Genomic DNA, 60,948 nt, shown 5'->3' with positions numbered 1-60,948 from the left:
GATTGAGACCATAAACTGAACCTTACAATGTCTTACTGGGGTAATAAATCCCCCTTTTTCTCATAAAGTGAAAGACTTCTATCAGCAGGAGTCACACCTGATGCCCCCTCTGCAGCTCTCAGGCCTTTTGATATCGCCTTCTTCCATGAGTGGCATCACAAAATGTTTCCCCTTTTCATACAAACTCACGGCCAAAGCATCGGTGTCACATCAGCAAAACACAAGGCGTGCCCCCCCCCCCCCCTCTAATGCTTATAAATCCCCTCAAGGGCCCCTGTGCAAAAACAAGCAAATCATTAGTTTAGGCTCGTTCGATGGAGCAGATCTCATGATCTCATTCAGAAAGCCAGACATCCCCAGACAGTTTAATCATATCTTTATTTCTATGTGCTCCCCATTTACAACAAACAGCATCAGTAGTGTACACTTGGATCTGCACGAATGGGAGGAGGAGCAAAAGGAGCAGAGAGTGACAGACCATCGTAGGAGGCAGAAATGCACAGGGGGGGGGGGGGGGACACACAGAACACGGAGAATGCATCGCAGTAATATCTGTCTGAGGCTCAGGGATTGTCAACGTAACGTCTACAACTATCTATATTCATCATTACAAGCTCTGTTTAACATTAGCAGCAATGTCGTAAAGGCAGCACGTTAAGGATGTGAAAATAACAAAGGAGGAAAATGTAAAATGGTTAAAAATCTACTAACAGCATTTACTTGTGCTAAACTATTCATGTTTAAAATAAAGCATTTGTCTGGTCAGCACATGTCACTGCGATGTAACGCCTTTGTTAACAACTTCTACAAAACAGCTGTGAAAAGACAGCTTTCTGATAACAAGTACAATGTCTCAAAATTGAGCATTTATATTTACAACTAATTGTTTGCAAAAAAACAATGTCATTTCTAACCTATCGTGTTTTTTTGGTATTTTTTCAAAAAAAGTAAAAATGCATTTTAAAAAGTGAAAATGTGAATGAAAGATGTCCATAAATGAGATTCTATGGTTTCTCTGCTGCTTTGAATACAATGTAAAAACGTCTCAATAAATACCCATGTACTCAGTGCTATATACATGTACACAGTGAGTGTGAATAGTTATTTATTTACTGAAAACACAAAACTGTGTCTTTGCTATTGCAGTCAGATGCATGGTGGTTGTGAGGATGTGTGTTTTTTTTTTTTTCTTCTTCAATAAACAGCCTTCTCTCCACTGAACCCTCCTCCTATATGAAAGAAAAGCCATTATTTCACAGAAAAGAAAAACCTTTTAGCGTCTTGTGTTTACGATGACACTTTGATCCTGCAAACAAAAGGACGCACAAACACACCTGGTTAATGGTGCTATGAGTCTCCTGTCTCGTATGAGGATATTATTCAATTTGTGCGGGCAGAGGGCACCTGAGGAGGAACACCTGCAGCCCCCGCGCTGCTTTTAGCACATACGCTCCCCCCCCCGGCTGACAGTCGCCCCCCCCCTCTCCCCCCCAAAATCAGAGATCTAATCAGCGAGCTGGTTCAAAAAGTGGAATAATGAGAAGCTAACGGATCATCAAATGTTTCACCGAGCAGTTGGAGGAGACCCAAACGGAGCTAAAAGGAGGCTTTTGATTTACAAATAAAGGTAGAGCTCAGTCGCTCATGTGATCCAGCCTCGTGTTGCAGGAGATGTTTATCATAGCAAAGCTCAACACAAAGAACCATTGACTTAACCATTTATGCTACGTATTAGTTGGTGGGCTTGGTGGTCGTCCTCGGCACAGCTCAACCCGCCTGCTTCCAGTATTTATGCTAAGCTAAGCTAACAGCCTGCATGCACATGTGGAAGTGGTGTTGATCTTATATCTAACAAACAAGTGAAAGTGTTGAATCTATTGACGTCCATTTAACACTGAAACTGTAAACATTTAGAACAACAGGGTTTTGTTTTGCTTGAGGGCAATGTTTTTTGGAAGTATCCTCAGCTTCTTCAAATAATACTGATATTTTAATGTGCAGTATTTACAGAAACCTTTATAAATACCTATTTCCATAGAAACTGTAGAGCGCCATTTGACAGACATTGCTGGTTATTTAAAGAAATCTATACAACGAAAACCACTTTCCTAACGGTCCTCTGGTTGATGTTGATGTTTTTGACTCTTCGAGTGCTGGGACAAATGAATGGTCTCACTGGGACAGGTGAATGGTCTCACTGGGACAGGTGGATTATCTCTCTGGGACAGGTGAATGGTCTCACTGGGACAGGTGGATTATCTCTCTGGGACAGGTGAATGGTCTCACTGGGACAGGTGAATGGTCTCACTGGGACAGGTGGATTATCTCTCTGGGACAGGTGAATGGTCTCACTGGGACAGGTGAATGGTCTCACTGGGACAGGTGAATGGTCTCACTGGGACAGGTGGATGGTCTCACTGGGACAGGTGGATTATCTCTCTGGGACAGGTGGGTTGTCCTGTGGGTGACATCACAGAAAGCTTCCACATTCGTTGGGTTAAAAAGGTCTTGTTGGAATGAAGCGTTGTTTTTTGACACTTAGCAACCCGTTGGCTGTTACTGACCATCGATGCCGTCGGTACTTTGGGAGTCACTACGAGGGGCGGAGGGGAGATTCTAAGAAGCTAAACAAAGTGAACCAGCACTTTTCTTTGCTGCTGTACATCACGAGTCCTGAGGGGGAGGAGCCTCGCTCTCATCTCTCCACTTCGGAGTCCGCAGAAGGCCGCCGTCCTTGTGTCGCGCCTCTTGACCTTTGACCCTCCTCGGAATGCCCCGGGGGAGACGGCGCCACGGCGGGCCGCTTCCTGCCGCCGAGGCCCGCCTTCCGCTTGACCCGCCGGGGCGCCGGCGTCGCCTTCGGCGGCGGCGTCTTCTTCAGCGGGGCGGGGCCGGGGGCGGGCCCTTTGCCGGGGCCTTGTTTAGCGCCGCGCGTGGCGTTGGCCGCCGCGTAGGCCGTCAGCGTCTCCAGCAGCTGGGAGGCCGAGCCGAAGCGGGCGTGCTCCTCGGCCGCCTCGGGGAACAGGGACAGAGCGGCGCCGCGCCTGCTGCAGGAGTCGCAGCACAGCTTGTTGTAGCCCGGGATGGAGCAGTACCGCGCCAGCACCTCCATCTGGCAGAAGATGGACTTGTCTCCGCTGCACGCCTCGTCTGGACGGAGAGAAGAAGTGAAATTCAGACATCCGCCTTGTAGAATTTAAAAGAATGATTGAGTTCATTCTAGTGAACTGAAGAATGTAGCAGCTGAGCCTCGTGCTAGCTACCATGCTGTCGCTAGCTACCATGCTGTCGCTAGCTACCATGCTGTCGCTAGCTACCATGCTGTCGCTAGCTACCATGCTATCGCTAGCTACCATGCTGTCGCTAGCTACCATGCTGTCGCTAGCTACATGCTAATCTGTGCAGCATCACATTTTGTTTTTAAGCAAAAGCTGGTTTAAGGTTGATCAACTGCACTTGAATCAAAAGGAAGCAAAGCAGCGTTTTTCTGAAGAAGTTCTACTGTCTGGGAAAAGTTAGTTCTGAATTGATTGTAAACATTTCATTTGTTATTTAGAGGGGAACCCATCTGCAAAAATGAAAACACACAAACACATTTGATTTGATAAGTTCAATGTCAGGGGATCTTAAATCGCTTCCCTTTTGGCACAAAACTGTGAAATGCAATAACAAAAACAGTTTACTGTGCTAATCGGCTTGTTTTGATTTGTGGACCAATTACTTCAAATCCTTTTTCTTCATTAGGAAACATTTGGTCAACGTGCTGAGCTTCGATCGGGATTTCAGCTGCAAATCTGAAAATCCTGCCTCCTGTAAATGTGCTTCAGGATGTGAACGAGCGCTTAATGCAAAAAGCCAATAGACACGAGGGGTGGGAATCCATTGATGTGCTTTGATGGCCCCACGCCACTAATTAGGAGGGACATAGGAGGTGGATCAGTGTGAGATCTTTTTTTTAACCTTTATTCAAATCGATCTCTGCTGCAGATCCGCCTGGCATTCATGTTTTATGGGACGACTTCAATGAGTAATTGGAAGACATTTGAGGATGACACATTTTAACCAACTGTTGAAGTAAGACTGTGATGCCTTGTTGCTGAAAGAGAGCACTCACAGCATGATGCCACCTCAGTGACTCCAGTAAGCTGCTTTCAAGAAGGAAAATGTAAATTTACATGGACTGTACTGATGAGTATTCTGAAAACCATGTTGTGGGGTTTTAATTTCATATTTATTTGTTCTTTTCCTTCCAGGCAGCAGTTGCTTTTCATTTATTTCTCTTAGTCATGAAGCTAATTTGAAAATTCATAAAACCCTGCATCCATGAGTCATTTATCACAGCAGCATTTTATTGTTGTTGTGTTAAGAAACCATGAACTTTAAAGCGTCTTAATGCAGACATTCACTGTGATGAATTGTGCGTTCGCTGCTGTCCCGCTGACATGCTCGCTCACCGTGGCAGGCAGCCGGTCTGCAGGACCTCACGGCTTCCGGCTTGTCTCCGTTACACTGGTCTCCGATGCGGCAGGTGACCAGCCGGCGCTCCACGCCCTCGCCGCAGGAGACGGAGCACTGTGGGGCAGCGACGCAGGGACTCACTCACATGCAAACGATTCACTCGGGGTCACATGGGCATTCTGCTGCTGCACACTGCACAATGCTTTGGCTGCACCTCTGCCCGCTCCTCACTTACTCCACTGTTTACTCTGCACATCACTCCGCGTGATGGTTTTCTGTATTGAATCGCAACCTGGCAGCCTCGACATGCACATTATTGGTATTTGAAGGGCGCCCAAATCCTGTTTGGGGGAATTAAGCGCCGCCAAGTAAAGCCGCTGGACCGACCACGGAGCACTCACCGCTAAAATGAGCTCAAATTTATGGAAAAAAAACAAAAACAAAACTCATTCATCAATTTCGTTCAGATTTTCTCCCCAAAGATTGTTCTTTTTGGAAGGACGAGGCAGATGTTTGGATTTTGGATCATATAAACTGAGTTATACATAATGGATAAAATGCGATGGACTGGGATGATTTAAGGTTTATTATTATTAAAGGGGACTAGCTATTAGATGATGATGATATTATGCATGCTATGTTTACATGAAGAAGCTTAAGACCAAAGGTGTGATCATTGAATGTATTAAATTGTTGGAATGTTGAGGTCACAGAGGACAACGGGGGGGAGGAGCTTCGTTTGAATGTGCAGCCAATCACATTCGATCGCACACAACAAAGCTTTTAAAGAACAGAGACGTGAAAAGATCCATCAGAGTTCTCCTGGAGCTTTGTAGGTCACATTGGACTTGGACCGAGAGTTCTCTATTATGCAGAAAACGATTCTATTCACGTTGCATTTCACTTTGTGACTCTATTAGTTGTTACATTTTGCCAGTGACTCTTTGTCAAAAGGCGAGCATCCTCTTCCACGAGTGGAGAACCCCGCGACGCTTCATTCTGAGGTCGAGGCAGAAGAAAAGCGAGCAGAGGCCCCACACTGCTCCTGTGAAGCCGCGTCGCTCTTTACTCACTGCTGCAGTCATCAAGCAGCGTGTGTTCACAGGACGCTAAGTAGCTGGTGGCATTGGAAGCGGGTTCATGATGTGCAGCTAGTTAATAGCAGAAAAACACTCGTGCTTAAGTATTATGTGCAGGAATATGCATGAATATTTTTATATAAAGAGCTATATTCCAACAGGAGATCTGGAAGCAACTCACACACTGGGGGCTGCTGGCAGGAGGAGCTGCTTCTTATTAGCTCACCGCTCAGCAGGACGTCGCATTTATTGCATTTTTACAGTGGCTTCAAAAGTCTCATTTGGTGAAACGGGAGAACTGAAACTGCCTGGTTTTCCAATCAGACGCGACGCGGCTCCGAATGAATCATCAGATGCCTCGTCTGTCACGTTACACGCGATTACACTACGGACCACATCGAGGGTGTCGAGACACTGCAAAACGAGTGCTCATTAGCGCCATGTGACGGGTTAGCTGCCAGTTAATGGGATCGCCAAAAATCAATCGCATCGACCCAACGATCCCTTCAAAATAAGAGTCATCCCCTCTCTCTCTCTCTCTCTCTCTCGTGTGAACAACAAGGACACCGCACCTCTGACCAGGCGCCGGTCCTCCACTGGGCCGGACAGGGCGCCCGGCCGCACGGCCTGCGGCTCTCGGGCTTCTCCCCGCTGCAGTACTTGCTGTGGACGGAGCGGTCGGCGCCGTCGCCGAGCCGCTGCACGCAGCGGACCGACCGGATCTGGAAGCCCAGGCTGCCGCAGGTTTTGGTGCAGTGCTCCCAGTCCTCGGAGCTCCACCTGGGAGGAAACAAAACAGGGTTCAAACCCATCGGAAAACAAACATCTTCATTCCAAAAGAACGAGCAAAGCCTCTGCTCGAACAAATACAAAATCAATAAAAAAAATGCCAAACCGAGGACTGCATGAACCAGAGGGATGCGGCTGGTGGGATTTCACCAGGTTGCTCTCAGATGAGTCATCGCATCCTTCATTCTCTTGATATCATTGCATCGTGTCAGTAAAAGGCGGGAAAACAAAGCCGCACACATTAATGGCTGCCGACGGATGACTCCTCTTGACCCTGTGACCCCGAGCTGCACCTTTTGTGCTATTAAGGAAATGCCAGTATGATAAGTCAGGTGGTAACCATGGTAACCCAGCTAAACATTTCCCCGTGACCCAGTGAGACGAAACTGGGATCCAGTTCCAGTGGGTTCATCCTGTTTTTCTTTTGCTAAGACACGTTTAAAAACATCTGCATTTGCGTCTTCTGTTTTCCGCATCAAACCGGTGTCTTTTTCTTCTCGACCGACGCGTTTGACCGTTTATGGAACGTAGCTATCAGTCCCAGCGACGTGAAGAGACGTGTGCTGGAGAAACAGCTTCCACAACAAAGAGGCTGCAGCCTGGTTCCTTCGAGGGAAAACTACCAAACGGAAGAATCTGTTTGCTATTTTCGTGATTGATGATGATAGAAAACAGAAGAGCGGCGTGTTGCCAACGTGTAAAACATGTAAATGGATCAACGAATCGATGCGGCTCTCACACACAAACAAACTAATCTTATTTGATTGGCATCGTCTTTTCCAGTTTAAAGCCAGTGAATCTTCGGGATACAACCAATTATTCTCTCATTAACCCCGTGACCTCGAGTGGCGATTCACGGCCGTCACACTGCAAGAGGGAATAGGACAGACTGCTTTCCTTCCCTCCACTTTCTCACATCTCACATGAGTGTGTAACAGAGCATTAACATGCATCACAGTACATGATGAGGAATTCTCTGAATAAAGCGTGCGATTGGAAGCAGTGAATATTACAGCAGCTATTATCTGCAAAGGTGCTAAACTATAAGACGCACAAACACAACTTCCTGTTTCGTTGGAATAGTTTTGATGTTTTTAATGATGTGCCGACTGAACCTTGATGGTGCTGCTTTTGTAATATTTGATTACAACCGCCCGCCCCCTCATCTGGGTAACCGCCGCATAAGGCGTGTTCATCCCTGGCACGGCTCACACTGCGGCGCTCTTGTTGTGATCTGTCCAGATGTTTGCACCAGCTGTGCCGCACTTATTCAAGTTGTGTTTCTCCCACAAACAGCATTCCTCGCAGCAGCTGGGCGAGCGTTAGCTGAGAGCGGTTAGCACAACGCGCCGAGCCCGAAAGCAAGCAGCCCGTCAACCCACACACACACGCACACACACACACACACACACACACACGCTGCACGCCAGCTGTTTGATTCATCTGAATCACGGCGCTTTTCGGTGATCAACCCTTTTCACAGGTGTTTGTCGCTGTAGACTCGTAACCCGGACTCTGATCAGAAGGTCACCAGGGGTTGACTTCTCTTTTCGGGGGGGCACCTGAGTTCTCCTCTTCCAGGGCGTGAACCCCCCCAGGAAAGACCTGCGGCCCCCTTCATCTTTTATTTGAGGGGCTAAAAGGAGTTCATGCTATTACATAAGAAGTGCTCTATCTCTTGATGTTGAAAACTCTGGGATCTGCATCAAAACATCAGCTTTTACTCGTCCACGTTTCCAGAAAACTCATTTTCACTCCTGTCAGCGAAATGTTTCAAACTTGGCGAAGAACCCAAGCCTCAAGATTTCATCTCTCACTTTCTGATCCCTGATCCCTCTCTGTGACGCGTGCCACATTCCCCCCCCCACGCTGTCAGACCGGGCCTATCTAACTACTGCCACGCAGCGAAAGGGGACGAGCAGACCCTGCCAACGTGGACCCGTCCTCGTTTCTGTCCCCCGTGCGGTCGGCTCAGTGGTGACGTCCTGTGACCGGTGTCCCAGCTCATCTCCTCTGATTGAGTCCCGTGGCGACATCCTTCTACCGAACGAGGTGGCAGGTGTCAACGTGCCACATTTTGGTGCCGGGGCATCGCTGGGAGTCTGTGTGATTCGGCCCCCCCCCCCCGGGGACCCCTCCAGTGTCACTGAGATCCCACTTAATGGATCCGGGGAGGCTCCGGCGAGGTCGCCACGACACCCCTGAAGCACCCCGTCCACCAGGACCAGGCAGGGATTTCTTTTAATACCAAACTTTCTTTTTGCAGAGACAGATCGCTGCCGCCGGGTCATCTGCATGTTTTGTCTAAATAGAGAAAGCATCCCAAGGAGACTTAAGAGGGAACTACAACCAACAGGGAATGTTGCGTGCTGGGGGGGACGACGTTTGGCTGCAGTTCTCCATCGATAATGCGCTTAAGCATCTGTCTCTTTCACCTGCAGGCCTCGATCGGTCACGGCCCCGGATTTAGACCCCCATCCCCTCAGCCCACACATGCGTTTCCTCACGCTTCTCTCTTCTCCACCGGGTCTCCACACACCCCACAATGTGGCTTCTAAATGATTTCAAACCGCTTCACGATCCCCACAGCTCATGCCTCTCCTGACCGGTGAAGGGCTCCAGGTGATCATCACCAGTTATCGGTGTGGGTAAGATACCAGCCCAATATTCATGTTCACGTGTTGAGTGTGAGTGTGAACGTGCTTCTGACCCCCGAGAAGCTCCCTCTTCAATGATCAAGCGACTGTCTCGTGGAATTAAAAAATTAAAACCATTAAATATAAAAACAAAAACATCATTCTCCCCAATTATTGTCGGGGAGGAAACTTCTCAGCAATTTTTAATTTGTCACGAGACACCAGAAGCTCACATTAAAATCCAAACAAACTAATTAAATGCTCTGAGAGTTCGAGGCTCTTCGGGGCAACACTTTGCACGTTGAATATTCAGTGAGAAACGGAATCTGCTCTTTGCATAGGTTTGTTGTTTTAGTAATGAATAAATAAGGTTTGGACATTATGTCCACGTACTCGTCCCTCGGCCTGCTGCCCAAAAGGAACTTTTAGAAACACTTCTACCAACTGGATGGGACTTCGACGATGAGGGCATCTTGCAGACAAGTGTTGATGGAAATGCATTATGGGAATTAGCCAAAGCTTCATTATCGCTGTTAGCGGCCTCCCTAAGAAGTGTGATTTAATCTTCGACACGTGACTTCCAAATGAAGAAGGGGAGAAACAGCTTTTGGGAAATCAACTGAAATCAGCGCTGAATGATGGACCTGCAGCTACGTGGGGGCCCGTGTGGACGCTTTAATCCTCTCAATCAAATCAGTCATTTCAAGCCCGCCGGGGGGGACTGTGTCAAAGTTCTCTTTGTTATCTTTCACTTTGTCGCTAATGTCTTAAGATCGCGTTGGGGGGGGCGGCTTCTCAAGGCTTTCCCCTGTGGAAAAGACGTTCTCGCTCTTCCCTTCGCTCGCCGATGGAGTTTGATTGACAGGTGGTTAATCCAATCGCCTGCAGCTCTGTGCGGCCTCACACCTCTTCCGGATTGTTTGAGTTCACCCGGAAACGTCTGTCTGGGTTTTGTTGCGCTGTGTTTTCATGAGGATTTTAGGGCTTACGTGAGGAGGGCAGATGGTGAGGTGACCCAGTATTTCTGTGTCCGTACTGCTTGACTCTTTCTAGGTGTCCTCTGCACTCTCCGCTCTGCAGAGGAATCGCTTCTCCACCTCCAACCCATCATTACTGAGAGGTTATTTTCTCCCACTGTGCCACTCCGCTGCTCGTTTGGTAACAGAGTCCCGGTGAGAATCGATCCCCCCCCCCCCCCCCCCCCCCTGTGACTCACTGGGGCTGCGTGCAGTCCTGCAGGTTGCACATCCTGCGGATGGGTTTGGGCTTCTTGCCGGCGTCGCAGTATCCCCGGTGGACCATCTTCGTGTCTCCTTTCTTCCTGCAGCCGTACTTTGTGTACTGGAACCCTGCGAAGGAAAGAAGGACTTCAGCACCAAAGAAAACCGAGAAAAACTGGATCAATCCAGTTTTAGTGGAACCTGACTGGTTTTCAGACACAGCATTATTACATTTCAAAGTATTGAAACAAACTGAAGAACAAACAATAGAAGCCCTACTTTCCACTTTGTAATTATCTCCTGAAAATAGTTTTCACAGACAAATTAAACTCCACACAAGGTTATTATGTACTTTTGAATGACATCTCACTACAAACCAGCAAAGAAGTCACTGCAAAGCATCGATTGACTCTGATCGTTGCGTTTCATTCTTTAAACTCTCATCTGAATATCCGTGGAAAAGACGTTATGTTTGCTTGGTTACTATGGTTACTTTACACTGCAGGTGATCAGATGATCTTAATAATAATTGTCACTGTGATAGTGCTAACTCTAACACAGATAAACTGGGTGAACTGGATAATATGTGAATAAAAGGAGGCATGTGTAAAGTACCAGGCTGGCTGAGCGCCCCCCACCCCCCCATTGGAAGAGTTACCTGCGGCGCAGGGCTTGGAGCAGGGCGACCAGCTCTTCAGAGCCCACTCGTACGTGTCCTCCTGGATGACGTTGTTGTTGTTGACGGGCACCGAGTCCTCGTGGATGATGTATTTGTACATTAAGGTGGACCGCGTCTCATTGTCTTTGGGAATGATCTGCGAGGGACGGGGGGACAAAACAAAAACTGGCATTGAAGCATGTGCAAATTTATGCAAATTGCTGAGTTGAGTTTTAAGTGGGTTGCATTTGTAGTGCTGCAGTGTGTTTGAGGGAGAGATGTTGGGTGATTTGTGTGTTTGATCTGCTGTGTGATGTTGACATCATTGACTACGCTGTATTCCCAAAACAAAAGACATCATGACATTTAATGATTTCTATATATGACATAATTTGATCCATAATCAGCAAAACAAAAGTTGTAATTAAATGGTTGTAATTAAAGGAGCGTTTGGGGAAATGCTGAGTAACTTCATTCATGAGTGAAGAAATTCACGCCCCGGGAATAAATCGTTTGATTTAATTTTAGCGGCTCCGCTTTAGGTTGTAAAGATTTATTCAAATCCTTCACTTGTTAACAAAATTAATTTGTGTAATTATCTCAACGAAGCAACAAAGAAGCTCAAGCAAAATGTAACGTTCATGGAGGGAGAAAATTAACTTTAGTCAAAATAAATGTTTATAATCACGATACAGAGTTTGTAGAAAAATAAATTAGAGCCGCTGTCCCTGAAGGGAAAGGTGTGTGTGTGTGTGTGTGTGTGTGTGAGACCTAAAGCACGTCAGCTCAAAGAAACCCTCAATCAAAATGAAAAAGCATTGATGGCATTAATCAATGGTGAATGGTTTCACTAAACAGACATAGGAGGAAGACACATTAAAAACCACAAAAGGATTTAATGATGGAAGAAAAAACAGTTAGTTGTTATTCTAAAGGATTTGGGCTGATTATGAGTAATAACTTATACTAAAGCTCTGATTGAATTGTTGTTTATTAAATCTGTCTCTTGTAGGTTTACGTTTCATCTCATTTCCATGAAGGAGACAGAAAAACAGAGGTCCATTTATTGGACATTTGATTCTAAGCTCCAGATGTGATCTACTCTTTGTGTGAATTAGAGCGTGAGCTGAGACAGAGAAGGGGAGGGGGGGCGGGGGGGGGGGGGGGGGGCTCTTACCAGGACCAGGACGGGGTCGTGCAGAGGTCCGTCCGTGTGCAGCATCTCCACCTGGTCCTCGATGATGTAGTTCCACTCCACGCCCAGGTCGATGAAGCTCCTGGACGCCGCCTCCTCGCCCCTCCCGTTGAGGATGTAGTGGCCCGTCGCCTGGTTCTTGATGGCTGAAATCAGCCATCGGGGGGGGGGGGTGAGCCACTGACAAAGAGACGCCTTTCACTCCAGAAGTTTATCATCGAGTGCCCACGCAGAGATAAAAATAAGAAGCTGGTGTGAAATCACATTTCATTTGTCTTTTATTTGACGCCCGGCCAACTTACTACTTACTACTTTTTCGTTCCTGCACGAGAGAAAGTCGTCTCGTGCAGGAACGTCCTCTAAAAGCTTAAGCTTCTGAGAAATAAATAAGATGATTTAGATTTGGCAGAAATGCAGAATTAACAGCAGGAAACCAGAAGAATAGCCGCGAGTCTTTGAAGTGAGAAACATCTTCAAAGTGATCCATCGGCACGCCATGTCATTCCAGAGATGATGACAGTAACGGAGGGGGGTGGGGGGGTGGGGGGGGGTTGTTTAGTAAACTAGCGCAGAGGAAAGATACCACCTTCTGCAAGTCTTCTCATTCATTGAATTGAATGAGAAAATGTGTCGACTGATGTGTACAGTGTGTATGTATACACATGTATATACATACACACACACACACATACATATAAATATATATATGTACAAAAACAATTCATTAGCAGAGTTTTGGAGGAATTTAAACGCCTTTATTGCAGTAAATTTAAGGGCGATGCAGGAAACAAATGACCTGCTGAGGGATATTGGTTTATTTTTTAGTTTATTCAAACCTTCAGTCACTGACAGTCTTTGTATGACAACATCTGTGCAGTTGTTTTTTATAGTGAGGCGATGATCTAATTTTCCGTCTCTCACAGGAAGGTTAAAGGTTACTAGAAATGCATGAATAAAAGCAATCTGCGGCTCTTAATAACTCGCAGATCACATCTCTTTCCTCGCGCTCTGTGTTTTAATCTCCTTTCTCTAGAAACCCCTTATTTGAATATTTCTATTGTTTCCTCCGGTCAGCCAAACAAATGGAGTGTTTCTAGATCTTCTCCACATGAAAAGAGAACAATCAGTTACAATCTGATGCTTCATGAATAAATAAACCGAATTGGGACTGAAGGAGCTGTGAATGTTCCTGGTGCAGTAACTAAAGCGAGCTTGTTCCTCTCTTAACTACGCCGTGTGAATCTGGAGGAAAGTGGCGTTTCGGCAGCAGGAGGTGGATTAACCGGCGTGGCTTTGGTTGCTCGTCATAATCCCGGAGCCGGAGAAGTGACCCGGGCGAAACTCGCCGAGAGACGGCCGTCCCGTCGCAGCCTAGCAACGGTAACCAGGCAGCAGCCCGTCTCCTCCTGCTGAAACTGGTTTCTACGTCTCGAGAGGTGAGACGTCTTTGTGAAAGAGAACAGTGACTCTACTTAAGTGCACATGTGATATTATTTCACTTGAGTATTTCTTTCCATGCTACTTTAAATTTCAGATTTATTTGACATTTTGGTTTTGGCTGCGCATGTTCATTTAAATACGAATTCATTTTGTACATTTTGAGGTCTGGACTGTGAAGGCGTCGCTCTGTGCATTTCTCCTCTTTTTATAAATCTATTACAAAACAAATGATTCATCTTTTAAACAATGAATTATAAAAGCTATTTCTCACCCTGAATATTCCCTAAACTTAAATACTTTTAGTTTAGTACCATTTTGTGATCTTCTCTACCTCGCAGGTGGCTGCAGGAGGTCCTACGTGGACTCTTTGCTCTCAGATTTGTCCTCCACACATCGCTTGTTCGGATCTCCTCCTCCTCCTCCTCCTCCTCCCCTCTAACGTTGCCCCCAACAGGAGTGTCAGATAAAATAACCCTGACTTAAAGGTATAAAAACAAACATCGCCCCTGGCTGAGGAGATCGATGCTGACTCCCCCCCCCCTGAATAAATCATGCCCTCCCCGGGCCACTCACAGAACAGGAGATGGACGGATTCTCCACCTTTGATCGTCAGAGTTCCTTAAAGGGATCCCACAGTTCCTCCTTTAGAGGGAAAACATGTCTCTTCTCCCGATGCAGGAGGTTTTGTTGTTGTTTGTTGTTCATCTTCTTAAGTCGTGTGAGGTCACCATGAACGTTTGTCAAATAGAGGACGTTCAATTGATTAACGTCTGTCTAACATTCACTGTCAGTTTAAGAATTGAACAAAATTAATCAAGTAAAATACGTGCAGGATCAAAGAATAAGTCACATGACAGAAAGCTTTTTGATAAATATTTATCTTAAAATAAAGTAGTGAATTTATCTGAATTGTTTTTCCCTTCAGCTTTAAATGTAGTTTATCGATCAAACCATCTATCAATCAATCTGTAGTTACACTTAAGTACGACAATCAGGATGAATTGTTTTGATTTGCTCTGAATGCTCTGGACTGTTTGACTGAACTCTCTTAAAGGATGAATGAAGACTTATTGTGCAAAGCGTCCTCTCCGAGTGGCGGCGCCCACTCGTCGTCCCGAGAGACGCCAAACAGACAAGTCACACTTACCAAGAATGTGAGGGGAGGCCTCGTGTTCTTGGAGGATCACATGTCTCGCTCCGGGAGGAACGAGAAACATCTTAATGGAGCCTTTGCCAAGTTTGCAGCGGTGGCGATGGCGGCGGTGGCCGGGCAGGGGGGGTGAGGGGGGTTAGGAAAGATAACAGACAGGTGAGTTCAGCAGAGACAGGGACGTTCTTTTGCGGCGGTGGACATCGCCGGCTTCCCTTCGCTCTACAAGGCGCTCGAGGGAAGGACAGGAAATGGTTTTCGGTGTAAATCTCTTTGAAGCAGGCCGCGCGTTCGCATTCAATGACCCCCCTCGTGACCCCGGGGGGGGGGGGGGGGATGCGAACGCCTCTCGGGCCGTGTTTCAGGGAGGCAGACAAGCAGACTAGGGGGGAGGGGGGGAAGCTCTTCTGTCACGGATGTCCACCGCTCGCAAAACCCACCGCGACTCACCCAGCGTGTTCCTAGAGTCCTCGGTCTCATTCAGGAGCACGTTCCGTGCTCCTCTGGGCAAAGAGAAGGCTCCTCTGGTCTTCCCTTCAAGAGAAAATGAGCGTTAGTCGGGCCCCCCGGGGAGGGGGGGGGGGGGGGAGGGGGGGGGTGTTTCTCCTCCCCCAGGTTCACTGCAGCGGCATGGCCTACGGCAGGAAGCGCACTGGATCAGCGACTATCAGGACTACTGCACGCAGATCACCGGGGCCGGAACCACATCGAAGACGATCGATTTGCGAGCTTACTTTTAAATGTCCTCTCGCTTCGGACAAAAAACATCGTGTGGAACCACGCTGCATGGAAACGACTTGGACTTTAGGGGCTCGACCGGATCGTAAAGAGCCAACAACGTCGCAGATCGGATTGACGTCTCCGAGGTTGGAGTTAGTTTGTTAGGCCGCTGAAGCGCTTTGCACAAAGGAACCACACAAACAAACAGGACACGATCACTTCTAGAGACACGGTAAACAATGTGACAGCTGCAGCAGTGGAGTCAGACTTAAATAGACACTGAATCAGAGAGAAGGAGCAGAGGAAAGAGCAGCTTGTGTCACTCGTCTCTACGGCATCCATCGCCACTACAAGCCTCACAGAAAGGAGGGGGGGGGGGGGCACTGGATACTTGCATATTGTGTTTTCCAACAAAGGGGTTTCTTTTTGGGCTCTCTTGCTTAACTGTTTCCCTGTTGGAGAGTTGAGAAAAGAAGGAATGATCACAGTTCCACAAAGTCCCGCTGCGTTCTGAGGCTCCAAAGCGCTGCAGTGAACGTTCCCTCGTGACGAGTCGCCAGGATGACAGTTTAAATGAATGCAGTCGACCCTCAGCTTGTGTGTGTGTGTGTGTGTGTGTGTGTGTGTGTGTGTGTGTGTGTGTGTGTGTGTGTGTAGCTGCAGAGGCGAGATAACCTGAGGGCGAAGGAAGCGTGAGCACACTGTTATGAATTCATTAATTAAAAATACATATCTATATTAAAGAATAGACTAATTGCTTCTCTGCTGGTTAATACGGGTCTTAATCAGGAAGCACCTGGCGGTCGGTGACAGGTGTCAGATAGTCATGTGACACTGACCCCCCCCTCCCCCCCCCCCGCTCATTTACATGCTTTACGTAGGTGCAAATTTAAATAGAAATGTGAATAGGAACGACACAGAGGACTCCAGCAGGGGGGAGGGGGGGGGGGGGGGGTTGCATTTTCATTCACACCTCTGTGGTCCCGTGACACACCTGATCTGGAGCCACGAGGCCCGGCTGCACAGCGGCAGCTTCCATTACCGCCGGCTCCACAGGGCGCCCGCTGCGCCCGAGGCTCTGATGTCTGGAGGACGGACGCGTCCAACGCATCCAACCGCGCTCGACAAAAGTACTGTTTTCCCTTTTTCAAGGCTACCTCGGGATTAATTCTAAAAAGGGGGGGTGTGCGGATAATGGGGCCGAGTGGTCGGCTGATGGCGTAAAAGCGGCGCCGCTCGTTGTTCAGTGGGGCCACATGCAGAGAAAACCGCGTGAGGTTCTCTATTCAAACAGCGATGAATATATGTGCTGGGGGGTGGGGGGGGGGGGGGGGGGGGTTGTTCTGCAGACGTGGCGCTCGGTCTTACCGGGTTTCTTCGGGGTGCGGGTGAAGCTGCCCTTGACGGTGCGACAGTGAGAGTTGTCGCCGCCGCAGACGCCGCATCTGTCCTCCACTTTGCTGGAGCCGATCTCTCTGTCGCAGCCGACTTTCTGGGGGGGGGCCAAGAGGGACGATCGCAGCGGTCAGCTGGGGAGGCGGGAGGGGTCTCGACGAGAGGCCCCCCTCCCCCCCCCCCCCGCGTGTAGCTGACCGCGTGTGACCGGCTAATTAAATAGAGACTGATTCTGTAGCTGCAGCAGGAAGAGCTTCTGGAGGGTGGAAATGAACTGAAATACTGCACTGACAATTTCAAAGGATTAGTAATCTACTTGAAATATTTCTTTCTTGTGCTACGTTATACGTTATTTTGCAGATTATTCATACAAAATATAAGCAACAAGTGACTTTGTATTGTCTGATATTAATCCAGCAACTTGTAAAACAGGTTCTTCACTTTTTGAATGGATGCATTTGCGTTATTAGTGCCCTGTTGTAGAAGGGCGACACGTACCTACTTATGTACTTCTGTGTGTATTTACATTCGGCTATAGTTGATTTCTGCCGGGGGGGGGGGGGTTAGGGGGGACATCTAAGGACGTTCAAAATGGGCAAGTAGCTTGAACCCTTACCACACATTCCCCGCGTGCGCAGAGGCTGTAGGCGTCTTTGTAGGAGCACCGCGTCCCATCATGCACCAGCTGCTTCATGTACGCCACGTCCCCGCTCTCCTTCGACTGGCAGTACAGGTGGCATCGCTTGCTGGCTGCAAGTCAAACGATTATTAGATGGCCGCAGGATTATTAGGAAGAAAATCTCAATTCGACAAAAAGAACAACATTATCATATACATTTTTTTTTCTTACGTTAAAGACAAACTAGCAATGAGTCCCTATTGACAAAAAATGCATCATCCATTAAATAATGAAATAACGATGAGTCCCGCTGACGTGTCGTTATTGAAACTACATGGGTCCCATGTTCCATGACCAGCATATATCCGCCGGATACAAAAACACACTTTGATGTAAAAACCAAACACACAGAGCTCTTTATCGTTCCCACTTCCCCGCCTCGCTTCTTTTCAGCTTGACAGACTTTGCGAAAGTGGACCAATTAAGGTGCAACGAGCGGCAGAGCAGAACCCGCTCTGCAGAGCGTCAGGCTGTGCAGAGGGGGCAGAGTGTTGACTTTGACCGCTCCCCCCCCCCCCTTCCTCTGGCCGGCTCACCGTCGGGGTGCTCGTAGGGCAGCCAGTGGTGCTTGGCGTTCTGGAACTCAAAGTGGGCGTTGCGGAGCTGGCACTGCTGCGCGCGGAAGTCCTCGTAGTGCTTGGGGCAGTCGTCGGCGTTGCACAGCGCCTGCTCGTAGTTCAGCCCCGGGCAGTCCTGGCCCCCGTTGGAGGGCCTGCAGGAGCGAGATGGACGCAGATCAGAGCCGGTCAGAACGGGGGGGGGGGGAAGAGGCTTTCTTTGAAACTCAGAAGGAAACTCGAAAAAAAGAATGCTGTGAAAGTCTGACAGAGATTTAAAGCAGCTTGTCTGATTCATTATTTAAAGGCGAGAAGCAACAACCAGCTCTGTCTTCTCTGTTGTGACGAGGTTGTCCTCATTAGACCACTACTCATTATGTGCAAATATGAAGTCCAATCATTCAACGCAGCCGGACAGCAGCAGAGGAAGCATGTTTAAACACGACATGCACGAGCCGGGGCTCTCGCTCACGCCGGGCTGCTGCACTGCCGCGTCCTGAAGCGCACTCCGGTTCCACAGGAGCGCGAGCACGACCCGTATTTGCTCCAGGAGCCCCAGGCGCCGTCCTGCTTGACCTGATTAGGGTTCTTCCACATGCAGTGACCCTTGTAGCACCACTGCAGAGGAGGATGGGGGGGGGGGGGGGGGGAGAGAAACATCAGGACGCCTCTTCTAACGTTGAGCCAACGAGGCGTCGTTGCTCGGCCTCCCAAAGTGTCTGGAGAGGTGACTCACCTTTCCCGGGTTGCACTCCGTGCCGTCCAGCGGGGGCCCCTTCTTGGTTTTGCAGAAGTACGGGTTGTCCGGGTGGCTGCACCACAGCTGTTTGCACGGGTCGAAGGTGCGGAACTGGAGAACACAAGAGGAGGAAACCGGGTCAGCCTCCCTGCGGCGCGTCGGCACTCGGCTCAAAGGCAGAGCGTTGACATTTTCGGGGATTTGCTCTGCATTCATTTTCGGGGCGTTTCGGCCCCCGCTTTTCAAAATAGAAATTGGACTTGACATTCAAAAAAAGCCTACAATAACAAGGACATTGTCCTCCAGTGTGCAGCGATGCCACCGGGGCAGAAATGCGTTGAAAAAGAGGTGATTCACACAGAAAAAAAGGCTTTTTAGGTATCGCTGAGACAGTGTGTGTGTGTGTGTGTGTGTGTGTGTGCGTGTGCGCGTGTGTGTGCGCCAAATGGACAGCTGACCCCCTGCAGACCTAAACGCTGTTTACTAAGTGTTAGCGGCTCCACTATCAGCCGCTGAAGCCCAGTGGATTACCCAGCATTCCTCGGGAGCAGCTTATTGTTGGCCTCGCCTTCGGGGAGATGCTCTTTTTGTGCACATTGAAGCCAGAAATGTGGGGGTTTTTTTCTTGCTTTTTTTTTAGCATCGCTCTGCGAACCACAACAGCCTCAAATTACCTCTGTGACCCGTCTCCATCACTTCTGCACTCAGCACTTTCTCATCTCTTTCACCAACAATTGCAAGGTACCTACTTTTCTCCTGGCTTTGGGGCATCTCCACTCACACATGAGCTTTGACTTTAAATGTGTGCTTGGCAGGAAAATAATTGAACAAACTAAAAATTAAATAATCCCCGTCGTCACTTTATTGCTTTGCTTATTTTCGACTTTGCGTCCTTATTCTTTCACTGTCCTCGCCGTGTGAAGACAAAGACACGATGGACCACGTTCATGCTGAATAGGTCAAGGTGAGCGGCCTTGGACACACACACACACACAATAGCAGCCTTACTGTGTGTGTGTGTGTGTGAGATTTCATTTCATGTACGTGGTGATGATCCTACACGGGGAAAAAGACGACCAATCAGCTGCTCAGGATCCTTGTCTGGTCACAATGGAGCCTCGCGGCGGCTCGGCCACAAAAGCCGTACGTCTTGTCTCCATGACAACAACCCTGCTGTCAGCTGATCCGACTCCGTCCACATTCAGTTAGAACTTTCTTTTGGGGTGGGATCTTTACAAGCTTGTGTGTTTTCATCCTACGGCTCGAGCTCATGAAGTTGATCGTAACATCTTGTTTGAAAATGGCTTAATGACTCTTGAGTAATGTGATAAGAACACCACAACTACCAGATATCACATATCACATATATTACATATGTAATATCACATATCACATATCCCGCCCCAATTAAAAATGTTGAACTTAAATTAAATCTAAGAGCTGTGAGTGAAGATTTTAGTCAACTTCAAAAGTGTCGTCAAAGCTCTAGTTGCAGCTTGAGCTCCATTTTCTGTCATCTTCCACTTATTTGAATTATCAGCGTTGAACTCTTCACGGGGGAATGTTTTTGATGAAAGAAAGCCGCGCGTCCCCGATGTGAAAGAACAAATCATTTGAACTAATATACATTTTGATGACCAGCTGTTTTTCACACAGCGGGTTTGGATCAAGGCTCTAATTAACGCCGCTGCTCGTCCCCTCCGCCACGCGGCTCCCGAGCGGCGGCACATCAAAGCGCAGCGACCAGCGAGCGGCGGCCAACGCCTGTCGGCACGCTTCCCCCCCTCCCCCCCCCCCCGCGTTTCTGCTGACATCTACTAACATCTCCCGTGGGGGGGGGGTGTGTGTGTGGAAGGAGCGCTCACCGAGGTGCAGATCTTGTAGCCCACTCCGAAGTCGAAACGGCACTGCTCGTCCATGGAGTAGTTGATGCCGGGCAGCTCGGGCAGCTGAGGCCAGTCGTGCTTGAAGGGGTCGTCCAGCAGGCAGTCGTACGTGCTGCAAGGGGGGGGGGGGAGACAGAAGGCCACAGGTGAGGAAACCCCCGCGTTATCACACCGCAGCAGCGCTTTTCACTCCGCGTCTCTATTTCTCCCTCAATGACTCTTATACAGCCATTGAGGAATCCCCTATCAACAGTCTACGTGCCGGATAAAGAAGGGCCCAGTGTGAATCTCACCTGATGTATCTCTTCAGCTCCTGTCCGCTGCACATGGACCAGTGGTACCGGTGGAAGGCCGCCTGCACCAGCGGCGCCATCACGCTGCCCATCGCCGTCTCGTCCCCGCAGCGGTTGCCCTGGCCGTCGTGCTCCATGCCCAGCCTGGTGCCGGACAGGCAGGGAGTAAAGAGTTAACCATAACGACTCGGAGGGCTTCAGAGACTCTGTGGACTTATTCCATCTAAAAACGATTTTTTTCCAAAGGACGGGAGAGACTTCCTGTTGTCCACACGAGTCGTGCACTGTGGGAGATCAATACTGGACAATTTTGTGATGAATGAACATCTCCTTGTGTTCCACTCTGCTTTAAAAGAGGAGAAAAAAAAGGCTTCACGTGGATTTAAAAAGATGAAGTATTTATGAATTGATTCTGAGAGAAAACTAGTTTGTGACTTTTGTGCATTGACGTGCACACGTACTGACATCTGGGTTTGAGATGAATAAACTCTTTTGGAATAATAATTGGACTCAGCTATGTGAGCTTAGAAAGTCAATAATGTAACTTTTATGAATACCTGACCGTTTTTTAAAGCATTTAATGGCCTTGACGAGCGACTGAGTTGTATTTAAAGTTGACTCTTTTATTCGCTGTGTGTCTCCTCTGAGCTTTAGTTCTCATTCACCATTTGTCTTCATATGATGCTGCCTCTCCCTCTGACCAACATCGCTATGTTTCTTTAGAAAAACACTAGAAACCCCCCCCCCCGATAAAAGGACACCCTGCTCCGAGCTGAAGGTCACGTTCTGAGAACAAACGGCGAGGTCATCAGGAGGCGGCGACGCGCTCCAGCGTCACCAGCAAACACCACAGCGGAGGAGTAATTGCTGGGGAGGCGTGACGTGTCGCTCCGGAGTCTGAGCGTCCTGCCTCCCACCCCGAGGGAGACGGCCTTCTTACTCACACTATTTGGCTCTGTGTGCTGAAATGAGGCTGACAGTGAAATAAAATGAACGACACGAAAACTGAATTAAGGGACCAGACTGGTCAGCTTTAGTGTAAATATAATCTCATGTTCATAGCCATGTTTGATTTTCATGTTTGCGTTGTTTTTGTCCCCTGGAGGCCACCGTCGTTCATTAACGAGATTGACTTTGCGGCGTCATCGCTCGCATGAAGCGGCGAGGGATGGGCCCGCCTCCCGACACCAGACGTGTCCGTCATTGGGAGTCGGGCTGGTCCTGTTCACGTCTCCTGCCTTCAATGTGACCCCTGTGGAGATCATCCGAGGAGCCTCTGTGGACACCGGCTCTTTTTATAGTAGCAGCATAACACTCGCTCTATAACGGGATCAAGATGACTTTCAAAGGTTCACTGATTTAAATGAATACATTCAGTGAGAAGATGTGTCTTAAGAGTGAAGTCATTCATCTGCAGTCACACAGACCTTGAAGTTCAAACACTGACTGTTTCTCTTATTTATTAAGAAACCCTTTGAATAGTAATCATTGAATGCAGAAATTGTCAAGCAGAGCTCAAACTGATCGTGCAAACTTGGGGATGAAGCTGAAAATGAAGAAATAAATTATGTAATTGTATCATTGCTTTGATCAGAAAAAGAAAAGGATGGAAAAGAAAGTATTTTTCAAAGTCCCAAAGACAGTAAAGTGTCTCTGAAGAACATGGCTTAAAATATATATATATGTATGGTACAATATATTTTTTAGGAAATTGTAATTATATGAGAGAGCACTGCCATCGTCATGGAGTCCTTAACCCTTCCACCTCGGCAACAATCGGCTTCATCACCAGAGAAAGGCAGCGAGTTCGGAGGAATGTGGGCGGGAAAGAAATCAATCAAACTGCACAAAATAACACGCTGCCAACGGCTGTTGTGGCGAGAGGTCTCTTCAACAGATCCCAAAAAAATGGATTTTTATCTTCTCACTGACTGTTTAAACTGTTCATCCTCCAGAGAAGAAGCCTATCGATGCCTGAGGATAAAAAAAAAACTGGCATATTTGATCTAATACCTGGTCTGCTTTATGCAAATTGTGAAATGAATTATCTCAATAATCCGTTAGTAATGTTAGGGAATGTAGAGGTCTACAGCGAGGTCTAGAGCGAGGTCTACGGCGAGGTCTACGGCGAGGTCTACGGCGAGGTCTACGGCGAGGTCTAGAGCGAGGTCTACGGCGAGGTCTACGGCGAGGTCTACAGCGAGGTCTACGGCGAGGTCTAGAGCGAGGTCTACGGCGAGGTCTACGGCGAGGTCTACGGCGAGGTCTAGAGCGAGGTCTACGGCGAGGTCTACGGCGAGGTCTACAGCGAGGTCTAGAGCGAGGTCTACGGCGAGGTCTACGGCGAGGTCTACAGCGAGGTCTACGGCGAGGTCTAGAGCGAGGTCTACGGCGAGGTCTACGGCGAGGTCTACGGCGAGGTCTACGGCGAGGTCTACAGCGAGGTCTACGGCGAGGTCTACGGCGAGGTCTACAGCGAGGTCTACGGCGAGGTCTACGGCGAGGTCTACGGCGAGGTCTACGGCGAGGTCTACAGCGAACTCCTCGTGAGGCGTGACAGTAAAAAAGAAGACCTACACGTGTCCGGTCTCGTGAGCCACGACGAAGGCGGAGGAGAAGCCGTCCTCGTGGTTGAGGGTGCAGCTCCTCACCGGGTGGCACATCCCCGTCACCGGAGCGTAACCTGAGGGACCCCAGGAGAGAGGAGGGGGGGGTTAGATGAGAAAAAGATACCTGCACAGGTGTAGACAGGAAAGCAGCACCAAAGTCCTTGTGTGGCTCGAGTTGAGTGTTGAGGTGGCCGCTGCTTTGAAACCGAACCCATTGATCACGTAAAGATGCAAATCATTATTCCATTATTCCGTCACTGGAGTTCAAATTTAAAGCAGACCTTGTCTGCTTAATGCTCGTTGGCCTAAAAAGCTGCTCCCTCAGACCGCACTGACTTCCACGGCCGCATGATTTCCCCAGAGTGCAATGCATCCTGGGAACTGGTCGGAGGACCTCTCAGCAGCAGGGTTGCATCTGCACACCGTCTCTTTTCATCGATCGGCCTCCGAAGCTCCCATTCGGTGGAGAGCGGGCGACTCCCCCCCGGGACGCTGCCGTCTTAATTAAAGCGTGAGGGTGGAGGGGGGGATCGATTCCTATCCAGGGGTCCAGATCACAGGTAAACAAAGGCTGCTGGGATACGTGACCCTGGAAGTTGTAGAATTGCCTCGGACAAGAGACCTCTTCACAGCAATAATAGGGTTAGGGTCAGATATCTAAATGTGTCAATGAGACAACAATCTATCACTGTCCCATCTTCTTGTAGATGACCAGCGTGCTGCCAGGTAAATATGCAGGAAAACCCCCCCCAGCTCATCCTACCACTCATTTCACAGGGAAACAAAGTGCATCACAGCAAAGGGGGAGAAAGGCCTTTGTGCTCATGTGTGATTCTCCGTGTTGAATTGAGAGCGGCGTTCTGGTCTCCCTCGCTCACAGCGGGGAGAGGCCATTAAAAAGAAAGCTTCACAGGTTCTGATATTTACCTTTTGTCCAAATACTTGGGAGGAAAACTCACTTTTAATCACTTTCCTTCCTCTGCAGTCACAATTTACTTTTCTAGCCGGATCAATTTTCAGTTGCTGGAGCACTTTAACAACTTCTTCACACATTTGAAAATCTATTTCTAAAGACACTTTTCCCCCCGAGAGAAGGAGGAAGCTCGCTGATTTCTGATCGCTAATGCACATTTAAGGAGGTAATAACAGGTTGAGTTGAGCTGGAGCAACGCTGCAAATGGTTCTTTTGTTAAGAGGGTTTCAATTGTAAAGCCGAAGTGACGGGTTTTTGATGGTGACCCCCCAGCTCCTGTGTACAGCAGACCCTGCTGAAGGAAGTAATGCAGCGGAAATGCTTCCTCTCGTTGGTAGCGGGTGAGATTTACTATTTAAGGATCTGCTGTTTCCTGTTCCATCTTTGCCATTAACAGATCCCATCGACCTCTTAATGCCCCGCTCACCGTCCGTGGGGGTGCATTCGGGTCGATTGCTTTGTTGGTTTTTCCCGCCTGTGAAAATGATTCAATCTCACGATGTGTCACACTCGAGCAGCGCGGCTTAATGGCGTCTTTCTTGCAGCGCGGCGCCGGGCTTATCGAAATATAACAAAGGCTCAAGGGAGGGTCTGCAGGGTTTGTGATCGTAAGACGCCCGGGTGGATGATTGTTGGCTTTCCCTGGATGTGTTCCCCCCCCCCTCTCCCTCCCTCACCCTCCCTCACCCCTCCTCCCCTCTGCCGCAGACGGCGTTAATATAATTCCGCCTTTGATTAGTGGAGTCCTACGGGATGCCACGAAGCCAATCGAGTCTCGGTGAGCGAGGCCGCTCCACGAGGGGATCGTCTTATTTGATTGATTTTCAGCAGCATTCCCTCCAAGCTGATGCAGCACTGAGGCCCGAGCGAACGCCATTGAATGCGACCGTATTCACACATCAATTCATCCGTGGGGTTTCTCCCCGTTGTTGGGGAATATTTGCTTGACGCGCTGTGGGGATTAAAAACACTTTTCTTTCTCTGCTGTGTCTTGAACTTCAACGGCAAAAAGAAGAAGAGTTTAGTAATTGTTGTCAGGTCCAGTGAGAGTAACAAAAACAGCTGTAAGCCTTTTTTTTATTGTTGACAGACCGCATGTGACGAGGTGCCATCACTTTCCTCATTTGGACTGATCCCTTCGTCTCAAGGGGGGAGTTTTTCGATCTCCTCCAAGCGGCTCTCGACATGGGGACGCACAATGAGGAAAGTGGTGTTACCCCGTCACATGTTTCATAGAAATCAATATAATTTCTTTCCAAAAACCACATTGCCATAAAAATGTCTTGTTGCCGACTCCCGGCATTGTCACTGGTATTTTAGTTATCACTCCCCCTCCGTATCAATGCTAACGCCTCATTAAGATCCACTCCCCGCCTACGAGGTCAAACAAGGTCAAACAAGGTCAAACGAGGTCAAACGAGGTCAAACGAGGTCAAACGAGGACAAACGAGCTAAGGCGTCCATGTGAGGCGAAAAGGTCGACAGCTGCAGCATTGTTCCTCCCTCTCAACATCAGCAGATCTCTTTCTCCGGCGCGGTGACCAGAAGAAACGCGCTAACTCCCCGGAGCCCGGGCCGACACATCCAGGTTGGCCCCCGCGCTTCCAGATGTGCGAGGGGGCGGCGAGTCCCCGGACGGCTGCCACGTGAGCCGCGTCCCGCCAAGGCTCCACGGAGCCTCTGGGGTCAGGTGCAGCCTCGTGCCTGAGCGGGCTGAAGCTGTGCGGCCGATTGGGTGTGGTCGAAAACTAAAATAAGAACTTGTTTTCTCCCGCTAGTGAAATGAAGACCAGACTAAAGCAATGAGACGGCTGGACGAGTTCACGGTCACTGTGGAAACGCTGATTCATGAGGCTGCTTTCTGGGGCTGGAAGTGTTTTTCAATCAAGGAGAATCAGCGGGACCGACAACACAATACTTTAGCAAGCGCTCTCCATCGCTTTTACTCCCGAAATCGGTCAAGTCAAGTTCGCCACAAACAGAAGCTTTCTGCCTCTTCCTCGTTGGTATGAGCGAGTGATGAGAATGATAAAATGCATGGAGCAGGTGGAATGGCCCTTTATTTGCATCGTGAGTCGATGACGTGTGATTGCGAACAGAAAGCTGAACCCATGATGGTTCCCTGCAGCGTGTTCGAGCCTCTAACACCGTTATCACTCACATTATCATCACCGCTGCCGTTATCGTCCCCACTATTTCTATCTCTGCGTCGTTATTCTGCTGCAGACATTTAATGGAATCATTTACGTCCCGTTGAATGTGCCTTTCTGGGGGGGTTTCTGTACACTTGCTGTTCCTGAGAAAGTTTCTTCTCCTATTTTTGCTGCACCGGTTGTTCATTTTTAGTTTTTCATTCAATCTGCCACACGGTGCAAGGGGGGGGGGGGGGGGGGGGGGAGGGGGGGAGTGGGAGGCCCACTTGGAAACCTCCTTAAAGAACAGCTTATTAAATTTCAACCTGAGGGGGGTAATGGGGGGGTAATGGGGTAGGTAATGGGGGGGTGGCCTTACCCTGCATCCCCGTCGGGCCGAAGCCCTGGCGGGTCAGGAAGATGGCGTGGTCGTGGTGCTCGGCGTGCTCCGAGTCGCCCTTCTGCTGCACAAAGGCCCAGCGGCAGACGTTCTCCAGGCTGCGGGACGGGTTCCCCCTCTCGATGAGGCTGATGGACTGACGGGACGGGACGGGGGGGGGTAAAGGGACGCGTTAGTATTCTGTCAAGGGGACCAACCCCAAAACACGGAGACTCTGGGCTTCTGACGGGCCACCAGCTCCTCCTGTGGTTCGGCGGCGTGGCTTAAAGAGGAGGAGCCTCTTTCTGTGCGAAGCTCACCTTGGCGTAGCCCAGCATGATCATCCTCACCAGCACCACGTTGATGTGGACTCCCAGCGACTCGTCGTGGTAGATCTCGTTCACCTGAGGGGGGGGGAAGCAGGTCAGACGGTCGCTCAAAGGTCAGCAGCTCACACAAATAGCGTTTATTTTTAGGCTTCTGACGCACTGCGCCCCCACCCGTCTTAATAATGACATGCTCCTACTTGTTTACTCGTCAGAGGAAGCGATGAGGAAACAACAACCCGTCCTTTACACATCACTCCATGAATGACTGTAATCAGAGATCTGATGTGTGGAGTTTACACCAGTAGAAGGAAACGAGTAAATACGAGCGCTCGGTTTAATGTGCTCGGAACCCTCAAAGTAGATCATTATGGGATATTTCAGCACGGTGCTCATTTGTGACCAATAAAGGCCACCAGATTCAAGCTTGAAGTTTGATATTTAAATGAAAACACAGTTTAAATTGTCATGTAGACGCTTAAATAAACATGCACAGGAGAGGATGTAAATAATTTCATCTGTAAGTGGAATATGGAGCCACAGAAAGTCATTCTGTTGGAATATTTATTTTTCAGATTTGTGTTATTTAAATGATGAAAGCAGAGCAACTTGTGTTCTTTTTGATGATGACCACTGTGCTGCAGACTTCCCCTTCGAGACCCGTCTCCCTCCCTCTTCATCATGTTCTGTTATTCCCACAGAGACGCAGGACTCGTCCACTGCAGCAATACAAAAACCCCAAAGTGCCCCAAAGTTCAGGCCGCTAACGAGAGAAGGATCCACGAGTCAAATGTCGTCCTTCAAATCGTGCCGGCGACTGCGGAACGAAGCGTTTCTTTGCAACGCAAGCAGAGGAGCCAACGCGACCCCATAAAAGCCCGGGGGAGGGTTCACAAAAGAGTCACACATGCAGAGAGAGAATCAAAGCTGCAGCGTGTGTGTGTGTGTGTGTGTGAGAGTCCTCATTCATCTCAGGTGTTTGTGACCAACAGGGGAAGGTGTATTCAACAGGCATTGTGTGAGCCTTCAAGGTGAGGAGGAGGGAGGAAGCTGGTTTAGCATTCAGTCTGAGGGTCCCATGCTTAGTTTCCACTGCGCCGGAATCTTCAATCAGCCTCAGGGATCAAATCCCCTCCCCCGCTACGCGGTAAAGGTTTTTGTTTAAAGGACTCGACGTGCGCTCGTCTTCATCGGGATGCAGAGCACGTCGGCCCGTCTCCTAATCGCCTTTCATGTTCCACTTAATTATGATATTCTAGCAGAAACGGCAATTATTCTGTAATGTATCACATGATGACGAGGATTGGGAACGCTGATGATGAAAGCAGGAATGCGATGATGAAGGCGTTGATGAAGCAGCTGATGGATGAGGTCGTCGTGGTGGAGCATGAATGGAAGCGTGCGCCGCTCGAGGCTCCAATAACGCATGTATTTATAATGATCACTTTGTTCAGAACGTACTAGTTTTATATGTCAGTGATTATGACCCCCTCTTACTCAAGAAATGAAATATTTAACACAAAACAAGAATCTTGATTTGGTATCGCTGCAGAGAATGGTCCTCTATGAAGAAGTGCTGGTGTGATATTCAGAGGAAATAAAGTATATAATAGTCCAATCAGAACAACCCACGAAACAAAGCAGAGTCGTTATTTAGTAGTAACTGAGGTCAGGGTGAATATTATTATTATTATTATTATTGACAAATCGATACAAAGTACCGCGGTTCATACAACTTGTTACTTTTGTCGCTACGTACTTTCTATATTTCCTTTGGAGCAAAACGGGACCACAGACTGCAGGTCGTCGCTCTGACCACGGCAGTAAATAAGCCCCCCCCGGGGTAACCATGGAAACGGAGCGAATGGCTTACGGAATAAAGCAAATATAAATTATTTTTAGGCTGAGTAATTATCCCATTTTGTGGTTGCGCAGATATGTCACACTTTTAAAAAACATGGATTTATGGACAGCTGACCTTTAACAGGCCCAGCGTGTGTGTGTGTGTGTGTGTGTGTGTGTGTGACGATCGGCCGCACATTGAGCACCAATCACCTGCCGCCCCCCCCCCGATATCCCCCCCCCGACACCATTCATGCTCCAGAGCAGAGCGGTCGGACCGAAGCGGCGTCGCAGTGGGATTCATCTTCTTTGGGCCGATGACTCCTCACTGAGTTCATCCGCCTCATTACACCATGTTTCCACAGAGGGGGGGGAGGATGGGGAGGATGGGGGGGGGGACTCCAGCAGCGCGTGACCACGTGCTCATTGTCCTCAGATCACCGCGTTGGAGGCGTCCACAGATTCCAGCGCTCAGCTCTTTGGTACGAAGCGACACTCTGATGGTCCACCTCGCTGCTTCCCTTTGAAAGGAGGAGGAGGCCGAACGCCGCTGAACTGACGCCGAGAAGGATTCTGAACATTTTCTAGATCAATTGTTTGTCCGTGGACCCAAAATGTCATCCAAATATTATTGAGTGTATAAAACCTCCACATTTCTGCATTGAAATCACTTGCAATTGTGGATTCATCCGACACCAAAAGAGCTGCAGGTTTAACTGGATCATAAGTCGTCCTCTGGAGCTACTGAGATGATAGAAGATGTTCTAGTCTGCTTCTGGTTTGACACGGTGGTGTGTTTTTCCGCTTAAGGGACATTTTGATGCGCAGCATCGGGGTCATATTTCAGACTCTGCGGCTTTTCCCCCGTTTGGTTGCGTCGACGCCTGCGTGTGAGAACACATGAAGAAATGTGTTCTCGGGTCAGTGTTGAAGGACTCCAGAGGCCTGGACAGAGTCCACACCCCGAACCCGTCCAGCACCGCTGGGACGCTGCCCTGGGAGCCAGGTCCCGTCAACAAACAGCCGCCCTCGGACCTGTCTGACGCCGCTGTGGCCGAGTGGGAGGAGGAAGGAATCATCCCACACTGGGTGGAGAGGGTGGAGCAGCAGCAGCTGCCTCTACTGACTCCTTGTGTTGCTCTGTACTCGGAACGCAGCACCACACAAAGTGCATCTTCAAAGGTAACCCCACCCGACCGCTCGTACACGGCAATGCAAGTGTTGCCGCAGTACCGGCGTGTCACCAACAGAGGTCCACAAAGGTCACGCTTTACTTTGTGACGTATTAATGATGTGAGAAGTGCGAGTTTTCGGGGAAAACCGAGGCCAATTCAAAGGAAGGACCACTGAAGGAAAGAACTGTGACAGACACGAAAATGAAAACGTACACATTTGAACTCGGCTGAACAGCAGAAGTTAGCAGCCATGTTCCTGCAGCTCGGACCTCACGTGTTACAAAGACTCATTAAAGACTGCTTCTCATCTCATCTACCACAACGGTTTGGGGACCGAGTGTGAGGCTGGAGGAAGACTAACCATGTTAATACACAGTGTGTCCACGGAAACCACACACACACACACACACACACACTCACTAGCGCAGTGCAGCTCGTTAAATGTCACCATCAGTTACGGCGTCTCCGGAGGACGGACGAGTCGAGGCTCTTGGTTGAGGAGAAGGAGACGAGGGGGATGAGAGAGGAGAGGAAGGATACGAGGCGAGGGGGAAAGGAAGTGGGTGAGGAGGAGAGGAAGGAGAGAGAAGAACTAAACATCTCCATCTGATAAATCACTTCTTCAAATCTTCAAACCAATTCTTACAGGATTGTCGTCCTTATCCTGCTTCATTTTAAATGAATTATAATAATAATAATATAAAATAATAACATCTATTGCATAAAGGTATTGTATTTCTGTGTGTCTGAAGGCGTCTGAGAGAACCACAGGGAGGGAAAGAGAAAAGCTCGCTGAACACGGCTGTCAATCACAGCATCAAGTGCTCCAGGGTTAAAGTTACATCCAGCCGGGACATCTGCTGGAAGAACACCAGGACGACTCCAGACATTCTGTTTCCGTGGCAACTTTCTCTGAATTATGGATACGTTTCTAGATATATATTTATATTTGGAGTTATGCGAGTACGTCTTATAACTAGAGCTTTGCCTTTTTAGTTGATAAGTCGACTTGTTCCACTGAGGTTTAATTAGTGGCCGTGTCCTCCTGTGAGCTTTTAAAAAATGATGAATGACTTATTTCCAAGAAATGTAAGACACAGTGATGCTTTTGTGTGATCAAATTAGGACCAGAGGAGTCGCCCCCTGGAGGCCATCAGAGAGAATGCAGCTTGAAGCTACTTCATCATTAGCTTTACTTTTCACCAGGGACCTCGCGTATGGATGGTTGTACGTTTTGTGGTCAACAGGAAGTAGGAGAGTATCTTCTCACATGGATATCAAGACAGCCTTCTACGCCCAAACGCTCCCACCCGTTATCGGGTGTCGGACAATGACAGGAAGTGTGCGACTCACGATGTTCATGAGGGTGAGGAGGTAGTTCTGCACGTGCTCCTTCCCGTGGAAGCGAACCACCGAGTCGTCGACCCCCAGCAGGACTTCGATGTTGTAGTCGTCCTCTCCGGCGTCTCGGCGGCGGCGGCGGCGGCGGGCCGTCTCGTTGACCTGCCGGGCCACAGAGTCCAGGGCTCCGGCTACGTCCAGCTCTGGCTCTGTACAGGGATGATGTATGATATAATATAACAGAATATAACACCAGTCAACAGGAGGCTTTGAAACGGTGCTGCTGCTGCTGATCCTCTGGGACTTTGGGAAGCGACACATTCACAGTGGAGCTGTCAGGAGGCTGAATCCATATTAATGAGAGTCTTGTAGCTGCAGATCTGTTGGAAACTCAGCATGTCAAAAGTTTTTTTTATATATATATTTATAAATTGTCGATGACAGCAAAGAAAAACACTATTGGCAGGAATAACAACAATGAGAAATGGATTTGCTGCGTTTCTCTCCTCTTCTGAGGATGACATTTGGGGGTCTGGAAAGCTGTGAAGGCCATTTATTTCCACTATTTTATGACATTTATTGACCAAAAAAGAAATCCAAAAAGTGTAATAGTTGATCATAGATTTCCAATTTTGCTGCTGTATTTTAATTTAGCCAAAGTTGCCGCCCGTATGGTGATTCAAACTAATATTATTACACTTCATGCCCTTTAGAAAATTTGTACACAACATGTCGCGTAGTCCCGTTTTGAAACATCGTTAACGCCGCTGAGCCTGTGAAGGCCGAGGTCGTCGCTCCCCGGACCTCCCACCGGCGCCATGAAATCCTCCCCCCCCCCTCGGTGATCCCTCCCGCGGAGCCGAGGGCCCACCGACGTGCTTTACACTCTCTGCACAGGAGTGTGTGAGCGAATCAGCGGAGTCTTAATTGGTGCATTTACTGTGAAAAAAAGACTTCACGTCCACGCGGTTTGAATGTTGAACGCGTCCAACGGGACAATTTGCTTTCGAATCTCGTCGCGCCCTCCATCAGCCGGGGGTCAAGCTGCCGGATGCGCGGCCTTCGAAAGGCCGACCCAAAACAGACCCCACGGGGGCTCCCGCGGGCTCGGCCCACAACGGGCGGAATCACAAGCAGCTCCGACCAGGTGATCCAACGGAGGAGTGGTGGGGGGGGGGGGGGGGGGGGGGGTGTCAGGTGGATACGAGCCTCTCTGAGCAGAACGCGGAGCGACCTGCAGGCGTCTCTCGCAAACCACCCGGAGAAATACCAGGCCCGCGGGCCGCAGGGGGGGGGGGGGGAAGCAGCCGGTGAAACCTCGCATATTTCAGCCCCATCAGGTGAAGACACTGCGTTGGAAAAATACAAAACCGGAGCCGCAGACAGGCCGCTGATTGAGTGGCGAAGGAGCTAGAATAAATACCACCTCAGCTGTGGCACCGGCTCCCACAGTGTCGGGATTGTGGAGCGCATTCCTCTCCTCCGTCGCCCCCGCGGTGACACGGGCATTCATGGGCAGCCCGACACCCCCACCTCACCCCCACCTCACCCCCACCTCACCCCCCCCCCCCCCCCCCGAGTAAACAGGCCTTCTAAAAGGCACCTACTTCAAACGCAACAGGACTTCCCCTCAGCGACGCTCCTTAAGACCGCTAGTGTGCTTCAGTCAGGCCCCCCCCCCCCCCCCCGAAGCCCCCACTGCCCCGCCCTCCCTCTCGCTCCACCGCGCAGTGGCAGCAGCCGGGTAGGGGGTGGCCCCCAGCCAGCGTCTGCACCCGCATGGCACCGAGCACTAGAAGGTGGCACCGAGGCCGCAGGCTATAACGGGCCCGGGGGCCACAGCCCCGCCCCCCACCCACAACCCCCACCCCCACCCCGGAGTGGAAATCTACTGCCTCTGCTGTGACGCGTTAATGTCCACAGAAGAGCCCAAATTAACCTGGGCGGAAAAATGAGATTTCCGCGTTAGTTTGTTCAGATCCACGCGGGACGTTTGTGTTTTTAAATCAAAGTGTTGATGCTAAAGGGGGGAAAACGATGTTCATTAATGGAGAAATTTTACATTTTTACATTTATTTGCATTAAAATATGGGCTGTAATCCTTTTAGCGGCTTCGGCTGTTTAGCGATGCAGTGGGATTGGCCTACATTCTGTTCCTCCCCCGTATGAAACGTTAAATAAGCATCTAATAAACAAAAACCCAGCTGGATGAAATGGTAACGTTCTAAATAAATAGGACAAAGGTTTGGATTGGGAAAAAGAAGTAACTGCTCAGTTTTAAAGCTGAAACCTCTGCAGCGCAATGCGACAATAATCCCCCCCGCTTCTCCCGGACGCTTTAACCCGCGGCGGCTTCAGCCCGGCGAGACGCGGAGCAGCGAAAATCCATCAGGACGCTCGTGCGGCGCCGCGGCGCCAAGCAGGTGGGGTCCAAATAGTTCCAATTTCACGCCGGCTTTCCCAGCGATAACTGGGGCCCGGGCTCAGCGTGCCATGCGGTGGGTGGAGGAGAGGATCAAAAGAGGTCATTAAGGAACAAATCAGGACGCGTCGCGGGCGCCGCCCAGGTGCATCCTGGTCCCAGCTGGTGCACCTGTTGTCAAGGCCGGGGGGAGTGGGGAGAATGTGCTATCCCAGTAGGGGGGTCAGGTCATATCCTGACAACTATCTTTATCAGGATGAAATGAATAAATCATTTTTAATTTAGGGATGAACATAGAGAAGCAGTCTTTACAGGATGTAAGGGGGAATAGAGTCGATCAAGCATTTAACCTCCTTAAACATGGCAGCAAACATGGCCGCCGTTAGTTCCCCAATTACAACAAAAATATCACAAAAACCAACCCTGGCTTTCAATTTCATCGCTGTCGCTTTCACCCACGGTTTGGCTTCGGGTCGCGGGCCATTCGTTGGGTTTTCTTTTCTTGGCATTTTTCTCTTTTTTGAGAAACCCCGAATGGTGTAATTTACATCTTCTATTAGTGCCGAGCGCAATGAAAAAAAAATAAAAAATCCAATATGTAACCGAAGCCATTAGCGCCACAAATCTTTCCCGCTCCTGACATCTCATCAGGCGCTCTGAATGATGTTTGTCATTTCTCTGCTGCACGCGGCCTCCGGGGGGGGGGGGAAGGGGGGGGGGGGCACAGGCCTGTTAACGAGTCCGCTGATTCCTCCTCCTCCTCCTCCTCCTCCTCCTCCTCCTCCTCCTCCTCCTCCCCGCTGACCACAGAACAACCGCTTGGACGTGTCTCATTCTCACAGCGCCGCCGACCTCCTTCTCGCCGCGTCAGGGAATTCTTTTGTGCTTCTCACATGAAACCCGGGGTAATTACGCCGGGTGTTTAGGGCCCGAGGCGGCCTAATTAGCAGCAGGGGGCCAAAGAGGCGGCGAGGCGCCACGCGGACATGAGGTCCCGCACCGGAGCGTTTTTAAACGCTGCGCCTACATGCATTCTGCCCCCCCCTCCAGCTTCTGGAGCACCTTTAAGAGGCTCCTGGAGGGTTTTGACAGTAAAATACAAGCTGCGTGACGTCCACGTCAGAGAAGTAAGACTTTTAGTGCACAAGTCAAGGATCCTTTGTGCTGGTGTCAGTTCTCTATTATCCTGCTGCAACAAAGCCTCTGAATTCGTGCGGCTTTGAGGGTGGAAACATTTAGTGTGAACACGTCCACAGCAGTTAACCGAGAGTCATTTGGCATCCAATGCACGCTGGAGGGAACAGACCAAAGTGGTGCTTGAGCTTTGAGGAATACGATTTCACCAAAGCGAAATATCACACATTTCGGTAAGCAGTTGCAGCTCTTTGGTGTTGCTTTAAAATGTCAAAGTCGACCACGAGAGATCAGCGCGGCGGTAACGAAGAGCTCGACGCGCTCCTTCGCCTTCTGGTTGACCTTTGACATTGAGGATTGTTATTGGAGGCTTTAATCCTCTGCAACGTTTACGTCGGTTTTAAAGAGGATTCCCGGCGTCTAAAAACCGGAAAATCCATCGAGGATTTGAGCAGATCGTGAATCTCATTCCATCGACACCCTGAACAAAGGAAAGGCTTCAACTGGCTGAGAATCCTTTAAGACGGGGTCCTTTCCTCATTGTGACTCCCAGGTGAGTTCTCCACCTGGTCTTTAGGGTCAATGTCTGGACTCGAAAGACTTGAGTCACAAAACCACGACTAGAATGGACTCGACAAGGCAGGCTTTTATTGGACTTTTTGGCTGTAAAGTCCTTGATTAATATATGATTGGCTTATTTTTATGTGTTAAACATAAACATACTTTGAGACAGAACCGAATCCCAAACATAAAATCAAACCCAGTTTGACGTTGTGAACTAAAATTAGCCCAAAGGGTCACACCACTGTGACTGACAGCTTTGACAGAAATGTGTCCCAATAAAGGGCCAGTCTAACGGAGGAGCTGCTCCGTGCTGACACCTGACCTCCAGGATCCTGCTCCTTAGTTGAGGCCAACAATGACACACTTGAATTTGACTCAAAACCCTAGAAAAACAATCACACGTCTCAGTGAGGGGAAACGGGGGGGCGGGGGGTGTCTACGAAGGGCTGTGATTGTTTGGAGCAGCAGCGGGTTTCTCAGACTATTTCTTCTTGTTTTGCCTTCTCTTCGCCTGGCGGGTTCCTTGCGAGTGAAGTGGATTGAGAGCCCCGGCCTCACGTCTGTGTTTGGAGAACAGAATGTTCTGGACTCGAAGCCTCTTCTCTGGAACACTGTTTTTTTTTTTTCTTTCAACCAACAAGATGCAACGTGTGGGAAACAAGCTTGATTTGCAAAAAGGATCGTCTCCCTCTTCTATCTTTACGCTAAGCTACGCTAACATCGTCCTACCCGGAGCTCCCTGACCGAACCATCAGCGAGCTAAAGATCCACCTGCTGGTTCAATCAACACTAAAATCCTGCACATCCGTAATGATAAAGCATCACAGTTATTATGATTAGCATGATTAGCATGATTAGCATGATTAGCGTGATGCACGGGGGCGGGTCACTCTGCCTCAACCTGCTCACCGCTTACAACATGAAAAGTCTCTGTGTTGCCGGCGTGCTTATCTGCTGTGGAGTGTGTTTGTGTGGGAGTCAAAGGCAGAGAGGAGGGGGGTACAGGGGGGGGGGGGGGGGGCATCGAGGCAGACAACGGCGGCCCTTGTTGGGGTCTGTCGGTTACAACATGCCGCTGAACTTAGGCTTCATTCATGGCGGGGCGCGAGCCGCCTTCCTGGAAGAAGTGCTCACTGTATTTCCTTCCACAGGGTTCAATATGTTTTGGTGACCTGCATCCGTTTTTTCTCTCTCTTCTCTCTCTGCGAAGAACAAACGAGCCAATGTGGTCGTCAAAAGATCGAGCGATAAGCCGTTTCCACGCTCTCCCTGCCCAACGCCACTGATAAAGTACGGCGGAACGCTGGAGGCAGAGCGGGGGGGGAGGGGGGCTAAACAACTGAAGAAATATTTCCGAATGAGTCAGAGGATTTTGATCTTTTTCCCCGTTTATCACCTTCGGACTCAGTCGTAAACTGAAGGCGTGTTCAGTCACCTTCATGATCGCTCCCAATCGTAAAAAAAGGGGGTAAACTGAGTTGACCCCCCTAGTATCAAACGTCTCGATGTTGTCTGCTGTAAACACGTGCACGGCGGTGAGCGGAGGAAGTGGGCGGGGCCTGTTGATCAGGAGCCCGGGTTCTTAAGGGCTGTGGGCGGGACGTGAGGCCTGAACCCGCTGCAAACATTCACAGGTTGGTTTGGGATTCACTAAAGGAAAAAAATAAAAGGCTTTGTGGATCTCCATGTGTGTTTTTGCATTTCAAGCAGATGTCCTTAATCTCATCGCCATGGAGATTTCAGATGGAGAAATGTAATTAAACTCAAGAAGATTGTCTTTATTTAAACCCAGCAGCGGTTGGCCATCAGAGGAACTCGGATATCTGGAATCCCTTCTCAACAAATAAGGCAAATTGTTTGTCTGTTCAATGTATTCAAACGTCCTTTTCTTTTGCACTTCCTCTCCGTAATGAGCTCGACGTGAATGACCTCGGCCCTCGTTAGGAGCCACGGCTGTCAATCGCAGCCCACGCCTCGCGTCAGAAGACGCCTTCGTTATTCAAGCGCCATCTTGCTTGAAAAGGGGGGGAGAAGCAAAGGGCAGAAGCGGGTTTCTCTCAAAACGCACCACTTGAAGAGGAGTCAAGCAAAGTCAAATTCTCGAACTACCGAGGGAGACGGACAGAATGGCGAGAGGAAAGAAAACCAAGATAAGGGATAATTAACCAGGACACTTAGCACCAGCTTGAGACCCGCTGAAGGTGACGGGCCTCGCTCACAAGTTGACAGGAGGGAGAATTCAGTGGACTGAAGCACTTTGATCCATCCTTCATCTTTACGACTCGGGATCACAGAGCGACGGCTCTTAAAAGTGGACCTCTGGAAGCCTTCTGTGAGGCTCTCCTTCTCAAAGAAAATCAAAGGGGAGCAGAGAGGAGCAGCGACTCACTCCGCCGGTCCTCTTGGCGCCGGGTGAAGTGAGGAGGAGAGGGAAGAGAGGGCCAGCAGGTGTACCTTCAACGTCCACTCACAAGAGAGAGAGAGAGAGGGGGAGGAGGGGGAGGGAGGAGAGAGAGAGGGGGGTCCGCTCTGCACCCACACGATGGTACGCAGCGACGCCCTGCTTCTCAGCTTCAAGAGGATTCTTTTTTTTTCTTTCTCTGTCGTCCTTAAAGCGTTTTTTTTATCCCCAAATTCCTCCACGACTCTGCTTCTCCGTGTGACAAACACAAATCAGTTCTCCGTCGGACACGAGGCCCGCTCTCCCCCCCCCCACTCTATTTACACCGCCGCGTTAAAATAGGGCCTGATATCCAAGTGCTGCAGAGGGATTCATCCTCCCTCACCTGGGCGGCCAGGCCCGGTGCCAGCGGAGCGGATCTGTGAGGCGCACTGAGGAGTCCAGAAGGTTCCTGCTGCTGGAAGCCTCGTTTATCACACACACACACACACACACACACACACACACACACACACACACACACACGGACAGGCTGCATATTAAACCTCTCAGTCATGGCAGAGCTAAAACCGTTATCATTTGATTAGTTTACTGACCAAAAATGTTAATTAGGTGGGTGTTAAATCCATTAAAATAATACATGCTTCTTGACTCTCGGGGATTGTGATAATTTGATGCATGTCAAAAGGTATATAAGGTAATACTTTATGGTCAGTAAAACTGAGAGGGACTCAAATTATATCTTTTGCATTTGATTGGACAGTTTAAAAGAGGGGCGGGCTCAAAATGTGGCTCCACACACAGTAAAGCTTCCCTTTAATGGATGGATGTCATAATGTTTACTTTCATACACATTATAATTTTTTTTACAGTAGAAAAAAAGATTGAATTCTGATATAAAGTAAAAAGAAAGCATAAGAAAAAAAATTATGTTTTTTCATGCTACGTACACTGTCTTAGTATATAATGATTTCATTTAAAAAAAGTAATTTAATATTATTGCAATAGTCTGGAACAGTCGCGGTCTCCTGCAGCAACCAGAGGAAATGGATTGATCCAAACACAAATTTGTCTCTGTGATTCCACACCAGTCTTTTTGGCTCTAGAAAACTCATTTTGTGTCCGTGAGCACCTCATCTCTTCAGTTGGAGCGAGTCGTCGTTGTTATTGTATTGAGCAGAAAGCGCTTGCCCTGTTTTTATTGAATTGCATATTTTCTTTTTTAGTACTTTAGAATCAAGCCCAAAGGCAGATGGATATAATTTTGTGCCAAATAAATCCATGCATATCTACACATGTTGTCCGTTTTTAGCGCGACTCAGACGTTCTGGAGATATCAAATATCTGCTGTCCTTTGTGTATAAATACCAAAATCAAAGAAAATTAGACGTAAAAGATAATCTGCCCTGTACGCCTCTTCCTCTGTAGCTCCGCCTCCTTCTCGGTAGCTCCGCCCCCCCTCCGGCCCAGGAGCAGAGCTTTGAAACTAGCGGGCCACATAGCAGTGAAACTCATCTCTTCTGACCTGCAGGGGCAACGTGTTCATGTATCCGCAGATTCCCTTTGGCTACAACGACTTCATTACTCAACCATGAAATATGAATCAGGAGCATCGACCGTCTGTCTGAGCACCACTTGTCCGTGAAATGTGAAAGTTGTGCAACAGACTGTGCGGAGCGCGGAGTGCGCGATGATGTCGTCAGTACTTCCACATGCTTCGACCAACTCATCCACTTATACGCGGATCAATACTGTGTCAGAAACCTGTCGGCTCAAACCGGCTACCTTTGAACCTCCGAACCCTGATCTGGGATCAACATTTATTGGAATTCTATGGCTTGAGAAAACACCAGAATATGAGAAAAAAGAAAGAAGAGTCCCCTGTGACAGGTTTTGAGATCCATTTCTTATCTTTCAAACACAGTTCTCTAATATAAAATTCCCTCTCCTGAATCAAGCTGTTGATGCAGCAGAGCTCTGTAAAGAAACAACGTGCCGGGTGACTATGAGCACCTTTCGCTGTGTAAATCCTCTCGCTCCCGCCTGCTTTCTCTGGCAGCTCGTATCGCTGAAATTTGTTTGATAGGATAACAGAAAACGTCTGTTTTACTCGCAGGGACGGCGGCAGGATCCCGTTTCTCCCAAAACCCAAACTGTTTAAACTGAGAAATTGAGCAAAGACGTTGAGCGTTATTTACCCAGGACGCGGATTCCCACAGCCGGGGACAATCTCGGCAAAAGTGGAGAAGTAGAAAGACCTCTGAGCTCCGGGGGACCAACTGCAGCACCAGCTGACCCCCGGGGGATAAGTCGCGAAGATGCCTGGGTCAAAGGTCACCGGTGTTTGATCCCCTTTAAGAAAGGAGCTGCTCAGTAATCACGCGTGTTACGTGACATGCTTCCTGAGGAGGAGGCTTCATCCTACACACGTCTGAGGGTTCATTGACAGAGGAATTATCCTGTGAATACTTCCAATGGTGTCTTTTATTTCCAAATGAATGGTTTGTATTCTTTGACACTTTTGGGGATCAATCCGGGGAAAAAAAAAGAACAATTCAGAATCTGCAAAAATCACATCTGGTGATTCTGAAAAGAATTGGATAGGAAAATTGCAAATGACGCATCTCTAGTTTGATCACAAACGTGATTAAAGTGTCAATTCTGTCTCTGAACCCTCTTTGTTCCTGTGAAGCCCCTTAAATAATGGATGTTTGCGCGAGTCACAGTTCACGGAAGCTATTCGATATCACCGGCAGTGAATGCAGCGATTTCCAAATGAGAGCAAAACCCAAGACGTAGTCTGTGCAAATGGGTTTTAAAACATAGTAGAAGAAGACATGGACGTTTCCAGAGATGTGCAAAGAATTGAAAGATGTTTTAGGAGCGAGCCCGTCGAGCCGACAGAATGACAAACCGGACGCCGGCGAGCCGCTCCTCAGGAAGCCGAGCTCGTTACGGACGGGTCGAATCGCTCTCACATCGTTACTTCATCACAGGTTGTTTTGAGCCGTGACATTTGATCAACACCGGAACCATCACACAGGAGAGGAGCGCCGCCGCCGCCGCCGTGCGATCAGCAGGCTGAGGATCGAACACGGAAATAAAAAACAACACATCTGGTTGATAAATGTAGTATCCATCCATTTGTTATTCCATTATTCCTCCCAACACCCCGCTGCGTCTAGCGCTGTAGGAATGTGTGCTCGGTTTCACAGAAACAGCCTCCATCGGCATTGCGGTGATCTCGTAAGGTCTCCCCTACCTCCTGCTGTTTGATTCATGTCACACCGGCCATCAAGGTCAAATGCGCCCTCAACATTCATCTCCCCTGTCTGTGTCAGGAGGCAATTAACAAAAAGATTAGCAGCAAAATAATCACTCGCTAATTGAAAAAACAACGTTGGTACATGCAGGATGACAAAGCCTGTATTTGACAATGAAGTGAAAGGCTTTATTAGACAAGTGTATGTCAGGAAACATCTGCCTTATGAAGCTGTGAAACATCTGCACAATGCGACTTTGAAGCGGAGCAGCGACCTTCATGCTCATTTGCATCATCTCACCATTACATCTATACAACGATGCATGATATATATGTGCAAATGAATCAAATGAAATATTTCAGCCCTGAACGGGGTTCTACCAGCGGCTTCATGGTGAGCACAGGTATGTTCTGCTCCCACCTGGCCTGTATGGTACAGCAGAGCCGACAGCTGCCTCGGCGCAGTGAAAGAGGAAAACAGGAATCCTATTTAACGACCACCTCGGGACTCGAGCGCCTTGTTTATCGCTGTGCGCGTGAGGATCTCGAGCCACCATGAATCCCGCTTCCCGTCAATAATCGAAATGAGAATTCACTCTCAGGGCGGCGAGATTGCGACGGCTTGTTTTTTTTTTTTGTGTTTATTTCCGCCCCAGTTTGACCCGTATCCTGGCTGTCGGGGTCCTGAAGGCTCCTGTTTGACTTCCGCTGGCCAAAAAGCTGCAAGCTGCCAATGCGTGGTTTCTGAACGATGAATTGAGAGGCTGATTGACTGAGAGCTCTTTTCTCTTTTCGCTGCTTTTTTTATCTGAACTACAGCAATCAGGCGAATCTCACCCCCCACCCCTCCCCCCAGACGCCACACTCAATGTGCCTGAGACGAGACCTTTAAATGTGAATATGTACATTCTCCTACTGCTCCTTATGCTCAATAAAATATGAGGAGCGCCCCGCTGAGGCGCTGACACTTGCTCCTGAACACGAGGCGATTAAGGGGGACGTTGCTAATTGGAACAGATCTCCTTCACAGTCCTTCGCGGCGCCGTACGCGGCGGCCTTTGTTTGGTTTGAATATGGGACGTGCTGGGCATTCAGAGCGAGCAGCAAAAGCTATTATCATTCGTAATAATGGCACTGTATGGGGATGCGAGGCCGCGGCTCAATCAAAAGACGTTCACGGGCCTTATTTCAGATTCAATAAAGAGTTTCTCAAATGAGGTGCATCTCCAGCTCAGAGCTCCTTGTTTGCTCCTACGACGCAGCAGGGATCCGTCGGCGTCATTGAGCTAAACAAATCCCCACATAATCCAGTCCAAAGGGTTAGTATTTCATGTTCTGTGAGGTTCTAACTCAGCGTTAACTCAACTCTTTGGAACACGCAGCACAGGATGGGAGCTTGTTAGTTCGTGACTGCCGTGGTTTATGACGTCCGGTCACAGTATTTTTCATGAAAAAGCGGATTTGTTATTTCTGTTACATCATGTTTTCTGGCAATTTGTCAGTCTGCATGAACTATAATTCTGCCTCTGGCACAGGAAGACGATGTCCCGATTGCTTCCAACGGCAAAAATACATTCTGAATCTGTCAATACTCGTGTCGTGTTTCATAAAGCCGATGAGGCACCAGATTAATATACCCTTCACTTCCTGAAAAAAAAAAAATCCCTCTGCATAAAAGCCTGCCAGCTTCCCTCACACTTTAGGTGTTTCTAGAGGGGGTTTGAGACGCTACCGGGAGGTTTTTGTATTTCCTGTGGAGATGGAAGGAAAGGTGCGCTCGATGTAGTACAGTGTGCGGCCCGTACGGGTGGTCACACCCCTTTCAGCAAAGTTTATGTGGCTGCACCTGCTCTCACGGGATTCATTTCTTTTTGTTTGGTTCCCGGGTTGCGAAGGCAGGAGGCTTTAATTAGGCACTGATTAGACAAGACTAAACCAGAACGTACCTACGCATAGCTACAGAAAGTAGTGCCATCGTAGTCATGGCAACAGGAGCAGGAACAGGCCTACCTGGTAGCTGGTCGTCCCCGGGGGGGGCGGAGGCGGCCTGCAGCAGGGCGGACCGGCGGTAGACCACGTGGACCCGGCCGTGGTGCTCCAGCTCCTGGGTGCCTCTCTCCAGCGGCTCGATGAAGTACTCGTCAGCGTCGGTGCGGATCATCCCGGCCTGCAACGCGACATTAACATTAACATGCATGGACGCACACAAGAAACAGCTGCATTAAATTCATGAAATATCTCGCCGTTCAGTCCTGATGAATTCTACGTACTAATTGCTTGTTTGAATGTTTTGGGGTCTTTTTCCTCGTGACCTTGTTCCATGTTGTTCTTTTCTTCAGCCTACAATCTGTCTGCAATCTTGGGCCGGTTCCCCGGCAGCAGCAGAGACTGCTCCTCCTCGTTAGTGACACATTGGAAGGGAATTGCTTTGTGATTGCTAACCTGCCGCCGCATGATTTCCTGCAATGAGAGGCCGCTCGTGCCCCCAGTTTCGGGTCGGACATTTGAAAAAAAAGGGTTACGGTGTCCCGCTAACAAGATGATGCGCAAACAAAGCGTGAAGTACGGCTCGTCCAGGCCAAGTGATTGATCACCACATGGCATGAAAACCTGTCGCACTGCAGGCAACATGTCGTTAGTGCTACACAAAAGGCCAGGACACCCGGGATTCAGGTCGCACGGACCATTGTATTTGATGATATCCACCTTCATTAACTTTATTTGGAAAGCTAGACACAATGGTTATGGGTCATGATTAGTTTGTTAACTGTCTAAAAGAAATGATGGCATTACTAATTACTAACCATCAATACATAGTTGACAGTAAAATAAGTATTAAACAAATTAATAATCTTACATTTACCATGTTTGTTATAGTAATGGTTTAAAACATAACACGTTCCACTATTGCAATTATTACTTCCCTACTACAAAACTACTACAAATGGGTGAACCTTGTACAAATGCTAATGCTAGTCAGAATGCTAACGAAGTAACAATGCTAAACAATTTGGAATGCTAACAAAGTCACAATGCTAACAAATTTGGAATGCTAACAAAGTCAGAATGCTAATAACGTCACAGTGCTAACAAAGTCACAATGCTAAGAAAGTAGCAATGCTAACAAAGTCACAATGCTAACAAAGCCTCGGCTTTGTGGGATCTTTTCTTTAATTGCAAAATACAAACAAAGTTTTCTTTAGAGAGCCGGTTGCCATGGCAAAAAAATAAGAAAATGTGTGGGAACGTGTTCCTGCCCAAAGTTAGCGTTGAGCGCCTTTGTGACATCGTCAGGCTGTCGTCGACCTTTTGAATTTTCCGTGCATCTTCTACACAAAAAATCAACACAAAAGCTCCACTTCAACCTCCCTGTTTAACATAAATTGATCGATGAGAATGAAAGCACCGATCAATCAGAGCTCGGCGTGCGGGTCCTTACGTAATATTACAGCAGGCGGAGTGGCAGCTGAAAGAATGAGACTAATACTGAGCAACATGTTGATACCCGTGTAATTATGTCAGGGTTATTATGCCCTAGATGACGCATTCGTGTTATAAGGACAGCAGCTACAAACCCAACGTGCAACAGATGTGTTGAAACTTTCATCTGCCCCCCCGGCAAGAGTTGGGTTTATCCGGCTCGGCTGACAAACAGACTGTCGGTGCCGGTTGCTATGACGTCCATATGCTGCTTCTGCAGTAGATGCAATGGAAAGAAGATCTGAGTCACTGGGACAGGTTTCTGCACGACCAGCGGGGGGGATTTGACTCGACGGCTCTAGTGGCAGCTGAAGGTTATTAGAAGATGGATGTGATGAATATAGAAGGTGATCTTTGACGCGTCTTCCTGATCAAAGGGAACAAGGTTACATTTTCTTTTTAACAGATATGAACAATGAAACCCTCCCAGTCAATTACTCACATCACGGAAATTATTTTTTAAGTTACAATTCTTCTGAAATGGTATGTTTCAATATGTAAATGAGTTACTATCTTATTAAATATGAGCAAATTAACATACATGAACAGCCAGATTAAAAGTTCCTGTTTCAGTTCGATGACATAGTTGAGCAGCCATGAATATTTTTAAATAAAATGTTTAATCAGGCTACGAATAATATAAGAACAAATCCTATGTATATGTATGAAGAGGAATATTGTAATGAAGTGGAGATTTCTGGCGCACAGCCTGATTGATCAGCCTTTAAAGATATGTTTTCTAAAATGATATACATTTTGAATAAAACTACCAGTTAACAAATGGATATCCCCATGAAAGACATTCTCTTATCTTTTTATCCAAGTTTTCTAAAACGTTAATTTTAGACGTGCCAATGAGACATTATCTAATCGTAACTTTTGGAGCATCTACATATGCAAATAGTCTTTAGTAGCATTTTGGAGGTCTGACTTAGAATCGAAAGCTGCTTCGCGCTGATTTTGTGTTTATTTATTAAACTCTACGACAGACGTCAATAATGCGGAACGCTGCACATGTGAGGAAACACGTTCAAATGGTTCCTGCTGCCTCGGGGTGTTTATCCTCGGCTCATTGTTGTGCATTATCCCGACGCCTGTAGGCGTCGCCCACGGCAACGGATTATACACTTCCTGTACGTCCGCCCAAGCCGCCCCGACAGTGATGCACCAATTAGGCCCTGGTGTTTGGAGACAAGCTGCCGGGATTATCCCGCATGGATTCTCTGTGGCTTTGCACCCGGAACGAGGCCCCCGTCTTCTTCCTTTATCTCCTCGGAGCTCATCCCCTCCCCACCCTCCCCCCCCCCCCCGTCACAGGTAAACAAATTCACCTTGGCCGAGGCAGACGGGGGCGACTTTCACAATCGAAAGCGAAAGAAGTGGCCGTCTCTTGATCACCGGTTTTATAAGGAAAAAGTTTTAAAGTCTTGATCAAAGTCTCGAGATTCACATCGAATCTGGGTCACGAATTGGGCCGCGGCCCCCTGCGGGGGGGGGTCGTGCAAACAGAGAAAATAGAGAGAAGATGTTGTGAATCACACTGTTTAACAGTGGCACCTTCTTCCTGTTAACACACACAATGAGACGAGGCGCCGACCTCCATTCGCTGATCAAAACGCGACCAATGAGGCCTCCAGATTGATGAATATATATAAGTCTTTATTTTATCTATTCGTCTACGATGAAAAATAGAAGTGTGAATTCTTTTACCAAAGCAGAAATCCGCCCCCGTCTCCGTGAGCGATGGGCGCCAGTAATCCAGCGGCAGGAACGTACAGGCATCACGTACGTGAAGAGAAGAAGCTGAAGAGCACGTTTTCTCCTACATGTTGTTGTTTGGTCAGGGTTATGGATGAGTTGATGTGTTTATTGATTCGATGTTTCAGCTGTCAAGGTATTTAGTATCAACCTGGCATAATGTATCATAATAAACAGCAGATGAATATTTGGTTTTAATGATCTGATTATGCAAAGTAACCAGAATTGAAGAACAAAAGCAGAACGGTTCCATATTTGCCTGTGAAAGGAAAGCAGAGAAAGAAAATGGTGTAAAGTGAAGCTTCTAAATTGTGGTGAAGGCCGGTATTTGAGTAAATACACTTTGTTACATTCCACCTCCGCTGTGCACACAAGAGCAAGACGGGATTAAGCACGAGTCTCTTAAATCCATCCGAGATGAGAGTCACAAATGTCACGCCTAATCCACAGGCTGCCGGTGGGGTGAAGATGAGGCGGGACCTCTCGAAAAGGTCAACGCCGTTACAGCTCAAGGGTCGTATGAACGCCCGTCAGCCGCTGCTACAGACGGATAAATAAAGGAAACAACCCAATGCAAGGAATCAGGATACATCAGGATACTTCCGACAAAGGGAGGAGACTTGGACGGATGCTGGATGAATCATTAAAAGAGGACTCCAGAGAGTGGTCCTACTACCTGGAGCAACGCCATGCAATCATCTGCGGATGAGGGACCTGTGCTGCGCGACCGTCCTCAACGCGAGAAAGATGCAAGGCTCACAGGAAGTGAAACCAGATAATATTAAAAAAAAGGTTTGAGGCTGTGTTAAACTCAATAAAAGCGTTGTCTTCCAACAATTTGAATCTATTTGAGCAACAAACCACGTGAAGGGCCACTGTGGACCTTCAGCATCTGAAGAGCCAACCAACCGAAAACACAACGTTTGCTAAAGATTCATCAATCAATCCCCCCCCCCCACCTTCGCTTGTAGATCTACTTATCAGGTACCAGTGGAGGAGGCCAAAGGTCGCGATCCCTAATTGATTCATTGGATGGTTCATTTACAATCGTAATTAAAAGGAGCAGAGCCCTTGATTTATGGATTATGGCTGTTTGGACCTCAGGAGAACTCAGAAATCCAGACTGCATTCTAAAAAAGAAGCAGCACGTCTGAAATACTTTGCGTAACCTCTGTTTTCTGTTTTTCCAATGATTTAAGATTGAATTTAATCCGCGAGGTGAACCTCGGGGGGAACCGATGTGTGGAACAAAGCGCGAATGCGATTATCTGAACGGACCCGCATGTGCAGCGTTCACGCATCACGTCGCCCTGATCCAAACTACTTAGCACTTATCATCCAGGGATCTCTTTCACAAGACGAAAAACAACACACACACACACACACACACACACACACACACACATCTCCGGCGGGAGGCTGTGTCTCAGGGAGGGAAGTCTGCGAGTTAGAAATGAGTTGGAAGTGAGTTAGAAATGCCTCTGGGACGAATATCTGGCAACAGTCCCATGAATAGTGTAAGAGGAGTGGTGCAACAACTGGCTTTAAAAGATTTCTCAGAAACCCCCAAAGCCTCTCCGTCATGTCGAGTGGCTCCGCAGCTTTTCTGACGGCTTGTTGGGGTTCGAGGGGGGGCTAATGTGTGGGGGGGGGGGGCAGGTGCCTGGACACAACCCCTCAGAAAAGAAAGGGATCGAGAGCCCTGCGTTGTTCCGTCGGTTCGACGTCGCCGGCCGAGCAGACAGCTCCCGACTGCCAAGGAAAACATATGGGATTCAGCTGCAGGGCTCAAAAACAGCCTCCTTCAGTCCAAACTTCTTAAGGAGGTCGGTATGAAACGTGCTTTCGTTTAAAAAAAAAAAAAAAAAAAAGAGTTCAGCCGGGACACTGCCACCTTTCACCTCGGTGTTGTTCAAAGGTGTGTTTGCTTTTTAAAATGTGAGCAAACCTTCGTCACCATTACCTGCCATTTTAATCCCTGGGCTTTAAAGGGACTTGAAGGGGGGGGGTGGGTGCACCATTTATTTTCTTGTAATTGGCAGGAGGGTGACTGAAGGTCTTGCAGGACTGGAGACTAGTTCAGAGAATGCTTCACGATGACGTTCAGAAACTCGCCTCAGAGGGATTCAGCCGTTCTGCCTTCAGTCAAATTTACAGATAATAAACACGCAGTTAATGAGTTTTTGTTGAAGCGGAGGAGACAGGCCGCACTGTGAGAAACAATATTCAACTGTGTTTCACTTGTGTCTCTTTGCTGCGCCGAGCAAACATTTACACTTCGGCTTGGAGGAGGCTCCGGAGCGTCCGCGCTCCAAAACTTAAAAATAAAGCCTTGAATGGCCCTCAGTGCGGCCTCCTCCCGAGTTGATACAGGTCGTGATTAAAACTGTTCAAACACATAAATATCGGCGGCGCTGGGGGGCTGCAGCCCGAGCTTTGGGAGGAGTGAGCAGGGCCCCTCGGCGCGTGCCGGCGTGCCGCCCCTCCCGCCCCCTCGGACTCCAAACCCAAACAGCTCTGGGGTCAGGCCTCTGCAACCGGGCCTCGGCTGAGTCAACAGGGAGCAGCCATCACTGAATCAAGCTCTTGTGCCCCGACTGCAGCTCGCTGCGGGGCGGAACTGGCCCGCTTTCTCCATCTTTTCTTTTTTTTCACGCCCCAACTTCCACCTCCGCATCCAGGACGCCGTGACGGGGTCATCCGAGGTCAAATGTTCACGACCACGCGCGGGGCCCTCGGGCGCGTCTCACTCAGCCCACTTTGTCCCCTCCGACGGCGCCTGAGGCCGGTTCGGATGTGCTCCGACTGCTGCGTTACCCATCAGGGCTGCAGTGTGTGTTTACACACACACACACACACACGCACACACCGCAGACAGAGGCCTCGGCCTCTTGGCGAGCGGAGCCGATTACGCAACGTGACACACATTTAGAGGTGGCCAAGTTTTGCCAAGACGCCCGGGCCGCTGCTGATCTCAGGTCAGCCGCCGTCTCTCCGGATCTGTCAGTCGAAGCGGTCGGGCTGTCTGCCTACTCCCCCCCCCCACGAGTTTTTTTTTTTTGTGCCCCAGCTGTCCTGCTTGGTGGAAAACAAACGAGCTGAAGCAATATTTCATGGCTGCTTTGAGGCGTTTCCATTTCCAGGATCGCACGCCGGCGCTTCGTGGCACGTAGACAAGCTGGAAGTGAACAAAGGCTTTCTTTTTTTTTTTCTTTTTTTCCCCCCTCAGCTGATGTTCCGTAATCAGGGGGAATTGTGGGGAAAAACCGTGTCAGCGGCGAGCCGCCCTCCAACCGCGGCACCGAATCAAGTCGTAATCCGTCAGCGGCGCCATGGCAACGAGGATGGACGTCGCTCCCCATTGGACTTTCCCCCGGTGTTCGCGGTGCATCTTTCTGTGGCGTGGCACACGTGACCGGACCAAAACACGCCACAAATAACAAAGGCCCATGGCGGCTCGGGAGGGAAAGTCAGGAGATCAACAAATTCTTCAGGATTCAACCTCTGTGGAACATGAAGGTCTGAGTTGAATTTCATAACAATCCATCAAACAGCTGCTGATGTTCTCCAGTCTGCATCAAAGCTTTGCAGCGAGAGCATTTCAGCAAATCTGAAAACGTTTGGAACACAGACTGCATCCCAAAGTCCAAAAATACAGACGTGAGAAGCTTCTTCCCCTCCACGATGAAACATCTGCAGTATGTGACCCTTTAACTGGGTGACAGGGAGCGCTGTGAGGAGGCCAGACGGGTACTTATGGGGGGGGGGGGGGTGATACAGCACACAACCACTGCTGACATCTCATGGTCTGTCACATTCCTTCCTTGTTTTTTCCTGGAACCTCTTTTTATTCTTTTCAAAAAAACGTGTTCTTTATGTTTCATCCACGTGAAAAAGAGACAAAACCAAAAAGTCCTGAACTCGTAAAAAAAAAAAAAGAAAATCACCCACCTAACACAAGAAAACAAACCTCACAGACCAGGTGTGTTCCAAGGATGGAACACTGTCATTACGTCCCATGAACGGAAGCAAAGGCTTCATATTTTACCCTCGAGAAATGTGAAAAACTTGAAAAGACAGTTTTAAAGATTTCACCAGCTCGTGTGTCAGCTCTTTGATCTTCACAAGGTGCAGAAGATAGTTGGCTTCTTCAATCCAGCTCGATAAAAGAAGGGAAGAACAAACGTAAATGATGAAAGTCGGCGAGTCTGAACCTCAGAAGAGGTTCCCCCGAACCGCCTGCTGCTGACGCTGCACCGTCACGCAGATCAAGACCTCCGTTCAGGGCCGAGGTTCAAACCCAGCGAGCCTCCGACGGCACTCTGAGAATTTGTTTGTGAGGAATACTTGAGCGAGAGCTTTCGGGAACACCGATGTGACTCCACGTTAACGTGAAGAAATAAACTACAACACGGCCAATATCCTGGATCATAAAAGGTGCCTCAATGCATCCGGGTTTAATGTCACATTGTGCATTGTCCATTTCCAACGAGCCACCCACGCTCTCCTTTGAGGGTCCGATGATGACTCCAGACCACCTAAAGAGCTCGTTAGGTGTTGAGGGATAATTGATAGGACGCAGAGTCCAGAGAGCCAAATAAACTGTTATTTTCAGTAAAGGGAGACCTTTTCTGCTGTGCTGATAAGATGAGCAGTGATTCACAAAAACACAACGGCTTGCGTCGTTTTCTAACTCGCCTTCGCCTGTGTTTCCACGAGGAGAGAAAGAGCTGCGATGTGTTTCTCTCCCCCTGCTCCCCAGGGTGCCTCTGACATGCATGAAACATGATGTCCGTCTCCCACACGGGCCGGCAAGGCTCAGCGCCCCTTGCCCCCCCCCGCTGATCGAGAGGGGGGGGGGGGGGGGGGTATATCTGCCTCATAAGCATTTAGCAGCCTGCCTGCCTTCCAGACAGCAGCCTGGCTATAATTAAGAAACAGTAAAACACGCACCTAGCGAGAGGGCCAAGGCTACCGCTGGAGATCAAAGGGCACCGCCCCCCTAAAGACGGGCTTTTTCGCCAGCAACCACTGGTTAGCTGAGTGTTTGATCTCCAGTTATGCAGCGCTGCATGCTTTGCATTCCCCCCCCACACACACACACACCGCCCCCCTCCTCGGATGGACGCCCCGAGGATTCCCACACTACATGAACATGACCGAGGTGCTGATCATCGTTTTAAACAGATAACAAACTAAAAATCAGTTTGCCCCCCCCCCCCCCCCCCTCCCTCCTAAAAAGAAAGGGAAGCATTTGGTCTGTCGGCTGTTTTTATTACAAATCTGAAATGATCCAGATTGTTCTTTCTCTGCGCATCGTTCCAACCGTGAAGTCCTTTTGGTTTTTACAGATTTACGGCCCCATCTTCTCTAATTAGTGTTTTCTTACTGATGACTGCACTCCAAATAAAGTCCTCTTGTGATGTTGACAGCTTAGAAAAGGCTTCCAGTCACAGGGAGCAACACAACTGAGCTGGCAAGACCAAACCAGGAGACGGTCGAACTAAGAAGGAGGAATGAGTTGATTTACCATTAATGATATTTTTATTGTAAACTAGTAAAATAGGGTACAGTCCTTTGGGTTTTAAAATGCTTTTTCCTTCTATATTCATTGTAACATGCTGCATTCAGCGTCTCCTCAAACCAGCCTTCCGGGCAGAGAGACGGACGTCTGACGGCCGTTGGCGTCTTCAAAGTGACATCCTGCCCCGGCAGTGTTTACAGAGCCGTGCCCTGGCATCCTGTGCCGACCCCTCTCGGCCCCCGCAGCGCCGCAGAGGTTCCAGCGCGAATGTCTCGGCCAGGCTGAACCGACCCGAGTGATGAACGGCTTCCTCTCGCTGCAATCAAAAGGAAGCGCCACCCCCCCCCCCCACCCCCGCCCCCCCCGATGTCGACGTGAAGGTCGGAGCGGGAGATTAAAGTAGGAGCTCCCACGGAGGCCTTTCACACATTCAGACGCTCACGAGACGTCAAACACAGCGGCTTTTTCCCACTTCGATGAAGAAAATCAAATGAATGATTTAATAAATGATTAAATGATGCGGATTTAAGTAAACGGCCCCGTGGGGAGAAAGCAGAAACTGGATGTTGAATCGTCAGAAGTGAAGTGTCACTTTTGTCCTTAGTGACCACCAGGGGGCGACTCCTCTGGTCCCATAGACGTCTGTTTGAACTTCTCTCTGGATTAATTCCCCCTGTAAACATTGTAAACTTGAGTTCATGGTCTAGACAGCTAGTTTCAAGTCTTCCTCAGCGCAGCATGGTGTTCATTTAGTAAATGTTGGTCCGTTAAGAGTCAGAGAACAAAAAGCAGGGTACGCTTCAGGGCGGGACTTACTGTGAGTGACAGGTCGCTACAGGCGTATACGGCAGTCACTTCTCAGAGGTCCATATATAAGGTTAACGAAGCTGTCTGGTTATCGCTCAAAGCAAACTGTTTACCAGGAAGTCTGAGAGACTGTCGAAGGACATCTTTAAAAGACAGGAAAAGCCTTATTTATCATTTTAGTTGTGTCTAATTTGAACTGGCGCCACTTTTCCTTTAATATCGTCAGCTTTGAAAAAAATGCTTTTTTCTCTTTTGAAGATTTAGGTTGCATTTGTGATCTTGTTATTTCCTGATCTAATTTTGAAAGTAGTTTCCCTGAATAATGGAGATAGCTTCCATTTTTATCAACATTAATGTCAAATACAGGCTTTTAGGGCGCATTTACTGACGCTCTCATTAGCTGGAAATGGCGTACTCGGTCTTTGTGCTCGTTCACGATTGATTGACTTCCCTTCTTCCCCCCCAGGTGTAAAAGCACCATGTGACCTCTGGAGTGTTGAGTCCATTATCATCATAACCACAGTCCTTTACAGAGAGGGTTTGCACTTCTCTTATCTTACTTATTATTATAGTTAATCACCCGTCAGCGGTCTGCTTCGCAATGAACTAGTTTCAATTTTCCAAGAGACTCCAAGAGGCCCGTTTAAAAAAAAAAAAAAACAGACCAAACAATCCGAGCATCACACACACTGCGGCGACCTGGCTGTGATGTGGAGAGGATGAAGGAGGCACCTTTGGCTAAACGCCTTCACACGCACACACACTAATCGTATCTAAGAACAAACAGACCGCCTGGCTTTAATTTAAAGCCCCCGGCGGGGGCCTCGCTGTCGCCCCGTCTGTGCCTCGCTCACTGCGGCCGGCTCCTGAAGGTAATAAATGCGGGTAAAACGCCACGGAGGACGCGTCGTTAACGGAATGCGGCGGGTGTTACGTCCCTCTTTTCAAAGACTCCCCTGAAGACACTAAAACCGACGATGGACTCATCATCATTTTAGAGGCCTCCTGGTGTGGCTTCATACGACTTCGTTTCAATGCTCGTCAACAAACGGGTGAATCCTTTTTTTGAATACAAACACGGCAGCTGGACAGATTGCAGGTGCATCACACCAATTAATCTCAGCCAATAAGCTGCTGTGGAGCTCTCGTGCAGACAGCACCTGTTAGCAGGATGGATGTCGCCAGCAGATCTGCTGTTGATAGTGAAACAGCAAATTAACAGCGGCTTTGTCTTCTAACGTATTGCAGCTTCTGGAGCTGTGCGTTACACTGCGTCTCTTGTGTGGCTTTTTTTTTTTTTTTTATAAGTCCGCGGCATTCCTGTGCAGAAGTTCATTTAACGTTTTTGAGGCACAGAAGCGTCTTGTTGGCGGCGGTGGCCCGGGTCATCACCCGATTACTGTTCAAGTGTTTTATGACGGGTGAAGGGGAGGATGGGTCCGCCGACTTTTGTGGAGCACAAAGGAGAACTTGTGTTTTACGTTGGGAAGGAGATGGGGGGCGAGGGGGGGGGGGGGGATTTGTGGGGTTTTGTAGATAGCGACTCAGCCGTGACAAACGTCTGTACAAAAAGGCCTGAAGAGCATCCGCGAGGACAATGTGCTTTAAAAATGCCGAGCGCGGACGTAAAGAGGCGGCTAACCTCAGGAATTACGGACACTTAAAGTCCATTAGAGGGGGGGGGGGGGGGGGGGGGGTTGATAAGGTCACGGCACTTCTGCGGTGAAAAGGGTTTGGACGGGCTTTATGGCTGAGGAGGACTTACCAGGCCGTCGCAGTTGTTAATGGCAACCGAGGCCCCGGGCACGTCGGTGATGTCGCCGATGAAGGTGCAGTCGGTCTTCAGCAGCCCGCGCTGGAGGCTCCTCTCCGTCTGGTTGGCGCCGTGCTCCTTCCCCCCGTCGGCGGCGGCGCCCGGCGTCTCCTCGTGCCACTCCACCACGGCGCCCGGCGCCACCAGCCGGGTGTTGGGCCGCAGGCGCAGGTGGAACTCCCTCCCGAAGGCGGAGATGTTGAAGAAGAGCTGGCGCTCGGCCGCCTCGCCGGGGGGAGGCGCCTCCCGCTTGGCGCGCTGCTTGTGGGCGGCGGACAGCAGGTGCGACAGGTAGCGTCCGCGGGAGTCGGTGCTGAAGGGGGTGACGAGGCCGTATTCCCTCAGCCGGCTCCTCAGCTGGTCTGTGGAGAGACGCGGCGGGGGGGGGGGTGTTTACAGCCGGCGTGCACAGGAAGCGAAGGAAGGAAGCTGAACGCAACACAGGAAAGTCAGGTTTTCGACCTGGGGGTCGCGACGCGCTCGAGCGCCATGAGCGAGGAGCCGCCACGTGCTCCGCGCGGCCTGTGACGTGAAGGTCGGCGGAGCCCATGGGTCGCCATCGTTAGCGAGCGCCGTCTCAGCGCCTGACCGTCAGGAGGCCCGGCTCTAACCTCGCAGCAGGAGACACTGCGCTACGTTATGCGAGTCCATTATGATCTTTTCTTAAAGCCCTGAAAAACTTTGAATTTCAGTTTGTTCAACATATCATTTTCATGGAATCAAACAAGCCATTGAGTCTGTTACACTCAGCAATTATCCTCCTTTTAAAGTGGATTTTTTTTCCCACGTTGGACTCAAACTGCTTTCATAATCTTGAGGGATTAATAGAAAGGCGCACATGTAATCCAGACATGTCACTGGTACCAGTTTGCTGTTTTGCACTCTTCTAGTCGTCCTCTGGTGTGTTTTGTCGTATGGACGTAAGTTGCTCCACTATAGTGAGCTTTGTTTCTTTGAAGGGTTGTTTGTGGTCCGTTCATTCGCGTCAGACCAAACCCAGAGCAACGTTTAGAACCACAGAGAAGAGGAGGGCCTTGAAGTCCATCTCTTTCCACTTGGGGGGGGGGGGGGGGGGGAGATATATATCGGCCCATCTTTCTCTGCCTTGATGGATTCCTCCTCCTGCTCATCATTGTTGAACAATTGTGCAGAATGGCAGCTGTCCAAAAACACTCTTACACTCCTTGACCCTTGGCTAAGCTCCGCCCCTCTCTGACCACTTTTGGCGACGCTGCACCAGAGAGTAAGCACACAAAGTGATGGAGGCGGTTGTGTTAAGTGTTTCTTTTTTCTTTTTTTTTAGCAAACCTGTTAAAACCCAAATTGTTTTCACAACTCAGCACGCCTGACTGGTCTCTGCAAAGCGACTGTGATTTGTGGATTGCTGGTTTCAAAAAGCTGCAAATAATTGTCTCCACGGGCGCTCAATCCTGACCCCGGATCAGCTCAACCTGAAGGCATGTGAACTTTAACACGCCACAAAGGACCACGTGACCAAAGCAAGGTTAAGTGCTCGGGCCACCGGGACAAAACTAAGCTATTCTGCCCTAAAGAAACCACATGAAGTGACATCTTCGACATCTTCTTAACTTAACCGGCTTCCCTCCCTGGACCTTCCAAGGACGCGTGAGCGTTCTCATTCCAGATGTTGCTGGCTTTCTACCCCGCGAGGTTCGCCACCTGTTCTCGCGGAGGTGCGTGCCGATGAGGTGTGCTCCGCAGCATGAGCTACACCCCTCAACTCGCCGCGCGAGGCCCGCCTCCGTTTCCGCCTGCATTTACTACAAAGCAATAAACTCAGATTAGTGTTGACAACGGCCGCTTAATGGCGTGCGTCTTGGTTCACGCCCCACAGAGAAAAAGCCATCCGGCGCCACAAAGACCCCCGGCGGGCCGCTCGGGAACACCTTCTGCCCAAACTGCTGGTTCTCGCTTGAGGCCTTTAGAGAGAAGCTTAAACTTGGTAAAAAGAAGAAAAGCTGGAGGTGGAACATTGAAGAGAAACCACACTAAATTAGAGAAGTGACTGCTTTTACGAGGCCGATAATGGGAGGTGGAGGTTGGGGGGGGGGTCTGGGCACGGCGGACTAGAAAACAGAAGAATCCCCCCCCCGCTGCAGTCCGACTGGCTGGTGTGAGGGCCCTGGAGGTGCTCAGAAGATAGCGGACTGCAGCTCGTCCCTCAGCCTCAGAATGGAGAACAGATGGGCGGGATTCAGAAGTGGAATTTTCTTTCCTGTATAACAAAGCCCCCGAAGCGGTTTGCACGCGCAGTGTGTGTAAGTGTGTGTGTAGGTGGGAATGGCAGGGTGATAGCAAAGGGAATGAGGAGGAAGAGGAGGTGGGGGGGGGGGGGGGCTTATTACAGAGCTCCTCACACACAAACTCCCCCTCCCACTATGATCTCACAGCACCAAGGTTGTCCTCTATCTACTTTCTCACACACACACACACCCCACTATTAAGGAGAAGAAGAAGACAGAAAAGGACTTACCCTCTTTTTCTACTTCGCCAGCCTGCAGGAGGGAGAGAAAGAAGGTCTTTAAAATGCAGCACGTGTCAGGGGGGGGGGAATCTAAATCTGACACAGAGATGTCAGAGAGTGGAAAATGTACTATAAAAAAAACCCCGCTTGTATTAACAAGTAACAAAAATGCCTCTATTTGACTTCTTATGTAACGAGCTGAAGTCGCGCGTGTGCAGTGTCAACACGCGTTTCACAGAGGAAGCAGTGTGCGCCTCCACACACACACACACACACACACACACACACACACACTCCAGTTTAGAGACACTTTTTAAGAAAAACGAGAATACAAACATAATTGGACGTGTTGCTTGTGATGTTAACCCCGGGAGAGCATCAGGAGGAGGAGGAGGCTTACCTTGTCGGCTGAAGTCAATGCAAATCCCAGGAGGAGGAACGCTAGTGACAGGACGGCCATCACGAGTCTCGCGCCGATAAAAGAAGCGAACTTTATCCCAAACGTCAAATTGAAAAGATGAGGTTTAACGTTAAAAAAGGGAAGAAAAACTCTCAACGCTAGCGGCTCATTCAGAAGTTGTCAAAGTAGGTGAGCGGCGTCTGTTTAAAAAAAGAAAACCGCACACATGTAAAAGTTGCATTAAAGTAGGAGTGAGGCAAGTTGCGACACTTTGTCAGTCAGTCAGTGTTTTTTTCTGTTGGACCGAAAGTTTCTAGTCTTTTTTTTAAAGTTTTTTTTTGGGGGGGGGGGGGGGGGTGGAGGTTAGTAGGACATCCCCTCTGCCGCTGGCCGGACAGAGCTGCAGTGTGGAGCTCTTGCAACCTGGCACTTGGCTCCCCTGGCTAATAAAACGGCAAGACCAACCCTGCGTGACGTCATGCTGCCCTGTCCGCAAGCCCGAAACACATGGAGGGACGGAGGAGGAGGAGGAAGAGGAGGAGGAGGAGGAGGAGGAACCGACCCCCCCTCTCCCCTCTTCCCCAAACTTCATCCCAGAACAGATTAGCTAAAAGGTCTGATGCCTTCGTTTCTCTCCACTTTCTCCCCCTCGCTAAGACGCCGTCAAACTGCCAGAGCTGCGTTACCATGGAGACCAAACTGTCACTAACTTTACGAATGAATGTTATATATTGTTTGAGGGGGGAAACCAACACACAGAGACGTTTCTACAACATTCGTTTGAAAAATAAATGCCGGGTGTGAAACTGATTCGGCAGAGGAAGTTTAAAATGATAAAGACGGAAGCTAAAGCTAAAGCTAACGTCGTCAAAGTAAACCTAGCATAGCACAGAAGTGCTACCGCTAGGTGATAACGCGCTGAAGCTAAACGGTAGTTAGCGGTCTGCTAGTTAGCTCCACAGGTTTTTTTCTTACCTTTTTTTAAAATCTGAAACGACAGCTCGAAAGTCTTAAGAAAAAGTGATAGAAGGTGATTTTTCATTTTTGGACGATGCTGCGCTGTGATTGGGTAACTCTGAGTTTTTTAGGGCGGGACTTAGTCAAGTGTCTCGTGCATCACTTACTGATTACAAACAAATTAAAATATATAATCATATGAGAAGTAGTTTTACTGTTTGCTTTTTGATTACTTTAAACCTCTACCAGCTCAATGCAATAGCTAGACTATTTGATCAAAATCATGTGAGAAATTGTGAATTCATGTCACGTCTAAAATGTGAAAGTTTAATCGTCGAATATTCAAAAACCTTGTTTGAGTCTCTTTTACTTAATTTTATGTTACACGTAATTTCTCTATATTTTGTTAAAAAATAGGGTTTGAAAAGAATTCGTGACCATGGTGGATTTTGTGAGCACAGCGCTGGTAAATGATAGTGAAAATAATAATCATAAGGCAACACATGTGAAATAAGAAACTCAAATTACAAATTAGAAAACTGCTGTTTTCTGCTTGATTTCTCATGTCTTTTCTTTGCAAAGAGTCTTAAATTATTCCAGCAACTGAACTTTTTCTTATTAACCGTCTGTGTGTGTGTGTGTGTGTGTGTGTGTGTGTGTGTGTGTGTGTGTGTGTGTGTGTGTGTGTGTGTGTGTGTGTGTGTGTGTGTGTGTGTGTGTGTGTGTGTGTGAGACAGCTGCAGACGTCCTCTCCGCTCTCAGCTGACTGGAAAGCTGCAGAGGGCAAGAGCTGCATGTAAAAACGTCCAATAATATGAAGCGTAGTCCGCCTCTTTATTAGCTGCTTCCATCTCTCTCTCTCTCTCTCTCTCTCTCTCTATTGTCAGGGCCTACTCAGGTAGAAAAGCCGTGCAGCCATACAGAGAATGGCTCAGGGGAGCGTTTTGAATGTTAATACATGTGTCAGGGACACCCGGTGCTCCACGCGCACACTTCCTGCGTCATAATGGCGCTTTAGATATTACTTCCCGGGTTTAGTTCACTTTCATCTGGTTAATATTGTTAAAATGTATGGGTTTTTTTCGGCTGTTTTGGTTGCCCGTGTCGTATTATGTCAGAAAAGTGGTTGCAACTGTGCACAAAGAATTGGCAGCCAATTACCCAGAATGCCTTTTACCAGCGAGCGCTACTGTCAAACCTTTTAAGAAACACTTAATCCTTGCTCTGCAGAAAGGCTCCATCTGACTGCCATGTGGTGATTGACATGTTATGCATCAACGTTGAATTAGCATTGGAGACGGGGGTGTTGTTTGAACTACTTTAGAGTTCGAACTGTTTATTCTAAAGGGCTGCAAAACCTCGTCAGGGGCTACAAAGATCAACGGGAGAGCAAAGAAGAATAAAAGAAAGGGTTTTGAAATGTGTTTGAATCCTCACTAACTTTCCTGCTCCTCTGGTGTTCTTTAACAAAAGAGACAAGACGACCATGAGCCTCTTTGTGATATTTAACAGTACCGACCTTTCAAGAAGAAAGGTAAAGTACATCATGTATACAAGCACTCCTCGGGGCGTCCTTCACCTTTGACCTCTGCACTTCTCACAGTTTGATTTGAGGCTGAACTTTTTCCTGTTTCGAGAGGCGCCACGAAAAAAAAAAAGGAAAGAACAAAAGAGGTTGCGGTTCCTTTTCCTCCACTAGAGAGACGACTGGCAGCGTGTCCTCAGAGAGCATTGAATGTAGGACTTTGGATCCAAGGTCAAAGGCAGCCGGGAGCGGAACGTGAAAGGAGGTCTCCCACAAGTTCTTCTGGACATCTAATGTCTCCTGGACTGTAATGACGACGTGACCTTAAACGACCTGTAGAGGTTCTAAGAAGATAAGAAACCTCCAGTTTGTTCATAAAACACTGGAAGGACTTTGGATCCGCTCAACTCAACCTCCATGTTTCACACTGAAATATAATAACGGCGTTAAAACAAACCGCGTTTTCGCCGGCCTCTGGGCGAGACGGGAGCCAGACGTCTGGACAAATGTTTTACAGAGCGGATTCACCGCTTCGCCGTTTGGACGAACCGAAACAGGGGAAACCAAACAAACCAGGAGGGAGAGAGGGGGGGCGAGGGGGGGGGGGGGGGGGGAGATTGGACTGTGGGGCTGACGGAGTCCCGACTCGCTGTGTCACACATGGAAGACACATGATCGCACGCCACGGCTTTTATTGGGCTTAACCAATCTGCTCACTCCCCCTCAGCGCTGCCATGACACCAAG

General features: G+C 48.9%; 1 protein-coding gene across 3 annotated transcripts; it reads right to left on the bottom strand.

Annotated features, from left to right (window-relative positions):
• Positions 1 to 1,492: 1,492 nt before the first annotated feature.
• adamts3 (ADAM metallopeptidase with thrombospondin type 1 motif, 3) lies at positions 1,493 to 58,060 on the bottom strand. 3 transcript variants are annotated; one of them, XM_037482215.2, is made up of 23 exons: positions 57,722 to 58,060; positions 57,331 to 57,352; positions 54,789 to 55,198; positions 43,465 to 43,621; positions 31,684 to 31,880; positions 27,308 to 27,391; positions 26,988 to 27,144; positions 23,472 to 23,577; positions 20,895 to 21,038; positions 20,581 to 20,713; positions 18,713 to 18,826; positions 18,449 to 18,594; positions 17,956 to 18,131; positions 17,357 to 17,490; positions 16,714 to 16,837; positions 15,076 to 15,159; positions 14,623 to 14,703; positions 12,018 to 12,181; positions 10,841 to 10,997; positions 10,179 to 10,311; positions 6,110 to 6,317; positions 4,455 to 4,572; positions 1,493 to 3,150 (listed from the first exon to the last, which is right to left on the bottom strand). In XM_037482215.2, the coding sequence occupies exons 1-23, from the start codon at positions 57,779 to 57,781 to the stop codon at positions 2,696 to 2,698; spliced, it is 3,564 nt and encodes a 1,187-aa protein (XP_037338112.2). In that variant the 5' UTR covers positions 57,782 to 58,060; the 3' UTR covers positions 1,493 to 2,695. The 3 variants fall into 3 exon arrangements, with proteins under 3 accessions (XP_037338112.2, XP_037338113.2, XP_062418563.1); XM_037482216.2 differs by lacking the exon at positions 15,076 to 15,159; XM_062562579.1 differs by lacking the exon at positions 4,455 to 4,572 and having other exon boundaries at positions 2,824 to 3,150.
• Positions 58,061 to 60,948: the final 2,888 nt, after the last annotated feature.

The sequence above is a fragment of the Pungitius pungitius genome, chromosome 5, assembly GCF_949316345.1.
Source record: "Pungitius pungitius chromosome 5, fPunPun2.1, whole genome shotgun sequence".
Taxonomy (NCBI): domain Eukaryota; kingdom Metazoa; phylum Chordata; class Actinopteri; order Perciformes; family Gasterosteidae; genus Pungitius; species Pungitius pungitius.
The sequence above is the reverse complement of the archived record's forward strand: the minus strand, read 5'-3'. Positions and strand labels throughout refer to the sequence as shown.

Excerpts from the sequence above, each read along its gene's own strand:
- adamts3 (XM_037482215.2), bottom strand. The coding sequence starts at position 57,781 with ATGGCCGTCCTGTCACTAGCGTTCCTCCTCCTGGGATTTGCATTGACT. Across the intron at positions 18,132-18,448 it reads CGGCAGTGCAGCAGCCCGGC|GCCCTCCAACGGGGGCCAGG; the intron begins GTGAGCGAGAGC and ends TCGCTCCTGCAG. Across the intron at positions 3,151-4,454 it reads CAGACCGGCTGCCTGCCACG|ACGAGGCGTGCAGCGGAGAC; the intron begins GTGAGCGAGCAT and ends CTCTCCGTCCAG.